This window comes from Calypte anna, chromosome Z (assembly GCF_003957555.1).
Source record: "Calypte anna isolate BGI_N300 chromosome Z, bCalAnn1_v1.p, whole genome shotgun sequence".
Lineage (NCBI taxonomy): Eukaryota > Metazoa > Chordata > Aves > Apodiformes > Trochilidae > Calypte > Calypte anna.
The window spans coordinates 15,381,865-15,438,148 of record NC_044274.1 but is presented as its reverse complement, the minus strand read 5'-3'; the positions used below and the strand labels follow the sequence as shown (position 1 = coordinate 15,438,148).

The following is a 56,284-nucleotide window of genomic DNA, read 5'->3' as shown; positions in this document are numbered from 1 at the left end:
TGTGAGAAGTAAGACAAAAAACACAGTTATGAGAATGAGTATGCCTTTTTGGAGGCTGAAAGTTGCTGTGGAGAGCAAGAGTTGCTCCTGGTACGGAGAGCACCCCCACTCCTGCCTCCGCAGCCGCTTCTCGCCCCTCCGCACACACTGCTGCTGCTCAGAAAATGAGCCCTGCTGCAGACACCACAGCAGAGGAAAAAAAAAAAAAAAAATGTGTGTGTGTGTATGTGTGCTTTTGCTGTTTATAGGCTTAAAGTTTTGTCTCTAAACAATTTTATTTGGCTTTTTGGGCTTCAATTTGGCAACCATGGAGGAAACCAGGACTCCACTGTGCCGTGACCCGGGAGGGGTCTGGGGACGCTTTTGGGGCCCCCCGACTAATTTTTGTCGGATAAGCCTCCTCTACCCCCTTGGTTCTACGCGCCAGTGGACATCTGAATTTCCTCATACTAAAAAGTTATTTAAGCCCTTCAACTGTAATGTGAAATGTGCTTTTAGTATTGTGTTGTATTGATAACAGGTTTTTGTTAATGTTGTAATTTATGTGATCGTTTATATGTTGATTATGGGATGCGTCATCTATATGTTGATTGTTGGTTATGCTATTTTGTTGCACTGCTAAGCAGATAAACTTAACTTTTGGTATTTTAAAACAGATGCTAAAAGATGTTGATAAGTGTCAGACATGCAGTTTTACAGCATCGTGCTGCCACTGACTTTTTATTGTTAGCTTTTAGGTTATGCTTATGAAGACTTGGATAGAGTGTATTTGTATAAATTTAGCTGAGCATTCAGAGTCAATTCACAACCAAAAACAATATATTAAGATAACATGAGAAAATTAACTGTTGCATATACTGGGTTAGATGAATGGTTAAATCATTTAAGGATGTGGGGATAGCTTAGAGATTTAATTAGACAAGGTGTATCAATTATATTTGTTATTATTGGTTTTGATAAAAAAAAAAAAAAAAAAAAAGACAGAGCGAGATGTCAAGACAACGCTGGACTGGACCCGAGAGGGACAGATCGTTTTGCCCCCTAATGCAAGACTATTTGGTTTGGTTGCTGTGAACTTCCACAGACCTGCAAATAGCCTTAGCACAGCTTAGCGGGGAAATAGCAAATTCTTACCCCTCATATCGCTTGTTACCACCTTTATCTAACATGCAGTGGGAATCATGTATTTTTTTGTCTGACAGTTCGGTAGACGGCATTACGGTCTTTACAGATGCTGGGAAAAAAAAAATCCCGTAAAGCTGTTGTTACCTGAGAGGAGACACCTGGCAATGGAAAGAGCATTTAATTCAAGGGAAGTCATTTGACTCTTTGCAAACCTTTGAACTTACCGCGGTTATTTGGATTTTTGAAACGTGGAATAATACTGCTGTAAATATAGTCTCTGATTCACTTTATGTAGTAGGTATTGTTTTGAGAATGTATCATGCTATTTTGAAGGACATTTCAAATAAGCATTTGTATTTCTTATTGCAGAAGTTATTAAGACTCTTAGCAGAAAGAGAACATCCTTATTTTATCACTCATATCCGGAGTCATTTTAGTGACCGAGGTTTGGCTATTGGTAATAACCGAGCTGACTATTTAGTTGCACCAGCGTGGACTGGTCCTTCGGTTGATGTTTTTTCACAAGCTCGACAATCTCATGCATTTTTCCATCAAACTGCTAAAGTGCTAGCGAAGCAATTTCATTTACCTCTGGGGGATGCCCAGGGAATTGTGAAATCTTGTCCTGATTGCCAAAAGGTTGATTTGGTATTGGGATGGAAGTCAATCCTAAAGGTTTGAAATCCTTGGAACTGTGGCAAATGGATGTCACTCATGTACAACAGTTTGGACGCTTAAAATATGTGCCTGTTGTTATAGATACTTTTTCTATGGCCGTTTGGGCCTCTGCTCAGACTGGTGAGGCAACGAAACATGTTATCAGACATCTATATGTATCCTTTGCTGTTCTTGGAGTACCTCAGTCTATTAAGACGGACAATGGCCCCGCTTATTCTTCTGCTCGTTTTCGACAGTTTTGTGGACAATGGGGTATTCGACATATTACTGGTATTCCTCATAACCCTACGGGTCAAGCAATAGTGGAACGTTGCCATTCGGTACTAAAGACACTCCTTGAAAGACAAAAAAGGGGGGAGGAAGGTAGTCCTCCTCAGGACCGGTTAAGTAAGGCTGTGTATGTCATGAACTATTTACGCCTTACAGGAGATCGTACAGAACCTCCAATACTGATTCACCAAAAAGCTTTTGCAGACTTTGCTTCGGAACCTTCCCACAAAATTTTGGTGGAATTCAAGAATTCCATCACTGGACAATGGGAAGGGCCGGCAGAGGTGAAACTGACTGGTCGGGGTTATATGTGCTTACTTACAGGTACTGGAGTGCGTTGGGTACAGAGCAGATGGGTTCGACCATGGAAACAAAGGCCTTTAAATGTGGATCCACAGTGATAATATTTCTGATACAAGTATTTGGTTTGGGAGATTGTATTGATTTCTTTTATTTTAGGCCGATTCCACTAGATTTTAGTAGTAATAGTGTTTTGGTTTTTAAAGTTTTTGGTAGGTGGTGTTAAATTTTTCTCATATATTGGTAAGGAGTACGATAGATTCATGAGAATGTTTTTCAGAGGCCGAGAAATGCTGCGGAGAGAAAGAAATTCCCCCCCCCCGCCCCCGATTCTTTCCCCCGCGGCTGCTTTTCAACCCCCCTTCGTGTGCCTGGCGATTGCTCCCAGCAAGCTTGCTGTAGCTGTAGGTGCTGCCTCTGCCTCCGCAGATACTGTAGCTGTGAGCCCTGCTGGGAGGGGGAGGAAAGGACACCACATAGCCTCGTTAAAAAGACAAAAAAAGAAAAGTTTCTCTAATGCCTTCTGAAAGGTATGAAGCAGAAGTGGGAAATATTTTTACATTGTTCTGGGCATCAAATGTTCAGGCCTGAGTCTTGGTAGGTAATAACTTGACGGTTACCTGCTACTCATGAAAGATAGTGATATTTTCTTTTCCTTGAAAGGAGATTTTCGCTATCTATGAAATAGAAATAATTTGGCTTCAATTAGGTTGCGTCACTACTCTGCTTTTATGCGAACTTCAGATATTTTAAAACAACTTACTTTGATGGGCACATTGATTATAATTTGATCTATTATTTAAGAAAAGAATTTAAAAGATGCTCAAAGCTGCATTGCAAAATACTGTATACTATGCAGGGAGTGGTGTGATAGAAAGAAATTTCTTCAAGTTTAGTTTGAAACCATTAGAATACATGATTCGATAATAAAACTATTTTCGTTACAGTCAAAAAAAAAAAAAAAAAAAAAAAGAGGGAAAAGACAAGGGAAGAGCGTATACCCTTATGAGAAGAAAAAAGAGGGTGACCTCATGAAAGCACTAATGAGTTATCAATAATAACATTTGCGATCAAACTGGTCAATGTAAGAATTAGGCCTAGAATATAAGGGAAAATTTGAAATTTGGGTTTCTTGCTGTTTCATTGGTATCACACATAGCAAGAAGAAAAGCCTTTGGTAAAGAATTGATAAAAGTCATAAAATATACCAGTTAGCTTGTTGGCTTGCAGATTTAATTAGATAAGGCTTATTAGTTATATACATTATTATTGCTTTTATATTACTAGCATGTTGTTATTGCTTTTGCAGCAGTATATATGTTATTATTGGTTTTGCATCAGTATGTATGTTGTTATTGCTTTTGCATTATTAGTATGCTGTTTATGACAACATATCATTAGCATGTTATCTTATGTAATGAAATAAGTCAGAATTGCTCAAAAAACAAAAAGGGGAATATGTTGGGGAAACAGTTCAGAAATATACAGGTTGTGAGCAATCCTGACTTACTTCAACTTAGGCTACATTGGGTTAATACTTATTGAGGCCTAGTTAGAGGCCTGAGAAGAAGCTAATGGGAAAGAGATAACTAATTGGCAACAGGAGAGGAAAATAATTATGTGAGAAGATGGTTCCGTGAGAATGGTATGTTGATTGGAATACAAAGCCACCCGCCTGATAACATAATATAAATAAGACTTCTCTCTATATAGTGGATGTGAGTTCTTAATAAACGATTTTCCTGCAATCATATTGATGCGTACATGGAATCCTTAAGCCTCCGCAGATTGTTTTCCCACAATTCAAGATTATCTGGGTTAACTTCCCTCCATTTAAACAATACTTTTGGCATTGAATTTTGTAGAGAATATAACAGTAGAGACACTGTACTTTGCCCTACTACAGTTTTTGGGAGAGACGGCCGGATGGTATCAACTCCCACTTGGTCCATACTACTATAGGCACCGTGTGGTTAAAAATGTGGACACCGCTGCACAGGGAAGTCACAGTATCTCTTGTAGGGAATCTGTATAAGTGAACATACCATCTTTGTGTCTTTGGGTTGGAATGTGATTCTTCAGTCTAGCTGTGTCCATTGGAAAATTATGCTGGACCTTGGCTCAGTCTCAAGAGAGGAAGCTCAAAGGATTTGTACAGTATTAACTCCAGCAAAACAAAGTGCAAAAACGGCAGCAGTTGTTTTTTTTTCCCAGTAGCTCCTTCTGTAGCATTTCATGAACTCCAGGTATTTTTGCTTTACTGTGTAGTGGGTCATTTTCTGCTCTACAGGTCTAAGCACTACACCACTGAAAGCAAACAAACAGTTTTGGCCTGGAGAAAGACTTGTGCTCCTTTTACTTCCCCAGCCCAAGTCTATGAATAGGGACATGACAAGAAGCCTTGAAAGGGAAGCTTCAAGAATGCTGCACTGCTGAAGGAAAGGAGAGATAGCAGTCAGACAGCTTGCTTTTGGGGTTTGTGGACCTTGTCTGCTGTCCCACTTAAAGTTTCCATCTCCTTTCTCATCCCATTCAAGAACAGCTGTACTGTACTGGACCAAAGTCTCCTGGTCTCCACAGGTGGGAAGTCCTTAGAAAGTGTAAGAAGACTGCAGAAATAGGCTGCTCAAGTTTTTTCAAGACTTGTTGATGGCTGCTGTTTAGGGACATCTCCTCTCACTCTATCCGTTTCTTACCTTAGAGGACAACACCTCCAACCCTCCTTCCCTTCCTGTCCCTTCTGAACGGTTTATATCCATCAACAGCCACACTCCAGATGTAGGATTCGTCCCAGCAGATTTCAGTAATGGCCACTATGTCGTAGCCTTCCAGCAGCACGGTGCCTTCCACCTCTTCCGCTTTGTTGCCCATACCGTGGCCCATACCCGTCTTCTCCAGGACAGTCCCCAGCATTTTGGCAGCACAGGCAGAAGGGAGTGGAGTGCAGCTGGAAGGAACCTGCAACAGACATCTCGTCCAGCTGCCCAAACGCTTCCGAGCTGACCAAGCATCACATTACATTGCACTGAAGGCTCCTCAGCTTATTGAGTCTCAGTGTTGTGGGGAAACCTCAGGGCAGGACAGTGACTGGCCTCTCCAACACGTGCAGTGTGAGCAGGGGCTTCCTGAGGCGTGGGAGGGGCACCTCCAGGTCACCCAGCTGCTTGACAGTGATTGTATGTAATTTAAATTCAAGAATATCTAACTACACAACTTTAATATCTAATGCTGGTTTTGAGTTATAGGATGGTTTGTGTTACTGCACTTATTACGAAAGGAAGGCAAAAGAGAATTACTTCAGATGTACTGAAAATTAGCAGCCATGACTTTACTTCTAGAGAGAGAGAAAATTCAGTACATTGAAAAATTTATTATCTAATCGCATTAGATTAACTAAAGGTATGCAATTTCCCCCAAGATAATAAAGCAAAGATATTGATAGGAGTTCATGTTGAAGGCTGAAAGAGGTCCACGACACATTTTACCTAACAAACCCAAGTGAAAAAAAATTCAGAAGACTTATGAAGCTCACTGTCGCAGTGCGAGACGGGGACCCAGTTTGATGCAAACAAATTGTCCAACTTTATTGAATCAAAAGGCAATATTTATACACTAATCTAAGAGCTAATGCCACGTATACATATTGCTGATTGGTGATTTCTACATCTCGTTACACACGTTTTAACTTGATTGGTTACAAAGCATTTAGCAACAATTAACTAACAAAGCTTGTCTTTCACACATTTGAGCTTCTTTGTAGACATTACAATCCTGCCGAGTCCCTTAATCTAATCGTCTTGCTTACTCCTTAACCTTCGAGTGTTCTAACGTACTGTTCCTTGCGGTTACAAAAGTTGCTTCAAGCAGCACTGTCCTTGCACGTAGCCCAAGGCTTCTGTTGAAATTATCAGCAATTGTTCGGTGCTGACAGTCTGAGGCTGTACTGCCTCAGCTCACTAGTAATATTTCACAAGAATAGGACTTGTCAAACTCCATTTTTTCAAAGTAACACGCATAAATTTAAGTGCTGCAAGTTAGTTAGTTTTTACTAGTCTGCATTTTGTAACAGTAAGATAAATATCATGGAGCTCTATGTGATTCTTCTCAAACAGCATAGAATCTGCTACGAATAAGTCCAGTGAAAGAAATGGTTAGTACATACTGTTGCAACTCTCTAAGCAAAATCCTTGGGGAATTATTGAAGGTTCAGCTACAAGATGGCCTCCCTGCCATGGGCAGGGACACCCCTCAGCTAGGCCAGGTTTCTCAAAGTCCCATCCAAGCTGATCTTGAACACTTCCAGGGAGGGGGCATCCACAACTTGCTTGGGCAATCTGATCCAGAGTCTCACCACCCTTGTACTGAAGAACTTCTTCCGAAGTTCTAGTCAAAACCTGTTCTCCTTTGCTTTAAAACCATTTCCCCTTGTCCTGTCACGGGACAGGCTCAATAAAATTCACCCTCCAGCCTGCCCATAGGTTCCCTTCAGGTATTGGAAGGCAGCTAGAGGGTCCCCTCCAGAGTCTTATCTTCTTCAGGCTGAACAGTCCCACCACCCTCAGCCTCTCCTCATAGCAGAGATGCTCCAGCCCCCGTATCATGTTTTTGGCCCTTCTCTGGAGTCATTCTAAAAGATCTACGTCTGTCTTATGGTGGGGGTGAAGCACAGCTATCTACTCTCAACTTACTTGTTTTCATAAAAGCATTCTACCCATCTAAATGAAACTATCACTCCCTTCTGGCATTATTTAAGGAAGAGAAATAGGCTGCAGACTCTAGTATGACGTGATGTTACTAGTGAGCTGTGCGTCTCTTCACAGTACTTGCTGTTATACATCTCTACAAAATGAAATTCTCCAGAATAGTTTAACTGCAACATATTGAATGGGCTAATTCCTACTAAAGCTGAAGCATTTCTAGATTCTAGCAACCGAGACGTTACTCCCACTGCAGACTTAGTTGGCCAAAATGACAACTTATTCTGAGATTAAAAGACATTTGCCTGCCCTAACACTTGCACACTTGTAGAACTACCTCCTCACTCATCTGTCTTGAGGGACTGCCCCATTAGTTATTCTGCAGGTTCCCTCCTGCTGACACAGCTGTGAAAGGACCGGGCTTTCAGACTCCAGAGAATAGTTTCAGAGACTCGTTTCCATTGAGAACAGTTAATGTGTTTCCAAGAGCAAAGCTTTGCTTTTGATGCAACTAATCAGAAATGGGAAGGTTTAAAGGAAGCTCACTTCTCATACCTGATCCCTTGAGAGCAAATGCAGTGGGCTGCTGCCAATTTTAATGAATTTAGTGAAGAGCAGAAAACAGCACCAGTAAGCTGGTGGGAAATGAGTTGCAAAAAATGGCTTAAAACTAAGCTGTGGTCTTTCCTGTAAGATCCATCACTCTAAGCAAAGCCTCAGTGCAAATGAAGTGGCAGGAACTCATATAATATCTTTCACCTCCTAGGCCTTGGTAAGGGGTAAATAAATAACATGATCTGGGTAGTTTTCTGTTCCCACAGATTTTCTGTTTTCCTGTGAAGAAACTCTATCTTCATTACATAACAGCAAAACTCCTATTGGCAGCCCAGTCATAAGTAACTTTTAGATTATTTTAAGGCTCAATTTTAAAAGCAAGAAATGATGCTACTCAATCTGGGAAAGAAGGAAAACAGCAACATCAAGGCTTAGTGACTTGTCTGACAATTTTGCAGTCATTCAGTGGCATAACAATGGTTAAGATGTTTTAGTTCCCTTTCTAGACCCATTTGAACATGCTGTTTCTGTGTCATGTGAGAAACTGGCAGCCGAAGAATCTCGTTTTCTCCTGCAGCTTTAAGAAAGTTATTTCCTTTGGTTGCTTGGTTTCCAGCATGGCCACAAATGTCCCAAAGGAGAAAATACTTCCAGTATCACTTAGTTATTACTGCAGTCTAAGAAAAGGTCCTGCATCCTAGGTCAGAACAGTCTTCAGTATCACTACCAGCTGAAGGATGAGGTTTCAGAAAGCAGCCCTGCAGAAAAAGACTCAGGGGTGCTGGTGGATAAAAAGCTGGACATGAGCCAACAGTGCATGCCTGCAGGCCAATGGCATTCTGGGCTGGATCAAACGAAGAGAGGCAGCAGATGGAGAGAGGTGATTCTGCCTACTTTGCTGTGCTGTGGCAAGACTTCACCTGGAGTCCTCCATCCAGCTCTGGAGCCCTCAGCACAGGAAGGACATGGACCTGATGGAGCGGGTCCAGAGGAGGGCTACAGAAATGATCAAGGGGCTGGAACACCTCTGCTATGAAGACAGGCTGAGGGAGCTGGGGTTGTTCATCCTGCAGAAGAAAAGGCTCTGAGGAGAACTAACAGCAACCCTCCAGTATCTGAAGGGGCCTACAGGGAGTCTGGAGATGGACGCTTTGCAAGGGCCTGTAGTGATGGGAGAAGGGGCAATGGGAGACAGCAAAGGAAGCAAATGGCAAAGAAAGACAGGAATGCAAGAAGTTGCCCCGGGAGGTTGCTGAGGTCATGTCCCTGGAGATACTCAAGCTGAGGCTTGACAAGGCTCTGGGCAACCTGATCTCTTGAGGATGTTCTTGCTTACACCAGGGGGATTGGACTAGATGACATTTAAGAGCTCGCCTCCAACCCAAATTATTCTGTTACTGTGGGATGATTCTAAGACTACGGGAAGCGTGATTCTGGGGAAGAAAAACAAAAACAATGAAGCCCTGGAGTGGCTCTAACAGAGCATGATGTGGACAGACTGGACCAATGCCTGCCTTGAGATGTCGGCAAAAGCTCCCCAGCTCAGCATCCCCCTGCCTGAGCCTCACACAAATTCCCAAGTGCCCCAGCCACTGCTTTACACCGGTGTTTGAATTTTCTGGGTTTTCCCTATTTTTTCTGGTAGTACCAACCTTCTCCCATCCAGCAGAAAACAGATTCATGGGATCCGTTGAGGGAGATGATTGGCTACTCGAGTAACAGCCGAGCAACTGAGAGGTGAAGGACTGATGTAGGCTATGAGAGCCCCTCAGCTTCTTCTCTGGTCCACAGCAATACATGAAGGGGCTGGGGGGAGCATCCAGAGGAGAAAATGATGATCGTAAGGGCCTGCTGAGGACAACCAAGGCACACCCATGGGCACAGCCCATTTCAAAATACCCACCCAGGTTCCTCAGACACACCAAAAGACAAAAAGTGTCATACAGGAGCGGAGATTGGTAAGAACAACTGAAACTAAGGTGGTTGAAACATCATGAAAACTTTATTAGCATCTACCTCTCCTTCTAATCTAACTACAACTCGCTTAACCATTAATGGCGTTAGTAAATAGTCACTGATGACCTGAAGCAACCTTTCCTTCAGCAGTCACAACACTTTGCTCTACTGACTGTATTCCTGCTGTTTGAGACTTGCCAAGGTCAAGGTTTCACACCCTTCTCAGCTCAAGGGCAGAGTGCTGCCTCTTCAAGGTCAAATCCTTCCTAGCCTAAGGCAGTCCTTGCCACCTAAAGGAACCTTGTTTATTTGGAGGGTGGTTCTGGAACAGGCTGCCCAGAGGGCCTGGGAGGCTGTGCCTGGGGCAGACCCTTCCCCAGCTGGCCTTGCACCAGGTGATCTTCCGAGGTCCCTTCCCACCACCTCTTGGAGTCCCTTTTTCGCCACAGGATGCCAGGCCCTGCACCTGGCACGGCTGTGGGACCTCTGTCAAGGACCACGACTCCTTGACACTCGCCGTTCTCCAGACACACTGCGGCCTCCATGCTGACGGCACATTGTTCTCCTGGAGGAGGCGGGGATGTCACCCTTGGTGCTTTGACCTCGACCCTCAGCCCAGTCTCCCCTCTGTTAATGGTTGATGCTGCTGCGCTTGTTGCCAGGTCCTGGGATGCCGGGTCCTCCTGACCTGCCTGGTTCTCCTCCTGGGACACCTCCTGCAGCAAACAGAAATGATACAAAGCTCATCGCCTGCCCTGGGAACACAACCTGCAGGAAACGGTGAAGCTGGTGGACAGAAAACATAAGGAGCTGCCAGCTCTGCTCCAGGGGCCCTCCATGTGCTGCTGCAAGCCCTGGTGACAGTCCCGGAGCAGAGGGAGGGGTGTACAGCAGGTCAGAACAAGCACCTTGTGCCCTGCCGGGGTTCCCATCCAGCAGATCCTCTCTGCCAGCGTCCACGTGTCCCTCAGCAGCTGCCCAGGCACCACCTCCAGGGTCTCGTCTGCCCTCGGCTTGTCCCTCTGCCCCTCAGGTGATGGTCAGGGGGGCCAGCGCTGTGTTTCCCTTCCTGGCAGGGGGAGTTACCGGGCCCTGCGCCCGGCACGGCTCTGGGACCGCTGCCGGGATCGGCTCCTCGCAGCACGCTGTGCTCCAGAAGAACTGCGGGCTCCACGCTGGCGTCGCTCTCTTCTCCTGGAGGAGGCCAGGATGTTTTCTTCAGGGCTCGGAGCTCGGTCCTCACTCCTCCGCCCGCTCCTCCGCTGATCCCGCTGTGCCGGCTGCCTTCTGGGGCTGCGGGACCTGCCCCGGGACTGGCCCCTTCTCCCCTGCTGTCGCCTTGAGGAATTCCTCCGTGCTCGCCGGTGCCGCTCGCTCCTCCCCGAGGAGACCGGCCTGTCGCGGTCAGGCCTGGCAGATCTTCCCTGGAGGGGAGCAGCACCCCGAGCCCTGCTCTGCTGCTGCTCCCGGCTGCCTGGGGAGTGCTGAGCCTGTCTGCGGCCACGGAGATCCAACCTCTGGGACCTTTGTGGGACCCTTTCTTGGGCTGCGGCATGGCCATCGAGCAGCCTCAAGGGGGACCTGCTTCGGACCCTCTCTTGGGTCCCAGCCTGGCCATCGAGCTGCCTCAAGGGGGACCTGCTCCGGACCCTCTCTTGGGTCCCAGCCTGGCCATCGAGCTGCTGCAAAGGGGAAGTACTCTGGATTATCATTAGGCTCCTTCTGTTTCCACGAAGTTGATGCCATGGGGACGTGCCTTGGACCCCGTCTTGGGCTTCGGCATGCGCACCAAAATTCTGCAAAAGGGATATGCCGTGGACCCTCTCTTGGATGTCATCGCTGCTAAGAGTGTTCCACCTATCGGATGGGTGTAAGTGGCTCTCCCGGGACCCGGCCAGGCCACCATCTTGGTCCCAGTTTTCAGGTCCCTGCGTCTGGGGGCCTTCGCGGTGCTCCTGCCTCATTTCTAGAGCATTACGTTGGGCTTGCTCTCGTCTGAAAGCCTCAACACTAATGATCTCATATAGGTGGGGTCCCAGCTCACGGAAGACACAGCGAAAATATACGTGGCAGACGGGACAGGTGGAATTTGTTTGGATCCACTCCCAAATGCACTGAAAACAGAAACAGTGCCAGCACCTGCCCGTACAGGCTAGGTTGCTGATGGTTTCCCTGCAGATTGGGCAGGTGTTGTCAGAGATATCCAGCAGCGAGGGTGCAGGCATCTGGTTGGTGCTGGCAGCAGGGGAAGAGGAGCCCTGGGTGGGCAGGCTCTGCCTGCGGCCATTGAGATCCCAACTCTGGGACCTTCTTTGGATTAACTCTTGAGCCCCAGCATGGACATTAGCGTCCTGACTCTGGGGTAGGCTCTGGACTGACTCCAGGGCCCTGACCTGGCCACCACCTTGGCCCGAGCTGGCAGGACTGTGGGGCTGGTGGCGTGAGGGATCCCACTGCCTCCTTTCTTCAGCAATACGTTGAGCTCGCTCTTGTCTGTAGAGCTCAACATTGTGTATCTCGTATCTGTAGAATCCCAGCTCTCGGAAGATTGAGTCAAAAGGCCTTCGGCAGAGGGGGCAGGTGGAACGTCTGACGGCCCACTCCATAATGCACTCGAAACAGAAAGAGTGGAAGCACCCACTCGCGCAGGATCTGTTTCTGATGGTGTCCTGGCAGATGGAGCAGATGTCCTCAGAGACATAGGATGGCCAGGCCTGGGGCACCTGACTGGAGCTAAAAGCAAAAGAGGAGCTGTCCTGGGCTGCCAGTTCCTCCACCATGTTGATATGGTTTGCTTGTCCGTGGGCTGCCTGATCCTGGCCTGCAAGACGTTCCTGGTCTGTCAGAACCTCCTGGGCTGACGGGTTCTGATGGTTTGCCTGGCCTGAGCCTGCCAGGTCCTGGACTGCCGGGACCTCATTCTGTGCCACCTCCTGCTGCAAACAGAAGGGATACAAAGCTCATCACCTTCCCTGGGGACACAACCTGCAGGAAGCAGCAAAGCGGATGGGCAGAAGCACTGAAGGGGTGCCAGCTCTGCACCCTGCTCTAAGGGGAAGTGTCCCTGCCCATGGCATGGCAGGAGCTTGGGACTGGGTAAGCTTTAGGATCCCTCCCAACCCAAGCCCTTCCATGCTTCTCTAGTTCTCTGACACTAGGACTCACCTCTCCGATCGGCGGATGCAGGAACTGGAAGTGCCGGAAAACGTTGCCCATCTACCCAAGAAGAACAACACACAGATGGGGGTGCAGCAGGTAGGGACCTGTGCCCTGGGCCCTGCCGGTGTCCCCGTCTAGCAGATCCTCTCTGCACTCTCCTCAATCAGATTGCGGGATGGGGGTCCTTCGTCTCCCCTCCTGCAGACCACTGTCCTCCAGGTGTGAGGACAACCCTGTGACTGGTCAGGGCTGCAGCCGGCCTTAAATAGCCTGTTGGAGTCATTGTGACTCTCTGGTGACAACACAATGTTGCTGGTGGCCACACCCAGGAGACGTGAGCCCCAGCCTTGGGGCTGGGGACTGAAAGCCCCAATTGACAAGCGTACGGTGTCCGGTGCGGAGATCCCCAGGACAGGAAAGAGATGAGCATAGTGGAAAGAGTCCAGGACAGGAGCATCTCTGTGCTGAAAAAAGCCGAGAGTGCTTGCGGTCAAGGGAGCCGATGTGCCTTGAGCACACACAGGCCCCAGCCAACCTCCAGTTAGTTCTCCTGAAGTCTCTTAATCACCAGGAAGAAAAGGAGAGAGGAGAAAGAGAAGGTGGATGAAATGCAGGAGGAGGAGGAGGAGGGAGAGGAGTGGTTTGGAATGGTTAAAGTTTATGTAGGAAGTGCCCAACCCCCTGCTAGGATCATGTAAACTGACAGGAGTCTAGAGCTATACAGCATACACTGGAGCTAGTGCAGGGTTACCTTTATAATGCTGGAAATGAATAGCTACTTCTCAAGCACAATTCTGCTTCAAAGGTACATTCCTAAGGCAGTAACATGAATCATCCTTAGTAGGTGCCTGTTTCCAGTACTGTATCATGTGGAGCAGGACCCATTTCCATCACACTCATTGGCAGTACAGTGATGAAGACGTTTGAGTTCCTTTTCTGAACCCATTTGAACATGCTGTTTCTGTGTCATGGGAAAAATTGGCAACCTGGGAATCTTGTTTTCTCCTGCAACTTTAAGAGAGTTATTTGCTTTGGTTGCTTGGTTTCCAGCATGGCCACAAAATGGCCCAGTGGAGGAAATACTTGCAGTAGCACTTGGTTATTACTGCAGTCTAAGAAAGCCTTTTTTTTCGTACACTTTGCTGCTAACTTTTGTCACGTACCACCTCAGAGAAATGCAGAGAAAAAACAGGAATTCTGAATTTGAATATTACCCCACTGCAATGAGATTCTTTCCCTAGAGGTCAAAAATAGTAACAGTCATTTATTGGAAAGAACCTGTGTAATTCTTATTTTCTAATAGTTGTTATCCCAAATTTCTATGGTGAATTCAGTTAGGGACTTCTGTGTCCTTGTCACTTGTAGGTGCCACTTACCATTTGGAATTTAATCCTTCTGTTAGCCCAAACGTCTCCCTCTTTCTAACACCTGCCCTGTACTTCTTAGGACACACATTCTCTCATAGCCACATGGACTCCAAAACTGAAGGCAACAATGATGGCAATGATGGTTGCAGGGGATTCAGGTGGTACAGGACAGAATACCTGTATGGAGTGGTTCAATTCAAAGTGACACAGACATATTTCCCAAGGGCTCACTGTAACATTTCTCATTCCTTCTAAGCTTGGCTTCTGGCTCCATGTTCTCCATGCATCATAGTGGGTATGCTGGGTATGTCTGTAGTTTTCCAACTTCTGATCTACAAGTCAAAATTGCCAGCATTATTTGAATTCCTATGCAAAGCTCTTTCCTATGGAAAAAACCTTACTACATCCTCTGAGGAAGTAAAAGAAAGTAAGGAACTGTGTGCTTTGAGAAATTTGAAGGGTAGTAAAAAGCACAGTACGAATTAATCAAAAATATTTGCTTTAATCTCTTTAGACATTTTTAGTGTTTTGTGTAAATTCAGTCTCTAGGATTTAAATTCCAGAGTCTTTAAATATCTCGATAGTCTTTCAACTGAAGGACAGCTGTGAAAGTTGAAATAAGACCAAGAAAGAAACAAAAACTCTGCAGAAATGTTGTTACCACAACTTCTATAAAGTGCACGATGTCAGATTATTTAGCAAGAAATATGAGCAATGTGGATTCGTCCAACTGAACGCTTTCCGTGTGCCCAGTTTTAACATTTACAGAATTCATAAATGTAGGGCTCGTGACCTCTTGAAGTGACTTGATGTGTTTTTCAAAATTGTCAGAAGGGCAAAGGGTCCGATTTTATGAACGTTTGATTTCTAAAGCTATAAATACTTTAAAAGTATTTTTTTGTGCCCTCAGGCAGCTCTAGAGAGAAGCCAGCCTTACACTGGTGAACCTTACATAGCTAACAAAACCAAGCTAAAACTGCCAAAACTAAGACTCAAGTGATAAACCTCCTTTGCACTTAAGGAGGTTACAGTGTAACTATTCCCCTTAAAGGTGCCTGACGATCATAAACACAAGGCGGAGCTGAAGAAGAAAACAAGTGAAGTATCTGCAGCAATGGCCCAAAGATCAGAAAGAAGGCAAGAAGGGCCCATCTGAATATCCATTTTCATCTGTCATTTGAATGTAGGCGTACATGAGCTCCTGAACTAGGGGGAGAATGCTGGACCCTGAGACAGGCATAGAATTCCCTTATTGGATCTGGTTTTTATTTCAGGCAATGAAGACATCCCTGTTGAAAGCTGTCAGCCGTCCTGAGGTATCCACTGATCAAATTGAATTTGCAATTCAGTTGCTAGTGTTTTAAAAGTTTTTTTCAAGGTTATATACCCACTGATGGTTTTGCTGAGGAAATACTGACAGATAGAGATTTTTCCTTCTGCTCTGCAAAGTTTCCCGGTATCTTCTAAAGTGTGGATGATCTTATGTGGCAACAGAAATACTGTTCCCAAGGGAGATTATTGCAGGACTGCTATGAGTCAAATTCCGTTGCATTTTAATAGTAATTTTACCAGTTATTTGGTCTATAGAAAGCCTGAGGAGTTCAGCTCTGCAAGGAGTAATGCTGGAAACTATTTTTTTCTTCAAAGTTCCCATCCAGATATAATAACGCTGAAAAACTTTGATCTCATGTGAAGTGTTATATGAATTTGAGGTAAGCAGCAATTCTGAAACCTTCAGAAGACAGCAACTCCTGAAATTGCAGCCAATCAGAATTTTGATGTCCAGCTGCATAAATCCAGGTTAGCACAATTCTTGCTTGCAGGGGTTGCTGAAGTGAAATCAGGGCTTGTTCTGAAAGCGTGGATAGTGAGCAGTGAGTCTGTACAGAAGAACTTAGAAGAGCATGTCCCTAACATATGGAACCATAGAATTAAGGGGGAAATCAGGTTGAAGGAACCATGTAATTCAGCCCTCTAGTCCTGATGAAATTGGATTGAGTTGGTCAGGGCATTGTCCCAGAAGAGTTCTGCAGATTGGGAAAGCTGGAGATTGAAGTTTCCTGGGCACCAGTTCAGTGCTTAAGCACCCTTGTTGAAAAAGGTTCGTTTTTTCCCTAATATCTAGTCAGAATTCCCAGTTTCTGCCCATATGTACCTCTGAAAGAAGTTTAGCTTAATATTCACTAAAGCTTACTACTAAGGGTGAAGGCAGCAGTTATCTGCCCTTAAGAGTTCTTTTCTCCACTGGGAACAAGCTCACATCCTGGAGCCTGTACCCATACATCGCATTGTTAATCCCTTTACAAATTTTTGCAGTCCAATCCTTCAGTGTCTGTCTGTCTTATACTGAGAGCCCAAAATCTGTCTCTGAGCTCGGTGCCACTAGCAGAATTTTGGGTTCTTTTATGATGGGTCAATCTACATGACACAAGGCCTGATGGAGACAAAAGAGGCATGCCTGTGTCAAGGCAGGAGAAGGACCTTTACCCAGGAGTTAGGATAGCTCCCTGAAAGAGCTTTAAGCAAAGGAATAAAACCAGGCCCTCAGTAGAGATGAGCCCGTGGGTGGCATAACAGTGTTTGAGGGATGGTGCAGTAAGTGAGGTCCTTTGGTCTGACAACTCAGTAGAGGTAGAGGATGGAGAGCCCTGTGGCAGCAAAGATACAAGCGTCACTGGAATGTTAAGAACCCTGTAAGCACCTGAGGACAGTCACATAGGAATTAGGGGTTGTCCTAGAAAGGAGGTGTCAGGATCAATAGCCCAACTGCAGTTCACCTACCCCAGTGCACATAGCGTGGGCAACAAACAGGAGGAGCTGGACGCCATCATTCAGATGGAAAACTATGTTATAATTGCAGTCATGGAAATATGGTGAGTTCAGGCAGTCCTGAAGCACATATGAGTCCAGGAAGGCTGGACACTCTTCAAGAAGGAAATCTTAAAGGCACAGGAGCAGGCCATTCCCGGGGGCTGAAGTATGGAGGGAAAGAAAAATGGCATGGCAGAACAGAGAGCTTTGGCTGCAACTCAGGAAAAAGAGGACAGTTTATGATCATTGGAAGAAATGTAAAGCAGCTCAGGAGGACTATAAGGATGTTGTGACATTATGCAGGGAGAAAATTAGAAGGGACAAAGCCTAAGGAGAACTTCAGGTGGCTACTGCAGTAAAAGACAAAAAAAAAAAAGAAAAAAAAAAGAAAGAAAAAGGTTTCTACAAGTACACTGAGAGGGGTAAGGAGAATCTCCATCCATTATTGGATGACAGGGAAAATACCGTGAGGAAGGATGGCAAAAAGTCTGAGGTACTTAAAGATTACCTCAGTCTTCAGTAGTAAGACCTATTGCTCCTGGGGCAAGTTCTCTTCAATATCTTTATCGATTACCTGGATGAGAGGATTGCGTGTGCCCACAGTCAGTTTGCAGATGACACTAAATTGTGTGGGAGTGTTATCTGTTTAAGGGCAGGAGGGCACTGCAGGTGGACTGAACAGGCTAAATCAATGGGCTGCGGCCAATTTCATGAGGTTCTACAAAAAATAAGTGCTGGGTGCTGCACTTGGGTCACAACAACCCCAGGCAATGCTACAGGCTTGGGGAAGAGTCACTGGAAAACTGCCCTGTGGAAAAGGACTTTGGCATGTTGAATAACACCTGGCTGAATATGAGCTAGGAATGTGTTCAGCTGGCCAAGAAGAGCAACAGCATCTTGGCTTGTATCAGAAATAGTGTAGCCAGCAGGACCAGGGCAGTGGTTGTCCCCCTGTACTGGTGAGGCCACACCTCAAAAGTTCAGTGTCTTCAGTAGTTTTGGTCCCCTTATTAGAAGGACATTGAGGTCCTGTAGCAAGTCCAAAGAAGCCCAACAAAGCTGGGGAAGAGTCTGGAGCACAAGTCTTATGAGGAACATCTAAGGCAACTGGGATTGTTTGGTCTGGAGAAAAGAAGGCTGGGTGGGGAGACCTTATCACCCTCTACAACTACCTGAAAGGAGGCAGTAGCCAGGGGCATGTCAGCCTCTACTTCCAAGTAACATGTGAAAGCACAAGAGGATATGGCTTCAAGATGTGGCAGGTGAGGTTCAGATTGGGCATCATGAAATACTTCCTCAATGAACAGGTTGTCAGGCATTGGAATAGGCTGCCCAGGGAAGTGGTTGAGTCATCATCCCTAGAAGTATTTAGAAGTCATATAGATATGACAGCTAGGTTGAATTTGGCAGTCTTGTGTTTGTGGTTGAGCTTATAGGACTTTCCTAGCATAGGGTCCCATCTGCGACCCTATGAAAACTGTCTGCAATTCCAGTGAGTCTAGTAAGGGAGGAAAATAATTGCTTCCTGCTGGATATACGTGCTAATATAGGCCTGTACTTGATTCGCTCTGATTGACTTTACGGTGCTTTGGTGTTCCATGTTTAGCTTATGCAGTGAGACTGAAGGGTCTCTTCCTGGAAAGCAGCTCCTGAGCTGGTCAGTCACCAGCCTACAAAGAGTTGCTCTGCACCAGGTCCAGAACATTACATTTGTCTTTATTGAACTTAATGAGGTTTATGCTAGTACGCTCCTCCAGCCTGCCAAGCTCAATCTGAGCGGCAGCCCTGTTGCTGAGTGTTGTTCAGTGCTGCCTTGCTAAAGGCCACAAAAACTGGTATGATTTGGCCGTGGTAAATCTATGCTGACTGTTACTAATCACCTTTTTCTCCTCCATGTGCCTGTAACGGACTTCCACAAAGATTTCCTCCATGAACTGCCGAGGGCCTGCGCGGAAGCTGACAACTCTAGTGTCTTTTCTAGTCTTTTTTGAAGACGGATGTATAGTTTACCTTTTTCTAGTCATTGTGAAACCTTTTCTCAGATCTCCAGGAATTTTCAAAGGTGATGAAGAGTGACACTGAGAGCTCATCTGCTGAAATAAAATTCATGTTGTAGGCAGAATTTAAAGTTCTAATTCATGACGGAGAAAACCAGGTTATACCATAGCATGCAGAGGAAGCAAGGTGTGGTGATGAGAAGCAATACAGTGGAAGTGGAAAAATGCTCAGGATGTTTAAGAGATAGATTTCCAGTTTCTATCTCAAGAGCACTCTGACTCAGTCCCCCTCATCATCCCTTTAGCAGCATCTAAAGTGTGTCCTTCACACACAATAGCTACTCCACTTTCCTTCTTGTGCAGGTAACTTCCTGAGAGTCCTCGGGAGAAACTGGTGTGAAGACTGTTCCCGCTACATCCAGAGCTGATCTGCTGCACTGCATACCAAGGAACAAGGACAAGTAGGAGTGGCCAAGAGAGCTATCTAGGAGGAGAATTCGGCAGCTGCTGGGATGTTCTCAGCAGTGGTATCACCTGACTCTCACTCCTTGGTTTAAGAGCTGCATCAGCCCAACTTTCTGGGTTGTGCTCCTGCTGTCAGGTGGTGCAGAAAGATGATGTGTTCAACACCTTGGGGTGTGTTTTCCTGCCAACCAGCTATTTCACATCTATTACAAGGAAAACAGTAGGCAAGATTGGAATGATACATTGAAATTCGGGCTGTATTAATCAACCTGAAAGAGCTATAGAAGGATTTTCAAAGTTTTTGACAAAAACAACTGAACAACATGTAGGGGAGGTCAGGTGAACCTCTTGAGGCTAAACAAGAGCAAATGCAGGGTCCTGCACCTGTGTCAGCCCAATCCTCACTATCCGTAGGACATTGTGGCTATTACTGAAACTTGGTGGGACAAATCCTACATCTGGAGTGTGGCTGTGGATGGATATAAACTGTTGAGAAGGGACAGGAAGGGAAGGAGGGCTGGAGGTGTTGCCCTCCAAGGTAAGAAATGGATTGGGTGAGAGGAGACATCCCTAAACAACCTCCATGAGCAAGTCAAAACCTTATGGGTAGGAATCAGAGATCAAGGCAACAAAAGATCAAGGCAACAAGGGGAAACCTGTGGACAGAGTCTACTAGGGGCCCCCCAGTCAAGAGAAACCTCTTGAGGAATCATTCCTACTCCAGCTACAGGAGGCATCAGATTCACAGGCTCTTGTCCTGCTGGGGGGCTTCAAGCACCCTGACATCAGCTGAAAAAGTAACACAGCGAGCTGTAGGCCACCCAGGAGGCTCCTGGAGTGCCTCAGTGCTAACTTTATCAGAGAAGAAATAGACACAGCCACCCGAGGTGATGCAATCCTGGATCTATTCCTCACCAATGGAGATGAGCTTCATCAGGGATCTCAAGACTGGAGGCAGCCTTGGCTGCAGTGACCATGCCCCAGGGGAATTCACAGCACTTAAGGGTCATGAATGAGTCAGGACCCAGAATTTCAGAAAAGCTAACTTCCAGTTCTTCAAGAAGTTACTCAACAAGACACCCTGAGAAACGGTCCTCAGGAACAAGGCAGAGGAACGGAGCTGGCAGATCTTCAAGGAACCTGTCCATGGAATACATAGGATCTCAGTCCCCAGGTGAAAGAAATCTAGCAAGGAAGAGAAGAAACCAGCATGGCTGAGTCATGATGCATAAGTCCGTGGAACTCATAAGAGGCATTCCAGAGTCCAGAGGTGTGGGGGAAACAGTTCAGAAATATACAGGTTGTGTATAATTCATTTTTTTAGCAGCTGAATTTGGGGCCATCTGACCACTGCTCTACAGAGCCCAGCGTAATATAGGAAGTTTCCCTATTTGGTGGAAACATGCTCAGATACAATAGAACAAAGTTTACACATCATGAGAATTCATTTTTCCTGTGCATTTTGCAGCTTTTGAAATTGTCATTACTGATGTCCTGAGCAAATACAACTACCAAAAAGGAAACTCAGTCGTTTTGGGAACTGCTGGTTTCTGGAGGATGCATATTCCTGGTTACAATCTGACTCTGAAACCTCTCTATGATGATACCCGAAAGAAGAAAGACTTTAAATGGGACTTACAACAGCAAGCTGCTTTTGAAAGCATTAAACAGAAGATTGTGCAGGCAATGGCCCCTGGACCAATTCAAAGAGGGCCAGGCATTAAAAATGTGCTCTACACCGGAGCCGGGAGTGACGGTCCTACATGGAGCCTTTGGCAGAAAGCTCCAGGAGGGACTCGAGGTCAGCCCCTAGGATTTTGGGGTCAAGACTACAAAGGCTCCGAGGCCACCTACACAGCCACTGAAAAAGAGAGAGTGGCCCCATATAGAATCATAGAATTAGCCGGGTTGGAAGGGACCTCAGAGATCATCTAGTCCAACCCTTGACCCACCGGAGCAGTTGCTAGACCATGGCACTGAGTGCCACATCCAGTCTTTTTTTAAATGTCTCCAGGGACGGAGAATCTACCACCTCATGGGCAGTCCATTCCATAGCCTAATCACCCTCTCCGTGAAGAAATTCTTTCTAATATCTAACCTAAACCTCCCCTGGCACAACTTAAGACCATGCCCTCTTGTCTTGTTGAAGGTCGTCTGTGAAAAGAGTCCAGTTCCCACCTTGCTACAGCCTCCTTTCAGGTAGTTGTAGACAGCAATGAGGTTTCCCCTGAGCCTCCTCTTCTTCAGGCTGAACAGCCCCAGCTCTCTCAGCCTCTCCTCATAGGGCCTGTGCTCGAGTCCCTTCACCAGACTGGTTGCCCTCCTTTGGACCTGTTCCAGGACCTCTACATCCTTCTTAAACTGAGGGGCCCAAAACTGGACACAGTACTCGAGGTGTGGCCTAACCAGTGCTGAGTACAGGGGCAGAATCACCTCCCTGGACCTGCTGGTGACGCTGTTTTTGGTACAGGCCAGGATGCCATTGGCCTTCTTGGCCACCTGGGCACACTGCTGGCTCATGTTCAGCTTCCTGTCAATCCAGACTCCCAGGTCCCTTTCTGCCTGGCTGCTCTCCAGCCACTCTGTCCCCAGCCTGTAGCGCTGCATGGGGTTGTTGTGGCCAAAGTGTAGGACCCGGCACTTGGCCTTGTTGAACCTCATCCCGTTGGAATCGGCCCAGCTCTCTAGTCTGTCCAGGTCCCTCTGCAGAGCCCTCCTGCCTTCGAGTTGGTCCACACCTCCTCCCAGCTTGGTGTCATCTGCGAATTTGCTGATGATGGACTCAATCCCTTCGTCTAAGTCGTCAATAAAGATATTAAACAGAACCGGGCCCAATACTGATCCCTGGGGGACACCACTAGTGACCGGCCGCCAACTGGATGCAGCCCCGTTCACCACCACTCTCTGGGCCCGGCCCTCCAGCCAGTTCCTAACCCAGCACAGGGTGCTCCTGTCCAAGCTGTGGGCTGACAGCTTTTTCAGGAGAATGCTATGGGGGACAGTGTCAAAGGCTTTGCTGAAATCCAGGTAGACCACATCCACCGCCTTCCCCTCATCCACCAGACGGGTCACCTGATCATAAAAGGAGATCAGGTTGGTCAGGCAGGACCTGCCCTTCCTAAACCCGTGCTGGCTGGGTCTGATCCCTTGCCCATCCTGCAGGTGCTGTGTGATTGCACTGAGGATGATCTGCTCCATAACCCTGCCAGGCACTGAGGTCAGGCTGACGGGCCTGTAGTTTCCCGGGTCCTCCTTCCGGCCCTTTTTGTGGATTGGCGTGACATTCGCCAACTTCCAGTCGTCTGGGATGTCCCCCGTGAGCCAGGACTGTTGGTAGATGATAGAGAGAGGCTTGGCGAGCTCTTCTGCCAGCTCCCTCATCACTCTTGGGTGGATCCCATCCGGTCCCATAGACTTCTGGGGGTCTATGAAGGAGTTACAGCTTCTTCAGAAATGATTAGTACTGAAGCACAGCTCCTGCTGGTGCCTCGATTCCCTGTACTGGGTTTTATATACACAGGTAGAGAATCTTCCCTTCATCATGCTAACGATGCTACATGGAGTAAATGGATTGCCTTACTCTCACAGCGAGCTAGAAAGATTCAATCATCCAGAAACTGTAGAAGTGATAACTGATTGGCCAAAAGGCACACACTTTGGAATGCCACCAGAAAAAGTGGTAAGAGAGGCTAAAGAAGCACCACCATAGGACCAGCTACCAGAGAATGAGGAACAAGATGCTCTTTTCACTGATGGATCCTGTTGTCCGGTAGGAAGCCAACAAAAGTGGGAAGCTGCTGTATGGAGCCCTACACGACTAGTTGCAAAAACAGATGAAGGAGATGGTGAATCAAGTCGATTTGCAGAGATGAAAGCCATCCAGTTGGCTTTGGCCATTGCTGAGCAAGGAAAGTGGTCGAGACTTTATCTCTATACTGACTCATGGATGTTAGCAAATGCTTTATGGGGCTGGTAAAAGCAGTGGGAGCAAAACAACTGGCAACACAGAGGTAAAGCTATCTGGGCTGCTGAACTGTGGAAAGACATTGCTGCTTGATTAGAGAAACTTGATGTAAAAGTGCATCGTGTAGATGCCCACGTACCTTCATATCGAGCTACCGAGGAACATCAAAACAACCAACAAGCAGATGAGGCCGCTCGAGTGTTCCAAATAGATCTGGACTGGGACCATTGAAGCCGAAAAAGGCCAAACAAAACTGTTTAGAGACAGAGTTTGAATCTTTAAACAGCAAAGGTATTTATTTTCGCATCCGGGGAACCCCCAGCTTGCGCCGGACAAAGAGTTCCAAAGGGTTAAGGGAAAAGGGGTTAGGGTATTTATACAGTAAAAGGGGGAGGTTACAACAATACTACATTCTTAGTTCTTGCTGACTTCATTAGGTTGTTACAAAGCAATATTGTTACAAGACCCCAGCCATAATTTCTTCTTATCCGTTGGTGATGATATCTTTATAGTCTTCTTGTGCGGATGTTCACATCCTTTAGTGTCCAGCTGGCCTTGGCAGTACCTTGCTTTTAGAACAAGACTTGTTTTAAGAAAAGAGTTACAGAAGAAAAGACTTACACTTTAATTATTTGCTAGCTAGAAATTAATCCCGTTAGGACCTTGTATTGGTTACATTGTTCTAGTAGAAAAATGACATGTCTCAGCTGCTTTGTATGGGAAAGTGAAATGTCTCGGCTGCTTTGTTAGCTTCTTTCTCAGTTTAACCCTGAATTATTAGTAGTTATGAACACAAATTCATTAGCATATATTACAAGTCTTAATTTTTCATTAAGTAATTCACATAAACAGTTTGGCCTGATCCACTCTCTTCTTCACCATAAAGGTGACCTACTTCTAGCTAGATGGGCCCATGACACTTCAGGTCATCAAGGCAGGGACGGAACATACCCATGGGCTTGTGACCGAGGGGTGAATTTAACTTTGGACGCTATTGCACAGATTATTGTGACATATGCACCACAATGAAGCAAGATAAAAGGTTGAAACCTCTGTGGTATGAAGGGAGATGGTCAAAATATAGGTATGGGGAGGCCTGGCAAATCGACTGTATCACACTGCCTCAAACACGCCAGGGTAAGCACTATGTGCTGACAATGGTGGATGCAAATAGAGGATGGCTGGAAACATATCCTGTGCCTCACACCACAGCCTGGAACACCATCCTGGGCCTAGAGAAAGGAGTGTTGTGGAGACATGGTACAGCAGAAAGAACTGAGTCAGATAATGGAACTCATTTCAAACGTAGTCTTATAAGTAGCTGGGCCAAAGAACATGGTATTGAGTGGATATACCATATCCCCTATCATGTACCAGCCTCAGGGAAAATGGAAAGGTACAATGGATTGTTAAAAACTACCTTGAAGGCAATGGGTGGTGAACCTTTAAAAACTGGGACAAGCACTTGGCAAAAGCCACCTGGTTAGTTAACACAAGGGATTGCATAAATCAAGCTGGTCCTGCTCACTCAGACCTTCTACACACAGTGGATGGGGACAAAGTGCCTGTGGTACAAGAAAAGAATCTGCTAGGGAAAACAGTTTGGGGTTTTTTGGGTTTTTCCTGCCTTGGGCAAAGGCAAACCCACTGATGGGGTTGCTTTTTCTCAAGGGCCCGGACACACTTGGTGGGTGATGATGGAAGATGGAGAAGTACAATGTGTACCACAATGAAATGTACCACTGGGTGAGAGTATGTAATTCTTACTCGGTTAGCTTCATCAGTAGAGCATGGAATTTTGGGGGGTCATGAATTTATATCACACATTGACAGCTGTTATGTGAATTATTGCATAAACTAACAGTGTTCTGTGAGTGTTTTTCAGGATGATGTCGTGGTGATGAAACCAGAACTAGGTTCATCAACTGGCATCCAGTAACTTCCTCAAAGTTAACACCTGCAGCCTGCAACTTGTGGACCATGGACATGATGGGTGACAATTGCTCCTTGTTTTAAGGGTCTGCTAAAATAGATGAACATCTGCAATCATAGACTAAGTTACTTTGTGGGTTTTGGTATTGAGAGAGAGTCATAATTTGTGTATAGGTGCATTCAGGGATAGGAGATAGTAAGGACTGGAGCATGAAGCAAATGGTATGGAGTAAGGGGTGGAATGTCTTGGTTTGGGCTTGGAGAAAGGTGATTTTCTGTCTTGTAATTTTTCTTTCAGCTAAGCCTTTTGTCAGCAGCTGCGCTCGCTGAAATTAACAGCAAGTTTCTCAGTCAGCGTCTGCTTCTAGGACTGATAACACTCAGTGTTTACAGTTACAGCTAGAGACTGGTATGCAGAACCGAGGACACTGCTCAGCTCTGAGGAACATTTTGCCCTCCGGAAGGAGAAAAGGAGTAAAGAGATTACACCTGCAACCCTCCTTTAGGGAGGGGCGGACAAGATAAATGGCCAAAATTGACCAAACAGAGTATTCCATCCCATACATGTCATACTCAGTATAAATTTGAGGGATCATGAGGGTCAGACCCCTTCCTGCTTCCCCTTCTTTACCTGTCCCTGTTTGCTTTGGCATCCTGGAAGGATTCCATCCGTTCCTCTGGCTGTGGTCCTGATCCATCCCAGCCTATATCTGTGTGTTCCTGCCTCCAGCTCCCAGCTGCTGCTGACTCCAGGAGGCCAGCCTGGAGTTTCCCAGGGCTGCCCTGCAGCCTCGGTGGTGACATGAGAGGTACTGGGAGAAATGGGAGAGGAACGTGGTATCAACGTGGTAAGTCTCTCCCCCTTATTCTCTCTCCTTTCTTTATCAGGGAGGGGAAAAGGGGCTAATAGGGAGCATCTGTCATTTGGTTTAATTGCCAGGCCAGTGTTAAATCATGACAATTGCATACTTTGCTAACAAAATTTATGGATTGGCTTTTGAAAGTCAGTGTGGAAAAGAGTCAAGGTCAAAACTATGTTAGAGTTATGCATGGGTTTCTCTGGACTTCCTCACCTAGCCTCTGCTCTGCAGCATCTTTTTAGAGGTGTTTAGTTTTAATTCTTTCAAACAAGCCGCTTGTGATTCTGCATATGAAGTGTATGAAGTATGAAGGCCAAGTGTCTGAGATTTCTTAGACATTGTTCTGTTTCTAATCTTAAATGAACTATGATGAAATTACGGACAATTTGGAAAACCACACCTTATATGGAAATGAGCAGACTTAAACACAGAACAAAATTTCATACAGTAAATGTATCTCATTTCAAGACTATCTGGGTTAACTTCCCTCCATTTAAACAATACTTTTGGCATTGAATTTTGTAGAGAATATAACAGTAGAGACACTGTACTTTGCCCTACTACAGTTTTTGGGAGAGACGGCCGGATGGTATCAACTCCCACTTGGTCCATACTACTATAGGCACCGTGTGGTTAAAAATGTGGACACCGCTGCACAGGGAAGTCACAGTATCTCTTGTAGGGAATCTGTATAAGTGAACATACCATCTTTGTGTCTTTGGGTTGGAATGTGATTCTTCAGTCTAGCTGTGTCCATTGGAAAATTATGCTGGACCTTGGCTCAGTCTCAAGAGAGGAAGCTCAAAGGATTTGTACAGTATTAACTCCAGCAAAACAAAGTGCAAAAACGGCAGCAGTTGTTTTTTTTTTCCCAGTAGCTCCTTCTGTAGCATTTCATGAACTCCAGGTATTTTTGCTTTACTGTGAAGTGGGTCATTTTCTGCTCTACAGGTCTAAGCACTACACCACTGAAAGCAAACAAACAGTTTTGGCCTGGAGAAGGACTTGTGCTCCTTTTACTTCCCCAGCCCAAGTCTATGAATAGGGACATGACAAGAAGCCTTGAAAGGGAAGCTTCAAGAATGCTGCACTGCTGAAGGAAAGGAGAGATAGCAGTCAGACAGCTTGCTTTTGGGGTTTGTGGACCTTGTCTGCTGTCCCACTTAAAGTTTCCATCTCCTTTCTCATCCCATTCAAGAACAGCTGTACTGTACTGGACCAAAGTCTCCTGGTCTCCACAGGTGGGAAGTCCTTAGAAAGCGTAAGAAGACTGCAGAAATAGGCTGCTCAAGTTTTTTCAAGACTTGTTGATGGCTGCTGTTTAGGGACATCTCCTCTCACTCAATCCGTTTCTTACCTTAGAGGACAACACCTCCAACCCTCCTTCCCTTCCTGTCCCTTCTGAACGGTTTATATCCATCAACAGCCACACTCCAGATGTAGGATTCGTCCCAGCAAATTTCAGTAATGGCCACTATGTCGTAGCCTTCCAGCAGCACGGTGCCTTCCACCTCTTCCGCTTTGTTGCCCATACCGTGGCCCATACCCGTCTTCTCCAGGACAGTCCCCAGCATTTCGGCAGCACAGGCAGAAGGGAGTGGAGTGCAGCTGGAAGGAACCTGCAACAGACATCTCGTCCAGCTGCCCAAACGCTTCCGAGCTGACCAAGCATCACATTACATTGCACTGAAGGCTCCTCAGCTTATTGAGTCTCAGTGTTGTGGGGAAACCTCAGGGCAGGACAGTGACTGGCCTCTCCAACACGTGCAGTGTGAGCAGGGGCTCCCTGAGGCGTGGGAGGGGCACCTCCAGGTCACCCAGCTGCTTGACAGTGATTGTATGTAATTTAAATTCAAGAATATCTAACTACACAACTTTAATATCTAATGCTGGTTTTGAGAATTATAGAGTTATAGGATGGTTTGTGTTACTGCACTTATTACGAAAGGAAGGCAAAAGAGAATTACTTCAGATGTACTGAAAATTAGCAGCCATGACTTTACTTTTAGAGAGGAGAGAAAATTCAGTACATTGAAAAATTTATTATCTAATCGCATTAGATTAACTAAAGGTATGCAATTTCCCCCAAGATAATTAAAGCAAAGATATTGATAGGAGTTCATGTTGAAGGCTGAAAGAGGTCCACGACACATTTTACCTAACAAACCCAAGTGAAAAAAAATCAGAAGACTTATGAAGCTCACTGTCGCAGTGCGAGACGGGGACCCAGTTTGATGCAAACAAATTGTCCAACTTTATTGAATCAAAAGGCAATATTTATACACTAATCTAAGAGCTAATGCCACGTATACATATTGCTGATTGGTGATTTCTACATCTCGTTACACACGTTTTAACTTGATTGGTTACAAAGCATTTAGCAACAATTAACTAACAAAGCTTGTCTTTCACACATTTGAGCTTCTTTGTAGACATTACAGTCGTGCCGAGTCCCTTAATCTAATCGTCTTGCTTACTCCTTAACCTTCGAGTGTTCTAACGTACTGTTCCTTGCGGTTACAAAAGTTGCTTCAAGCAGCACTGTCCTTGCACGTAGCCCAAGGCTTCTGTTGAAATTATCAGCAATTGTTCGGTGCTGACAGTCTGAGGCTGTACTGCCTCAGCTCACTAGTAATATTTCACAAGAATAGGACTTGTCAAACTCCATTTTTTCAAAGTAACACGCATAAATTTAAGTGCTGCAAGTTAGTTAGTTTTTACTAGTCTGCATTTTGTAACAGTAAGATAAATATCATGGAGCTCTATGTGATTCTTCTCAAACAGCATAGAATCTGCTACGAATAAGTCCAGTGAAAGAAATGGGTTAGTACATACTATTGCAACTCTCTAAGCAAAATCCTTGGGAATTATTGAAGGTTCAGCTACAAGATGGCCTCCCTGCCATGGGCAGGGACACCCCTCAGCTAGGCCAGGTTTCTCAAAGTCCCATCCAAGCTGATCTTGAACACTTCCAGGGAGGGGGCATCCACAACTTGCTTGGGCAATCTGTTCCAGAGTCTCACCACCTTGTACTGAAGAACTTCTTCCGAAGTTCTAGTCAAAAACCTGTTCTCCTTTGCTTTAAAACCATTTCCCCTTGTCCTGTCCACGGGACAGGCTCAATAAAATTCACCCTCCAGCCTGCCCATAGGTTCCCTTCAGGTATTGGAAGGCAGCTAGAGGGTCCCCTCCAGAGTCTTATCTTCTTCAGGCTGAACAGTCCCACCACCCTCAGCCTCTCCCTCATAGCAGAGATGCTCCAGCCCCCGTATCATGTTTTTGGCCCTTCTCTGGAGTCATTCTAAAAGATCTACGTCTGTCTTATGGTGGGGGTGAAGCACAGCTATCTACTCTCAACTTACTTGTTTTCATAAAAGCATTCTACCCATCTAAATGAAACTATCACTCCCTTCTGGCATTATTTAAGGAAGAGAAATAGGCTGCAGACTCTAGTATGACGTGATGTTACTAGTGAGCTGTGCATCTCTTCACAGTACTTGCTGTTATACATCTCTACAAAATGAAATTCTTCAGAATAGTTTAACTGCAACATATTGAATGGGCTAATTCCTACTAAAGCTGAAGCATTTCTAGATTCTAGCAACCGAGACGTTACTCCCACTGCAGACTTAGTTGGCCAAAATGACAACTTATTCTGAGATTAAAAGACATTTACCTGCCCTAACACTTGCACACTTGTAGAACTACCTCCTCACTCATCTGTCTTGAGGGACTGCCCCATTAGTTATTCTGCAGGTTCCCTCCTGCTGACACAGCTGTGAAAGGACCGGGCTTTCAGACTCCAGAGAATAGTTTCAGAGACTCGTTTCCATTGAGAACAGTTAATGTGTTTCCAAGAGCAAAGCTTTGCCAGGGAAACCCAGAGAAAAGTAGGAATTCTGAATTGCAATATTCCCCGATTTAAGAAATATTTCTATCCTCTTTTTTCCTATGTTCATCAAAACACCATAATCAAAGAACAGTAACAAAGAGGATAAAGGAAGTGTGCTGTAAATGTGTGTTTTAGTTTGAGAGGACCAGGGTAGAAAACCGTGCGTGGAACATCACCAGCAACTGCCCACTGATTGATGTGGCAGTGATAATGGGGAGCAGCTGAGCCTACGGGGAGGAAAGGATGGGTCAGGTGACCCAAATGGATCAATCACGGTATTCCTTCCCATAGTGCTCAGTATGAAATGGCTCCCAAGAGAGCCTTCTGGTGGCTTCTCTGGCTGGTATGGTAGATAAGTTAAGGCTTGTTAGGTGCTGCTTGTCTCTCCTGTTGGTCGTTGCTCCTTCTGCTCCTCGCTTTCTTCCTGGAGAAGAACATTATTCAGCAAGAGAGAAAACCTTCTGTTTTCCTAAGCGGGACCAGCTCTGTTGCTGTAAGACTTTTGCAAACTGTGACTGAGACCCTGGCCTTGGGTATCCTTATCTGGTGCCCAGTCCAGTGTGGGACTTCTCCGGTTGGGATCTACCAGTTGAGGAGGATGATTTCCATATTTAACCTATTTTCATATACATTTGTAATTTGCTGTTACTACTTCATCAAACCTACCCTAGTTTTTCTTCCAGCCTTAAGATGTCCCTCCCTTATTCCCTTTTTCATCTTCCCCTGGGAGGGCAGTGGAAGAATTACAGAAAGTCACCTAGCTACTGTCTGAAAATGTGTCAAGGGGGAACACATGTAAAGATCACTAAATATATTAATCATGACAAGGAGGATCCTATAGGAAAAAAATGGTATTTTTTCTTCTAAAGTTCTCTTCTACCCAAATGACAACATGAAAACTGAAGAGAAAACAAGACCAGAATGGTTTAGATAAGAAGTTATGCAATGCTTTTTTTATATATTTCTTTACAGAAGAAACAAGTCTGAGATTTTTTTTCTTCAGCTGTGCTCACATTTTTCTAAGGTCTATATTTATAAGCTTCACTTTGATACACAACTTTGAGAACAACTTTGACGCACATAGAGTGTGATATATAGCTTCCATGCTGAAATAATCATGTTCAAACTGATTCTTAAGGTCCTTTTTAAAGTGTGTTTCATGTCAAGTTTACAGTTGTGAGTGGAACAGATTAGTGTCCACTCTTGGCTGGGAAAGCATTTAAATTGTCAGAAGACAATGTCTCTTTACGACATCTGCAAAATATGGCCGAGAAGATACTCAAACTTCATGCAATTCAGCTACTAGGTAATATTATTTGGAAGATCAATATATATATATTTATTTATTTATTTATTTTATTTTATATATATATAAATAAAAGAGTTGTCTGGACTGAGGATGCCCTCTACTTAATCTCTGCCCCAAGCTGATTTTGTTGTTTCGTTTAAAATATCGCTCTGGTCATCATGTGTTCTGATGCTGCTGACATTCTTTATTGAAACTAAGTGTTTTCTATTGAAAACCACGCTTTCTGTCCCTACAGGCTCTCTCCTTACTAAGGAGAAACAGCTTAACAAGGTTTTCTTGTAAGCTAATTCCAGTAATAAATGCACGAACTGGGAACAAGAAAGAAATTGAGAGGCTGCTGATTCCCTGTTTTCAGGGTCTTCCTTTCAAAACAGCATGTTCTCTTTAGTCCTTAAATGCTGTGGCCCCTTGAAAGGCCATGGATTTAAAAAACATAGAAGCTTGATAACCTCTTAAATTGATAATGTCTGTTTTGGTTCTTGTTCTGTAAGCAGTAACAGAACCGCAGTGTTATTTCAGGTTGTAGGTGTAAGCTACAGTAGAAACAAGGAAGAGTGTCCCTTACCTGAGAAAGTGAGACACTGGCACAGACCAAGCTGTGTCTTGAAACTAAGTGGAAAATGAAAGATCTTCAAGCACTGCTTGAGATAAAGATGTGAAGGAAACAAGCAATAGTCAACTGCTTCAATGAAAATAAAAAGTAGAATAAAGGTCTGTAGAAGAAAACTAACCCTGAAAGGCAAAAAGAATCTAAACATTCCAAGTGCTTGCCTGTGTGAGTTAACAGTATTTTTGAAATGTTAATCTGTTTTAATGTGTATTTGCAAATGGAAGTGAGTTCCTATGCCTGCCAAACAAAATTATTTATCCCATCCTGCCACTTAATGAATCATAAAAGATTATGAAACAGTATCAGTCAGAGCTGAAAGACCTTTTATATGCTCCAATAAATTTTATACCTGTAGAAGATGTATATTGTTAGTATATGACTAAAATTACATCCAAAGGTCCATTTCAGTTTTGACCATTCTGTAATTATGTAAGAATTAATAGAAATCTTTATTGATATGATTCCTTATTATAACATCTCAGCATTATCAAAGAGCAAACAAAGAGCTGTCAGTTTCCAGGGGAGAAATGATTCAATTTTATAATACCAGAGCTTTTTAAATGTGGAGGACAGGAAATTACAAGACCAATCCAAGGCATAATATAAAGAATTGCAAAGAACTGAGGACAAAAAAATTGCAGAGTTAAAACATTTATGCTAGTAATACACATATGGTAAGCGGGTTTAATGAGCAGAGGGTGGAGATTTGAAATCAAAATAGATATTCTGTGAACTACTTCAAATCCTAGTAGATCTGTTCCTCCTTTCTGCTCTATTACTGACCTAGTATGAAAACAGAATAAATAAAAATGTTATTTTTTTTTTAGTAGAGGTAGGTCTATGGTAGCAACTGAAAACTGAGAGACACAAGCAATGATTTGCATAGGTGGACAGCTGCCTTCTTGAGGTCCCTCTGTGTTTTTAAGTCTACAGTTTCTCTAAGCTGAATGATACAAGAGATAGGGTAAAGGGAGATACAACAAGATGCCAGAGATATACCTTTGACATATCTACATCTTTGGCATCACAAGGATTGTTACTGCTGTTATAGCTGCGCACTTTGCAAGTTTTAAAGCTTTTGGCTCTTTATCCATGCAGTTACCTGATTTATTCTTTGTTTAGGTGCATAATTTCCACAGATTTGGGAAAATCACATGGAGTTTAAAAACACAGACAAGCTGTAAAGAAATTGAAAATAATTCTGATTCCTGGTTGCTGGGATATGTGTTTTCTCAATAATCATTGAACCACACCATGTAACATTAGAATTACTGCAAAACATACCTTTGATTTTTCATATTATCACTTATGACACAAAAGTATTACACACTTCAGGACTGAAAGTCAAAGTACAGAGGTTTACCTCAAGTTTATTAACTATTTGCATATGCTTACCCCATGCTACTTAAGGATTATGCTTTAAAACAATAACAAATCTTTCAGCTGCTTAGATGTTCATGAGGGTTGTGCATGGCCACTTTATACACTGATTACTGCTATATACTGTTTTCTGACCACGAGAGACAATTCTTGTCCTGCTAATATCTATACATAAAGCTTCTAGGAAAGCAAAAAAATCAAGAGGATGGGAAAATGGCTTTAGAACATGCACAAAATGTCATTAATTTCTTGTAGATATTTACCACAATTAGCAAGACAAGCATCCTCTGCTTTATCTTCATTTTCAACACCTTTCAGTCTTTGTCATTACTGCACTTTGTTGGTTATGGAAAGATCTGGTCCCTCTCAAACAACCTGTAGAGGCAGACAGCATTGCTTTGTAATTTCCAAATTCTACATCACATTTTGAGAAATTTACTTGCACATATCCATGTGACTAATCTTGTTCCAAACCAGCTCTCTCTCAGCTCAAAATGTTGTCTTACTGACCTTTTTCATATAAAAAAAGACACAGCTCCCTTATGAAAACTCACTATTACACTTTAAAAAGCTAGTCTTCATCTTCAGTAGGGGCATGTTATCTCTGCTATCTGGTCCTCACCTAGTTAGGCCTTGCCTTCAAAGACATCTTGCCTTCAAAAGGGTTATAAGACATCTGAACAGGCTGCCCAGAGCTGTGGTGGAGTCACCATCCCTAGAGATATTTAAGAATTGTATATGGCTTATTTAAGGTCTTGTTGTTGGACAAGGCCAAGGTTGGAGTTGATGATCTTGAAGGTCCTTTCAAAGGTAATTTGATCATTCTATGAACCCCTTTGCATTCCACTGTGTCTCATAAATAATGCTAGAGGCCACTCTAACCCACTAAGCAGACTGTCTCTGGAAGTCCCTCTGCTTCAGGCAGGCTTAACTAAGTACAAATTAGACTGATTACTGTCCACAGTGTTCTCCCTTTCCTTTCCTCTTTTGCATAAAGATTCTCCTGGGCTCCTGTAATTGAGGGCCAGGAAAGTGCTTGAGTGCTTTACTCTAGCCCTGTTTTCTGCAGATGTGTTAAATATTTCCAGAATATCAACGCTGGCAGAAAGTGCATTTGTCTAAAAGAGAACCTATTTCTAAGTGTTTACCAGCAAAGAACAAAAGCTTTCAAATACCCTTCAGATAAGACCTACAGGTTCTCCTCATCTAAAGTTATGCAATTTCTTTTCCTTGAATAAAAAACTACTTCATGTGTTGTTTTTCTGGTTACATGAAATTCTTAGATGCACAGGACTAGATAGAAGTTAAAGCCAAACATAATTTCAAGAACATTTTGTTCTTCCTGGCAATGCAAGACTGTCACACCATTCACAACAGCAGTAACAATCTAAGTATATTATTTTCCCAGCTGAGGTAATTTTGTTATGTAGGCTGATTCTGCTGACACAACACCAGATTTTTGAAGTCTTATGTATGGAGGGTTTTTTTGTTCTTAATACCAAAATTGCTTTGATTAAATAATTCTAGTGAAGCTATGATTTCTGTCTCTGTTCTCTGACAAAAGAGGAGTCAGAGCAGTCCTTATCTGGTCTCTGTGATGTATTTCAGATTGCATGTTGGGTCCCAGATTCATAAGGTCACAGGATACACTTAGCAATTCAGCAATTTAAAATCCTGAATTCTTTTAGAACTGGGAGAATTATTTGTAAGTGTCAACAGTTTAACACTGGCCCGGCAATTAAACCAAGTAACAGACGCTCTTTATTAATCTCTCTCTCCTTCCTGATAAAGAAAGGAGAGAGAATAAGGGAGAGAGACTTATGGGTTGGAAACTAAACTACACAACTTTAATGAAACAGTAGTGATAGATAGGAAAAATTATTAAATATATACAGATATACAGGAAAATGGATACCACATTCCTCCCTCCTTTTCCCCCAATAACTCTCACATCACCACCGAGGCTGCAGGGCAGCCCTGGGAAAGTCCAGGCTAGACTCCTGGAGTCGGCAGCAGTTGGGAACTGGAGGCAAGAACACACAGATATGGGCTGGGATGGATCAGGACCACAGGCAGAGGAACGGATGGAATCCTTCCAGCATGCCGATTGAAGGAAGGGAAGCAGGAAAGGCAGGAAGGGCAGGCAGCCGGAAGCTGGAAGCGTGGCTTGGGCCTCGTGATGCCTCAAATTTATACTGAGTATTGACGCATATGGGATGGAATACTCTGTTTGGTCAATTCTGGCATCTATCTTGTCTGTTCCTCCCCAAAGCAGGGCTGCTGGTGGGACCTCTTTATTCCTTCTGGAGAGTAAAAGTTTTCCTCAGAGCTGAGCAGTCCTTGGCTCTGCACACCAGTCTCTAGCAATAACTATAAACATTGAGTGTTATCAGTCCTAGAAGCACACACTGTCTGAGAAACTTGCTGTTAATTTCAGCAAGTGCAACACTACAGGAAGGACATTGAGGTGCTTAAGTCCAAAGAAGGGAAATGAAGCTAGTGAGGAGTCTGGAGAGCTGACACAGGTTTAAGGTTAGACTCAATAATCTTAAAGTGGAGTTTACTATGGCATCTTTTTTTTAGCTTGAAAATATTAGTAAATGGAGAGAAAGCTCATTTTAGAAGTTTCCCCTGCTAGTCCTTTACACTGTTTCTCAGAAGATAATCCACATTAAAAAGAAAATGTAACCAAATGAAACTTATGGCATACTCCTCCATAAGACCAAGTACAGCAAAATTTGTGTAAAGTCACTGTGACTTCCTATTTTATGAAACAAATATGCCATAAGTGTCTATTTCCTGTGAAGGCCTGCAATATGCACTCAGGTAACAGGAATGAAAAGATTCCTCTGAGGTGAAATGTAAGCTGGATGTCATCTCTCAATGGCGGGCTACTTCTGGCTGTAGCTGGTCTAGGTAAGTGCTTTTTTGTAGCTGAAGAAAATCTGACAGTCATTGCAGCTCACTGTACTGGTCTGAAAACTACAAATAAAACAAAAATTCTTCTACCTAAGTAGGCAGTGAGCTGGATAGCACCACAATACCAGGCATGAATGAAGGCTTGGACTTCTTTCCACCATATTCAGATTCCTAACAGCCAGCCTACCGTTTGAATACACAACTAAAGCCTCCAGAGAATCTTCAACAGACACACACAATAAAATAAGACTCAACAAGTCTTATTTATAAAATAAGAGTTATTATAAAATAAACTTCAACAGACTCTCATTATGAAATAAGAGTCATAAAATCATAGAATTGGAGAGTATGTGGATTTGGAAGAAACAGATCAGGATCATTAAGTCTGACTCCTGTCCCTGTGTAGGGCACCCCCAGAATCACACCATGTGCCCAAGAGTGTCATTCAAATGCTTCTTGAACTCAGGCAGGCTTGGCACTGTCACCACTTCCCAGGGGGACTTGTTCCACTGCTCAACTGCCCCTTGGGTGAAAAACTTTTTTTCCTGATATCTTACCTAAATTCCCCCTGATTCATCTTCCTACCATTTCCCTGAGTCCTGTCTTTGGTCACAGGAGTGAAGAAATCAGTGCCAGTCCCATCTCTTCCCCTCATCAGGAAGCCATAGACTGCAATGAGGTCACCTCTCAGCCTCCTCTTCTCCAAACTGAACAAAACAAGTGACCTCAGCTGCTCCTCAGAAGTCATCCCTTCCAAACCCTTCGCCACCATCCTTGTTGCTCTCCTTTGGACACTCTCCAGTAGACTGATGTCTTTCCACACTGCAATGCCCAAATTGCACACAGTACTCAAGGTGAGGGTGTACCAGTGCAGAGTGGGACAATCACCTCCCTTGACTGGCTGGTGACACTGTGCTTGATGCACCCCAGGACACAGTTGCCTCTCCTGGCTGCCAGGGCACACTGCTGGATCATGTTCAGATGGTCAGCAACCAGGACCCCCAGGTCCCTCTGCACCACACTGCTCTCCAGACACCTGTTCCCCACTCTGTACTTGCAACATGGGTTGTCCCGTCCCAGGTGCAGAATTTGGCACTTGTCCTTGTTAAACCTCATGTGGTTGGTGACTGACCATCTCTCTAACCTGGTGAGGTCTCTCTGCAGGGCCTGCCTGTCCTTGAAGGAGTCGATCACTCCTCCCAATTTGGTGTCATCTGCAAACTTGCTTAAAATTTCTTCCAGTTCTGTGTCCAAGTTATTGATGAAGATGTTGAAAAGGACTGGGCCAAGGATGGAGCCCTGCAGGACTTCACTGAAGTCCTAGTGGACTGTTCACTAAGTCCTAGTAAAACAAGGCACCCAAGCTCACACATTCTGTAAAATTAAGTAAGTGCACTGGGATGCTCAGCATCTTGCAGAGCTGAAGTTTTTTGAAGAGGTGAAACCCTGAAGCTGACGTAGGTTAAAGATTACAAGAAGGTAATGAGAACATAAGGATTTAATTGGATTTTTCAAAATAAGTGACTCAAGAAGCTCAGACCTAAGTCAGACAAGTTTTTCTGCTTGTTGGCAGAATAAGTGAACAGCTTGTTAACTCCTGTCCAGTACCGAGTGCAGCCATCGTCCCAGAAGTTATGAACCAATTTGATTTTTGTTTTTTGTTGTCTGTGCAGAGCATTGTGTAGGGTTAGAAAGCCTACTATGAGTGCAAATGCATTAAACAACTTCCATGTTTTAATAGAACCAGGTGAAGCAAAAAAAGCACATCAGATACTGAAAAAAATGATGTATTTGTAATGTGCAAGAACAAACTGCAATATCACTGAAATGAGGGGGGGAAAAAAAAGGTGTCATCTCATTTGACTTATAGCACTTTATCTGGAACTGAAATCCTCTGAATTAATGGAAGAGACTTAAAACAAAAAGCAAGTACCTAGCTTTTTGGCATGACAGCAGGCTACTTTTTCTGTTCCATTATGTACATTTAATTGCAGTCCAGGACTGCACAACCTTCTTCACTAATTTTGCAGCTTTTGAGTCAGATTTTTTTATTGGCCTCTTCCTCTTGCTTTATACTCTGTAAATGCAGAACAGCCTTGAGAACTATCTTGCAAGTAAAAATATAGTTTAAGTATCTGAGTTAGTAAAACTTCTATGACATATTTATTTTAAGCCACCTCCACTGAGGGGTCCATGCTCTTCTGTGTTACTAAACATGATCTTGCTGTTTTGCAGTTTGCCATCACATCTGGGACCAGCATCCCCTAACCTGATGTGGTGCTCACGAAGTGGCTCCCAGATGTGGCACAGGAAGGATATCTCACTTCCCTCAGCCTGGAGGCTCCTGTCTTGCTCTGCAGCCCAGTATACAGAAAACCTTCTTCACTGCCAGGGTACACTGATGACAAGGGAGAGACCATACCGTCTTTTTTCCAAATTTCACCATTTATTTATTTTTGTGTGCACTAAAGAGCTTTGCAGCCTCTACTGACATAAAGAAAAGAGCAACGCTTCCAGAATGGAGCCTTTTACAAACCTCACCACAAAAGACATCACACGCAGCAACTGAATCTTCCCATTTTCTTACTGCTTCTTGGTGCACAATGCTCAGATGCACCTCCCTCCCTCTCTATTTCCTCTCCCTCCATAGATGGCAGGTGAAGGAAAGCTGAGAGGCTGGTCAGGGAGAAACAGAACAGATGCAGAACAGACTGCTCTGCTCGGCAGCTGCATTGCTCTGGCACTCCGCACGCACTGCTGCTGCTCCGCCTTCCTGAGGGTGCCTGGCGGCCTCAGCTGCACCACCTTAGAGCTGGCTCAGGGGGCAGCCAGCCCTAATTCCTGCTCACGGCCTTCATGGAAAACGCCTGACAAAACATTCTAAGCAGGCACCTGTGGCCTTTGCCACTAAAACCCAACACTTCTTGTCTTTTAAGTGTGACCTCATCCATCCATGGCAGAACCTCCAGCTTGAGGGGAAGCTTCGGTGAGACTCCAAAGCCAGGCCGCAGCTCCCTGAGGCAACCCAAGCATGGAGGATGGGGACACAGGGTCCCTGTGTGGTGGCCAAGAGCCCTTGAAGGAGCACCCAAGAGACAGCTGTCTGTAGACTGAATTAAAGGGGTCTGCTGTAAGGGGGCATAAAGTAACATAATTTTTACCCAGCATGTCCACACAGACGGAACCCCTTAAGATGGATGCAGCTGTTCAAGCCTCTGGCTGCGCAGAGTGTTTGAGCCTAGTGCTAACATCTGAGGACAGTGTCTGCGTGAGATGCAAGCAGGTGAATGACCTCCTATACATGGTGGCAGAGCTCAAGGAGGAGGTAGAGAGACTAAGAAGTATTAGAGACAGTGAAAGGGAAATTGACTGGTGGAGTCGCACCCTTTCGACTGCAAAAGAAATCCAAAAGGAGTCAGTGAAACCCTGCCCCTCCTCCGATCAAACAGTAGTTGCAGACCAGGTGGATGGGGGGGAATGGAAACAGGTACGCCATCGGAAAGGCAAAAGAATCTCCCCGCAACCTCCACCACCCCCCCAGGTGTCCTTAAAGAACACATATGAGGCCCTGGACTCAGAAAATGAGGCGGAGGCCAGACAAGAGGAAGATCTCTCTGGAAGGTCTCCTGCTTGCCCTCTCTCCACCAGACGGGTTACAACCACAGCCACGAAGAAAAGAAGAAGGGTAGTTGTAGTTGGTGACTCCCTTCTGAGAGGAACTGAGGGCCCTATATGTCGACCTGACCCATCCCACAGAGAGGTCTGCTGCCTTCCCGGTGCCCGGGTGAGGGATATTAGTAGGAAACTCCCTCAACTAATTCAGCCATCAGACTATTATCCACTGTTGGTAGTCCAGGCTGGCAGTGATGACATTGCTGGACGAAGTACAAAGGTGATTAAAAAAGACTTCAAGGCACTGGGCCGTTTAGTTGATGGGTCAGGAGCACAGGTGGTGTTCGCCTCGGTTCCAGCAATAGAAGATTTAAATGAGGAGAGAACTAGGAAAACTAATCTGATCAATAGGTGGCTGAGGGATTGGTGCCACCGGCGGAACTTTGGGTTTTTTGACCACGGGACAACTTCCGTACTACCTAGTGTACTCAAAACAGATGGACTTCACCTAACTAACAAGGGGAAAAGGACTCTAGCGTATAAGTTGGAGAGGCTCATAAGGAGGGCTTTAAACTAGGTTTGAAGGGGGATGGGGTTGAAACTGGGCTCTCCAGAAAGGAGCCTAAGGGTGGTCTGCCCAAGGTACGAGACAAACCAGCAGCCCAGCTAAAGTGCATGTACACCAATGCACGCAGCATGGGCAACAAACAAGAGGAGCTGGAAGCCATCATGCATCAGGAAAGCTATGATGTAATCGCTATCACGGAAACGTGGTGGGATGACTCCCATGACTGGAGTGCTACTATAGGTGGCTACAGGCTTTTCAGAAGGGACAGGCAGGGTAGGAGAGGCGGAGGGGTAGCCCTATATGTTAGGGAGTCCCTTGACACTGTAGAAATTGAAGTCTGTAATAATAAGGTGGAGTGCCTGTGGATCAGAATCAAGGGGAAGGTCAACAAGGCTGATATTGTGATGGGAGTCTGTTACAGACCACCCAATCAAGATGATGAGGATGATGAAGTATTCTACAGGCAACTGGCGGATGTCTCCAAATCGTCATCCCTTGTTCTCGTGGGCGACTTTAACCTACCAGACATCTGCTGGGAACTCCACAGCACAGAGACGAAGCAGTCTAGAAGATTCCTGGAGTGTATAGAGGATAATTTCCTGCTCCAGCTAGTAAATGAGCCCACCAGGAATGGAGCCTCGCTTGACCTTCTTTTCACAAACAGAGAGGAGCTGGTGGGAGATGTGGTGGTCGGTGGTCGCCTGGGACTTAGTGACCATGAAATAATAAAGTTTTCAATATTCAGGGATACAAGGAGGGTCGTCAATAAGACCTCTATGCTGGACTTCTGGAGGGCAGATTTTGGCCTATTCAGAAGACTTGTTCAGAGTATACCCTGGGAAACAGACCTTGAAAACAGAGGGGTACAGGAGGGATGGTCGTACTTCAAGGAACAAGTTTTGAAAGCACAGGAGCAGGCTGTCCCAGTGTGCCGAAAGGCAAGCCGGCGGGGAAGACGACCGGCCTGGCTGAATTGGGAGACTCTGAAAGAAATTAGGGTTAAGAGGAGGGCCTACCAATTATGGAAAAAAGGGATAACTACTGAGGAGGAATTTAGGAATATTGTTAAGTCATGTCGAAAGAAAATCAGAGACACAAAAGCACAATGCGAACGGAATCTCGCCACCTCTGTGAAGGATAACAAAAAGTCCTTCTACAGATACATTAGCAGCAAAAGAAGGGGCAAGGAAAATATCCATTCTATACTAGACACGAGTGGGAATATAGTTGTTAAAGATGAAGAAAAGGCTGAGGTATTTAACACCTTCTTTACCTCAGTTTTCAGCGGAAAGACAGGTTACCCTGAAGACGGATGGCTTCTGGAGCTCATAGAAAGTGACATGAATCTAAACAGCCCCCCTGTAATCCTGAAGGACACAGTCTGTGACCTACTGCGATGCTTGGATCCCCACAAGTCTATGGGACCAGATGGGATCCACCCAAGGGTAATGAAGAAGCTGGCAGAAGAGCTCGCCAAGCCTCTCGCTATCATCTATCAACAGTCCTGGCTCACTGGGGACATCCCAGATGATTGGAAATTGGTGAATGTCACGCCAATCCACAAAAAGGGCCGGAAAGAGGACCCAGGAAACTACAGGCCCGTCAGCCTGACCTCAGTGCCTGGCAGGGTCATGGAACAGATCATCCTCAGTGCAATCACACAGCACCTGCAGGATGGGCAAGGGCTCAGACCCAGCCAGCACGGTTTTAGGAAGGGCAGGTCATGCCTGACCAACCTGATCTCCTTTTATGATCAGGTGACCCGACTGGTGGATGAGGGGAGGGCTGTGGATGTGGTCTACCTAGACTTCAGCAAAGCCTTTGACACCGTCTCCCACAGCATCCTCCTGAAAAAACTGTCAGCCCGCAGCTTGGACAGGAGCACCCTGTGCTGGGTTAGGAACTGGCTGGAGGGCCGGGCCCAGAGAGTGGTGGTGAACGGGGCTGCATCCAGTTGGCGGCCGGTCACTAGTGGTGTCCCCCAGGGATCAGTGTTGGGCCCAGTTCTGTTCAACATCTTCATTGATGATTTAGATGAGGGGATTGAGTCCATCATCAGCAAATTCGCAGACGACACTAAGCTGGGGGGGAGTGTTGATAAACTAGAAGGCAGGAGGGCTCTGCAGAGGGACCTGGACAGACTGGAGAGTTGGGCTGATTCCAACGGGATGAGGTTTAACACGGCCAAGTGCCGGGTCCTGCACTTTGGCCACAACAACCCCATGCAGCGCTACAGGCTGGGGACAGAGTGGCTGGAGAGCAGCCAGGCAGAAAAGGACCTGGGAGTCTGGATCGACAAGAAGCTGAACATGAGCCAGCAGTGTGCCCAGGTGGCCAAGAAAGCCAATGGCATCCTGGCCTGTATCCGGAACAGCATTGCCAGCAGGTCCAAGGAAGTGATTCTGCCCCTGTACTCAGCCCTCGTGAGGCCACACCTTGAGTACTGTGTCCAGTTCTGGGCCCCCCAGTTCAGGAAGGATATCGAGGTCCTGGAGCAGGTCCAAAGGAGGGCAACCAGGCTGGTGAAGGGACTCGAGCATAGACCCTACGAGGAGAGGCTGAGAGAACTGGGGTTGTTCAGCCTAAAGAAGAGGCGGCTCAGGGGAGACCTCATCGCTCTCTACAACTACCTGAAAGGAGGGTGTAGCCAGGTGGGGGTTGGGCTCTTTTACCAAACGACTTTCAACAAGACAAGAGGGCATGGACTTAAGTTGTGCCAGGGGAAGTTTAGGTTAGATATTAGAAAGAATTTCTTTACGGAAAGAGTGATCTGTCATTGGAATGGGCTGCCCACTGAAGTGGTAGATTCTCCGTCCCTGGAGATATTTAAAAAAAGACTGGATGTGGCACTCAGTGCCATGGTCTAGCAACCGCAACGGTGGTTCAAGGGTTGGACTCGATGATCTCTGAGGTCCCTTCCAACCCAGCCAATTCTATGATTCTATGATTCTATGATAATGTTACTACTGTGCAAGAGGGATGCTCAAAGAAAGACCAGTGCTGGAAATGCGAATGGGGCCATCAGTATACAAAGTAAACATCTGTGCAGCTGTCACTATAGATAGGCCAAAAGGAATTTACGATCTTTTTCCCCCTCTGTATTTGCATTTTTCTCTCATTAAGCTTTGTAGCCTAACATACAACTTAAAGGGAGACAATATAGTTGTTTCCCAGTCCCTCTGGCAGGGAAGCCATAAGAGTAACATATAAAATGTGATTTTCTTCAATATTTTTTTTCCTTTTTTGGGAGTGGCAGATACGACTTTTATGGTTTGGGAGTTTTTTATTGTTTCAGGGAGCTATTAGACTTTTGGTTCAGACAGTGAAGATGGTCCCACCACAACACTGTTCCATTTGAATTAATAAACATGAATCACTGAGCCTCTTACTCTCCAGCTCCAGCTCAAGCTCCTTCTCCTGCTTCAGCTCCTACTCCAACTCCAGCTCCAGCTCCTTCTGTACCTGCTCCTGCTCCAGCTTCTGCTTGTGCTCCTAGTCCAGCCTGTATCTCACTGGGCCTCTGGAGCAGAAGTAGTCTTCTTCAATAAAATGTGCTTTCTTCTATCATTGACACAGTACAGCATTCCCTCTTTTGGCTAAGATAATGGCACAGATTAAGTTATGAAATCAGGTTCTGGAGTTTAATTAATGTGGTTAGAAAATTGGGTAGAACGGTAATTTAGTGTGCTGCTGCTGGGAGAAAAAACCCTTGCTGACAGCAGAGAATTTGACTGAGAATGTTGCATTCACACAACACTGATGCCCTTATCTCTGAACTGACAAAGACGTTTTTTCTCAGTAATTTGAACACCAGCTGGTGTCAGGATTTTGAATAATATGAATACTTGTAATACACTTCTTATTGTGTCTATTTATCTCCTTTGCAGCTAGGAATTTTCATTAATGAGAATTTTCCTTATGGGATGTTACCTTCTTTCTCTGCAGGGAGGGATTCCTGATTATCATTCATATTCTTACTTGACATGCTGTCTCCAGCTATTTAATGTGTTACCCAGATTTCAACTGAAAATTTAAAACTGCTGCTGGACTCTTTGTTGAAAGCTCACTTAGAATCATAGAATCATAGAATCATAGAATTAGCCGGGTTGGAAGGGACCTCAGAGATCATCTAGTCCAACCCTTGACCCACCGGAGCAGTTGCTAGACCATGGCACTGAGTGCCACATCCAGTCTTTTTTTAAATGTCTCCAGGGACGGAGAATCTACCACCTCACCGGGCAGTCCATTCCATAGCCTGATCACCCTCTCCGTGAAGAAATTCTTTCTAATATCTAACCTAAACCTCCCCTGGAACAACTTAAGACTGTGTCCTCTTGTCTTGTTGAAGGTCGTCTGTGAAAAGAGTCCAGTTCCCACCTCGCTACAGCCTCCTTTCAGGTAGTTGTAGACAGCAATGAGGTCTCCCCTGAGCCTCCTCTTCTTCAGGCTGAACAGCCCCAGCTCTCTCAGCCTCTCCTCATAGGGCCTGTGCTCGAGTCCCTTCACCAGACTGGTTGCCCTCCTTTGGACCTGTTCCAGGACCTCTACATCCTTCTTAAACTGAGGGGCCCAAAACTGGACACAGTACTCGAGGTGTGGCCTAACCAGTGCTGAGTACAGGGGAAGAAAACTTCTACGCACAGCGTGCCTATCTACAGACTTTCTATGTTACCATGAGTAAATTCAGACCACACTTAGATGTCACAGCTAGGACTTGCAAAGGAAACAGGAGATAAAGGATCAATTCAGCTTGGCACAACAGTGCCTGGTAGTGTGTTTGACCATCAGATTGAAGGCAGGTAAGCACTAAAACACAGCCAGAAATGCAGGAACCCTGTGTTAGTCCTTTGTCTGGTTAAGGTGAATAATGAACAAACATGGTTTCTAATCCCTAGGGAAACCATTCCTTTTGCACTAGCTTAGCCTTTCAGAGTTACTCCACCACAGGGTACCTTGTTGCTGTGAAGCTGGAGCAGTGGAGTACAGGCCTTGCGGGCTGTTGAGCATCATCACTGTGCAGTCCTTTTTTAGAACATGTGTCATAACCACAAAAACAACTAACTAAAGAAATTGTTTCTCCTCCTTACAAGCCCCTCCAGTATATACAAAAGAGGTCTGGAATTCTGAGTCCCAAACTCTTGTTCTTCAGTCTTATTTAGCCCTTTCTGTTGGAAAGTATTTACCTGCCTTTTCAGTGTTGCTGTGTATCTCTGCTTTAAAGGTCTTAAAACTGCTCTTTGTGCCACATACACTGGTAATGCTCATGAAACACCTTGTTTCATGCATGTCCGAGTTTTTTAATTCTTTGTGAAACCCACTGTGTATACTATAGTTTGTTTAGAGAAATACATCTCTGGATGGCAGAGGAAATGGCTAGACAGACTTGTTTTTATTTTTATTCAGTTTATATTTTTAACCGGTCTTTAGGCATAGTTTATTCGACAACTATTTTATCAGTCTCAATGATGGCTGAATTAAGTGAATATTATTTGCCACAGGAAAAAACCAAAACAAGACAGGATATTGAAACAATTAATTTACAATTTACATAACATAATATTTGAAATGTTTAGGGTGTAGCTAAAGAGATGTAGGTGAGGAAGAGGCAGCTGCCTCAATGGTGCTGCTGCCTTTGCACAGTATAGACTTTATGATAGGAAGTTCATGCAGGATTTAGAAGAAACAGAAATTCTAGCTGCTTCTATGCCTCGCTGAATACCTGGTTTGAGCCAAGATTTTCACTTCCTGAGAGAACAACCCAATGCTCTTGTTAAAAAATAAGTTTGGGTCAGCCCTTTAAACAAGTGCTAAAAATTATTATATAGTCATCTGTACTTGCAGTTAGTTTGCAGCCCTAGTATGTGAACTGAGAATTTCAGGAGACATGCAGGGTCATGCCATTTTCAGATCGTCATTTCCACATCTCAGAAATGCCTCAGCTACTTCTGAGTAAGCTCAGATCCCTATATGACACTGCATGAAGAAAATCACACTGGATTCAAATGGATGCAGTGAAGCAGTTCTCTTGTGGTCCTCTGTCTGTCTGTCTGTTAGGGAGCATGGTCCTGTTGTGTCTTACTTTGGTATTCTAGCAATCGCATTTCTTGGCCCAGCAGTTTCAAACATATCTTTGCCAAGGTTTCAGAAAAGTAAAAGGAGACAGAACTATGAATTTATCTTTCATATTAATTTGAGAAGACATTATACCTAGAAGGCATTTCAGACTCATAATCTCACCTAACTGAAAAGCTAAAACTCATGTTTTCCATTTTATCCCTTCCTTTTTCACCTTATTGGCAATGAAGACCTTCAGAAATAGATTGAAGTGATTATTCATTGAATTTATATTGTTCAGATTAAGTTTGTTTGGTGTATTTGTGCTTCAGGAAATTACTTTGTAAACAGAGTTTACAGCCTGCAGTCAAGTAGTCTGTTTACAATGTTAGGATTAAATTATACATGGCTACTGTTGCAGTGCTCCCTTATAATGTGCTTCATGAACAGCAAGTGTGATTTAATTAAGAGTCAGAACTGAAGCACTAGGTATTCTTCTTGGATGACAAGATTTCACAGAAATCTGTCACAGCTCCTTAGTTCTTAAGGAACATGGGCATGTTAGAGACAGAATGGCTAAATCAATGTGTGAAGTATGTAGAGAAATATCTAATGATGCACATGAATCAGTAAAAATAATTCTCGCTACAATGTTTTTTAACTGTCAGGTAATGAGTTTCTTTACAGACCCAAAGACATAAAAAAGGCAGGGGCGCTTGAGAGGACAGAATTGCCATTAGGCCTCTGACCTGATGTATGTGTGCATTTTCTTAGCCATTAATAATTCTGTAGTGCACCTCCACAACTAAAAGCTAAGAAAACAAATAGCAGAATAACAACATCATCTGAAACAAACTAACAAATAAATAATCATCCCATGATATGTAGGATGTTCCTTTAGTTCTTCTCCATGAGAAAAACTGAATGACTTAATTTTCTCCCTTCTGTCTTTCATGTCATCATTTTATGTCCTTCCCAAATTGCCTAAAAAGTATTAATAACACTCAAAATTAGGTGAGGTAGGTGACTCACCAGCTAACATAGAAAGGGAAGAAAAAGGGGGAAAAGCCTCTTTATTTCTTTGGAACTGTGTAGTAACTTTTACTCAGTTATTTCTAGGCTCTCCTAATGCTCACTGGGATGGTGGAGTGGGTGCAACTTTTGGCTTAAGTTACCATAATCAATATGAAATAGTAAGCATTCAAAAAACAGTTAAATTTTATTTTATGATAAATTCCTCCACCAAACAAATAACAGCAATTGTACTTGGATAAAAAAATACAAAATGTTCCCAGCACTGCAGTTTTCTTTGCTGTTTCTACATTTAATGGCAAGCATACCAATTTCAAACTGTTGAAGTTGTTATAAATGACCGAGACTCAATATTCTGTTAATAGTTTAATTTAATTAATAAAATTGCAATAAGCAAAACAGCACTGGGTGCGTGGGGAGTCTCCTCTCCACTTGCACACAATTAAAGCTCTGGAATTACCTCTTATTGATTACAATTCTATGCATATTCAAAAGAAGGTGGGCTTACATACATATTCATAGGATTACATCATGTCATTATAATATTCATGATAGGCGGAGTCTTTTGAGGAGACATATGAGGGTCGCCAGGGGGTCTTTGGATGAAGTAAGAGGTCTTCCCCAAGCTTGAACTTTCTACCTTTCTTGATATTGTTGACTTCATTATGTTGTTGCAAGACATTATCAGACCCTAGCCATAATTTTCCTCTTATCTGCTGGTTATGACATCTTCTTGTGCAGGTGTTCACATTCCTTTTATGCTAGTTAGCTTTGGCAGTGTCTTAATTTAAGAACAGGATATACACTTTTAATTATCTTCGAGATACAAGTTAGTCTTGTTAGGGTCTGGTTTTGTTCACACTTTTTCAGTGGAAAAATCACATCTCAACTGCTTTGCTTAGACCCACATTCATTTCTTACTCAGTTTAATTTTTTTCCTGAATTTTACTGGTTAGGAATACAAATTCATCAACATACATTACAAAGTGGTGGGTTTTTTTTTTTTAGTTTTAGGAAAATGAAAGAAAACAGTTGTTATAAGCAGTGCAGAATCAGTATTGAATTACTTCTTATCATACTGTTATTGATCCCTCTTGGCTTCTGGGGCTGTTTTTTACAGTACACTGTGAAATACGAAGTTGCCCCTTCTCCAGTGTGTGCTGTATGGGTTTATTAGTATTCCCTTTGCAGCGTGGCTCTGTGTCACCACAGTGGCAGCTGTGTGGTTTGACATTTTCTGTTTTTCTCTCAGTGACAAGCACATCCACTGTCATTTCTACATCAAAGAGAGAACTAATTAGTCTCTAATTAGTTAGTCACTAATTAGCAGTGATATTCTCTCCCATTGTCATAATTGAGACAATGTTGTCATAAATGAGTAATACTGAGGATTTTGTGTAGAATTTTGTTAGAAAGGCAGAACTTTCAGTCAGTGGATTTGTGTCTATTTGGAGATGCACTGCTATTACAGATTGCCTCAGCATTTCAATACTTCATTTTCCATACACAGTTTTGAAGATAAAGATTCTTTACATTACAGTCATTAAAGACAATGGAGAAGTTGTTACCACATATCTGAAACTAATTTCCAAGATTTTCTACACCTTTTTGCTCTTTGGTTAGTTTTGGGGAAAGTGACCAAACCCCAAAACAAATATTCAGTCTTTTTTTTTCTGGATATAACAAAATAAATGGAAGGAAAATCAAAATGACAAAATAATGTGTGCCTGTTTATAGGAAGAATTTAATAAATTTCATTAACAGTAGTTCTCATGACAAGTACCACAGCTATTTTTAACAGCACAAAGGATTTTTCTGGCATTCAAGAAAGAGCTAAAGTAGCATATTTTCATACAAAAGTAGTGCATGTTGTGCAATTGTTTAAATAGCTCAGAGGTTCTGGAAATGAGATTTTTTTTTCCTGACTTTTTACCTATGGAGTAAACAGAGACTAAAAGACTCTAAAAAAGACTAAGGATTCTAAAAGACTTTTAAAAACAGTTACTGTTTTAAGAGCCTCTCTGGAATAACCTGAACTTTCTGTCATTGCAGGGCATGGTATGACAACACTGATATTCCAGTATCCAAGTCAGTCTGATACTTTTAGAGTTGATTCTGTGATAAGAGGGAAGAATTTCCTGAGACATACCTTGAAATATGTCTGATTTTATTTGCCTTTCAAATTCTAAGAATTCAGTGGGTCCAAGAAAAGCACCATAGAAAAATATGTAGCTCCATTTTTCATTTTTTCCTATTTTTTCTGCATGGCCCAGAAACCCACAAGCTCTTCTCAAGGGCAGTACATGAAGAGATTTGCCTCAGTGTGGGAAACTGATTATCATCAAGGGGAGTGGGACTCAGAATTTGTTAAGGTGTTATTCAGATAGAAATTTCTAAATATGTTCTCCAGTTACTAGACATAAGCAAGATGATTTTTTTAGGTGATAGATTTTACAGCTTGTTTTTGCTTCCCCTGCTTTAGTGGGGTGAACGTAAGAAAGAATCCTTGATTCCTCATAAAAAAAATGAAAGAAGCAGCAGTGAAAGTTTACCCAATCTGGTTTTGTAGACAAGAGAAAGAAGCCACTATGAAGATAAAAAGCATATGAACAATCCTGAAGCATAGGGAAGATGACTTTACTTAAAGCAAAATCAGAAAGGAAGTGGGTTAATAAAGGAAAATGTCTCTAAAACACTGACTGTGTTGCCAGTGACTGTTGCCAGTGCCAAACAACTGACTGTTGTTGACAGTGATGCCTGTGTCACTGGGCAGAGGCAACCACACTAATCCTGTCCCAACACTCCCACTCACCTTCACCTACCTGTGTTTCTTATAATTAAATGGTGAGTGCAGTGGAGTAAGATCTGTTTTCCTGCTTTGTGTTTTAACAGTACCTTGCACAAAATGCTTCCATGTCTCTGTCTTAGAACAGTAGGTGCTGCAGAAATAAAAATAAAATCTGGATCCAGAAACTTTGATAGCTACCATGATTCACCTTAATAAAGAGATTAGAGACGAGCTTGGCTTCAAAAACTTGTAAGAAGAAGAAAGCTACATAAAAAAGGCTAAGGAGAAATTGTTACTGTTAATAAATGCAAAGATATCATTACTACTTCACAATGTCAGAAAAATTAATTGCTGTGGTATTTTTCATGTCCAGTCTCTGTAGATGATGTATCTACCCACTTTAGGGGATGGACTTACCCATTATGGGCATTCTGTTGACCTTACATAAATAACTAAGAGAAGACAGAGATGTGGTGAGCAGTTACAAAAGAAGAGTGTAAAGTCTGGAAACCCTAGGGAAAGACCAGGTATTATTGAGAACTACAGGTAATAGTAGAAAGTGAGAGCTCAAGCTGAAATACAAGTGTTAGAAATGGAAAACAATCAGGATATCCAAGGAAAGAGGGAGAGTGACTGGGGACCAGCAGGTGCTGGATTTCACTCACCTTGATATTGAAAAGTCAGACTCTGTATGGAGATACAAGATAATCTGAATAGAGAACTGAAGTTCTACCTGGAACCAGGAGGCCAGGATTAGGTATGGTGGGAGAAGGAAGAAGATCAAAAGAGTTTGAAGACCAGGTGCAATGCACAGAGTGCTGGAACAGTATGTATGCTGAAGATACGGAGAATATGAGGAGATGCACCTCTGCCCATCCTGCTCAAACCCTTTGCAGGCAGGACTAGAAGGAAGGAATGAAGAGGAGAATGATGGTTACTAGAAAAAGGCTCCACACAGATTTGGCTCTTCAGTCAAAGTGAATTGTCACTAGTGTAGCATTTTTCCCTCACTGGTATTGATTAATGTCTATTTCTTTGGCAGAAAATTATACTGCTAATTCACTTTTGTTTAATTATGAAATAAAGTTCTAGCCTCCTCTGATTAGTGAGGTTCTTCATTATTCTGCAGATTTTTTGAGTTATGCCAGTAACCAACTGAAACACAGGCCTGTAGCATGTTGCTGAAAATCACCGAAGCAACCATGAGGTAAGAAAAGGGTGATTCTTGCTCTGAACAGAGGGACCTGCCAAGTACAGGACTAGATAAACTGCAGTCCTCAGTTTCTCACAATGAAATAAGCAAAGACATCTATCTACACAGTCAAATAAAGGTAGAGCTTCAAAATTGGTCTGATTAGAATATTTCAACTAAGAAACAAATTTAATGAGATATATCTACATTGATTTTATTTTATAATTTGTGACGCCACTGCAAGACCCTCATTTTGCAAAGACTCATGGGTTAAATTTCAGGCATGTGAGTCCTATTGACTTGATGACACTTGCCACATAGTATTGCATATAGGATCTGAATCTGCAGTCAGATTATAAAGCATATTAAAGGAGTAAAAGCACGGACTCTATTACATTTATGGCAGAAATGTATTCTGATGTCCTAGACTTTGAAATAAACAGTCTGCACAGGAAGCTCTTATTATTCTGCAAACAATGGGGACATATCCTGGAAGGAACAGCACTGTGACCTCTGTGTGTGGATAGCAAGGATCAAGACATAATATTGCCAGTGTCCAGACAAAAGTAGAGTATTAGCTAGGAACGACTCCAGTCCTTTTTTCATTAAAGACTTTCAGGCTGTGTCAAAAAGATAAACCAAAAATTAATTAAATATAATAAACCAAATTCTTTAGGAACAGTGATGTTGCAATGTGCTAATTTAACAGAGGATCTAAAAAATGCTCTCTTGAGGATGGATACCTCAATGTCTCTTTCTGTCTGTATAGGGACTCTGGGACCCTAACTTCAACAACACCCTACTTAAATACCTTTGGATAATTATACTGTGAAAACATATCTTTAGAAACTTCGGTGGTAAATACAGTAATATCTAGTAATACCTTGATCTAGAGCAGCAAGCTAGAGCATCTAGTCCTCTCTTAACTTGAGCCAACAGGAATGTGATTTTAGTGGATTCAGGCTACACTTGTGTTCTATTTGGAAACTGGATCCAGTTCACTGTCAGTATGACTGGGAGTAGGACCATGGCCCACACACAGCTTACTGATGTCAGGATGTCTGCTTCACAGACACCCTGTGGTCACAGTGTGTCAAACAAGCCAGAGAGAAATACTTAATTCAAAGATTTAACCCTCTGCATTTGTATTTTTGAAATACAGTGTTTATTTATCTTCCAGGACATTATAACTTAAGCCTTCCAGTTACTCTGGAACTGTTTTGACATTTTATCCGTGTGTGCTGATGCTCTATTCCCAGGACAAGGGTATGTCCTTCTGGTGTAGTTTAATCCACTTCGAATTAACAGAGAGTTCTTATTATGAAATAGGAAGGATGGGACTACATGCACTTGTTCAATAACAGCAATTTTTTTTCTAAATTCCATAATTAGAGGCAACTTTCAAGTGTAGACAGTCTGTTTAGATACTTCACAGAGGTGTCAGGAAGAAGATGCTCAGTCTGAGGAGTGGTGTCATGCTGAGTTCTACCTGTGTTCACATCTATATGCAGCCTGACAATCCTGAGTGTGCTTTAAGAGCCTCTCTGAAATTACCTGAACTTTCTGTCATTGCAGGGAATGGTATGACAACATTCCAGTATCCAAATATCTCCATTCCAATGTGATATGCACAAAGGGAAATCAAAATAGCCACATATAAATGCACAGAAATATCTGAGCAGCTTTTTCACGAGGAATACAGGTTCAGACTTCAGGAATTCCACCACACATCATGCCATAACTATTGAAATTCTGTGGATGCTCAAACGTTCCAAGACCATCCTTTCTTCTGGTGTATGAAATTCTGTGTGCTCAAATACAGGGTAAATTTATATACCTTGTACATAAGGAGAGGGTTCACTGTTTATGGCTACACTGCTGAGTGCAGAATCTCACGTGTACTGCAGACTCTAGAACCTCAGTTTTGCATTTTCTTCCACCTGTGACTTCAGAATGATCTTCTTGGCAACTCACGGGTCAGGCCAATGACAATTAATTGTTGCACAGAAAAACAAGCAGGAAGGAAACTGCAGCACTGAAGACCAGAGACAGTCAAGTATGCCCCTGAAGTCTGTAAGGCAAGAGCTGACTGTGAGTCTAATGCTCAGCTCATTTAAAGGGTGTGACTCAGGTGGCACTAGACACACTCCTACACAATGGGAAATATTATCAGGTTTTTCAAGATAACCCAGAATTTTCCATTACTGGTGATTTTGGGTGCCCACCATGAATCTTGCTGGTTACAGTGGCAGCAGTTTCCCATGCCTTCTTTTAAGTTGGGCTCCTCCAAGTGTCTCAGGCACACTCAGGCATACTATAAAACTCAAAAAAATATTTACACTCATACTTAGTTTAATTATTTCTAAATTATTAGCTACTTGTGATGGAACAAATGATAAGAGAACTGCTCGGGGGAAAATGTCTCATTTTGTGTTTGTACAATAGCTGATTTTTATTAACTCACCTCTTCGGGTGACAAGCAAGTTTGAAAACATAAATACTTGGTACATGGTTTTTGGTCTTAGGGAGTCCAAAAGCAGTTCAAGTCTATCAACTGAAAAGAAGTATATTTATGTTGGCTCAGCATCAATTCATTGAGTCATAGAATCTTTCAGGTTGGAAATGGCCCTTGGGATCATTAATTCCAACCATCATCCCTAGTTTACAAAATTCTCCCCTAAACCATATCCCCCAACACCACATCTAAACGACCATTTGTTTTAAACAAAAGACTGAAAGGTGCTTGAATTGAAGTTCACAATTCAACTACGTACTTCTTATACTCAGAGTTACACCTCTTTTTTATATGAATGTAGCAATAATCAGATAACTAGGGTCTTTACTCTCTGTGGAACTGATGTGAAAGATGCCATACCTAGATTATAATTCTTGATCAACAGCACAAGATAAAGAAATACAGCTCGCAGTCCCTCTTCATGCCTCAGTTCTTTAATTGTCATTCCTGAGTACAGAAGAGTTTATTTTATTGTTATCACTTTGCAAAAGTAGTATTAAATAATTCAATAAGTACAATAGGTGTTTCTTGTTTGCCACCAGGATAGAATCACATTGCAACACTTTTGAGGTCTTGGTAACACATACTTCTGGGACACTATTAGCCCGTCATATTCACAGCTCTTGTTTCCCAAGTCAAACTATGGAGGAGTATATTTTGAGGCTGTAAGACTAGTATTGCTGAACATTTTTGATGGAGCAGATAGCTTGATTAATTTCAGCTCTCAGGAAAAGACTGAATGCTGTTGTCTTCCATCAGATGACTGAGTGTGCATGCTGTCTTGTGAAGGCCAGTGTTCCCAAACATAAGAGACTCCTGGTGCAAGGACAGCCAGAAATACTACAAGTGTGTTTGTGTGCATCAGTGCAGGCCAGTGACTGACTGATTTGGGAACAACTCTGAAAAAGGGACTCAAGCTCTTGTTAGACCAGTGAACCTAGATTCAGCAGTGTTTCCACACAGTGGAAAAGCCTTGCCTCAAACTGGGCTACATGGAAGGCAAGTGCTCCTTCCCATCTGCCCAGGACTTCTGGGTCTGCATCAAGAGCAGGGTGTCCAGTTTCAAACCTTCAGTTTGTGCAATATAAACCAGACACAATCCAGCATAGGACCCCTAAGATAGTTAAGAAGGGACCTTGACCAGGAGTGCCCAGACTGGCAGGTGTAGGGAGTTGCACAGCAGAGACAGAACTTCCTGCCTGAGAGACAGACCCCAGACCAGAGCTGTGACCAACTCCTGGAGAGATACAGCAAACATAATGCTGGAGGGAGAGCCAGCTAGTGTGAGACACAACCACATCTCAATAGTTCTTAGATATATGCCTCTATCCAGATCTACTATCTTGTTGTTTGTTCTGTCTCACCTGTGGAACATCACTGCTACACATCTACCTACATTGTTGATTTGCAATTTCATCCTCCTGAGGGAATCTAAGGCAGCCCAAGTGCACACATCCTCTTACCTGAGACTTCAGCACAAGTTCTAATTATACCACCTTCTGTAAGTGCCAAAGAATATTATTTCTTTACTCTTGTAGATATGGAAAATAATTTATCCAGAATCACTAGTAATAAGATGGCACAAAAGATAAACAAAATTAAAGTGTCAATCACCTGATTTACATACATCCCCCTGACAGTGACTCCAGCTATGCTCTTTTGCAGCAATACTTACCTGACTCATCCTGCCATACAAACTGGTATCTGGTATAAACACACCAGATTAAAAAAAGAGGCAGTGTATCTCTTGTCTATAAACCTTTGACAAACATACTGTTTATCTCACAGGCTTTTCTGTAACTGCCTCTGCTTGCTGCCATATCTAAGAAATGAGCAAAACTACTTGAATCAATTTTGGCAAAGGGTGTAAAGACGCTGGCCAGACAGCTTCGGTGGCTGATGTGGATCAGCAGTGCCATCCAGTGGGACACAGTGGCAGCCACAAGTCTCCTCTGAAGCTAGGAGTACCTGCTGTCAGTACTGCATGACATTCCATTAGAAGAAACTGTAAGACATCCTAACAAGTTCCTGGGACGCTGCCAGTGTGCTGCCTCCTTTTTTCTGCCAGAATCACAGTTACTGAGGTCGGAAAAGACCTCCAAGATCATCAGGTCCGGCCTCTGACCTGACACCACCACATGGGTAGACCATGGCACTAAATGCCACACTTACAGGAACGGTGACCTCACCACTTCCCTGAGCAGTCCATTCCAATGCCTGATCACCCTCTGCATGAGGAAATGCTTCCTGATATCCAACTTACACCTCCCCTGGGGC

The 56,284-nt window shown here is 43.8% G+C and overlaps 1 long non-coding RNA gene across 1 annotated transcript; it reads left to right on the top strand.

Annotated features, from left to right (window-relative positions):
* Positions 1 to 10,609: 10,609 nt before the first annotated feature.
* LOC115599916 lies at positions 10,610 to 30,599 on the top strand. Its single transcript, XR_003988690.1, has 3 exons — positions 10,610 to 10,914; positions 15,475 to 15,485; positions 30,588 to 30,599. It is a non-coding gene; the product is annotated as an uncharacterized LOC115599916 (long non-coding RNA).
* The last annotated feature ends 25,685 nt before the right edge of the window (positions 30,600 to 56,284 follow it).